At 40.2% G+C, this 67,998-nt stretch overlaps 1 protein-coding gene across 1 annotated transcript; it reads left to right on the top strand.

The window, feature by feature from the left end:
- Positions 1–8,851: 8,851 nt before the first annotated feature.
- Positions 8,852–59,888, top strand: STX6 (syntaxin 6). The gene is made up of 8 exons (XM_044002999.1): positions 8,852–9,134; positions 30,524–30,693; positions 33,664–33,758; positions 37,633–37,695; positions 44,744–44,866; positions 46,140–46,246; positions 53,607–53,701; positions 57,773–59,888. The coding sequence occupies exons 1-8, from the start codon at positions 9,100–9,102 to the stop codon at positions 57,847–57,849; spliced, it is 765 nt and encodes a 254-aa protein (XP_043858934.1). The 5' UTR covers positions 8,852–9,099; the 3' UTR covers positions 57,850–59,888.
- The last annotated feature ends 8,110 nt before the right edge of the window (positions 59,889–67,998 follow it).

The raw sequence follows: 67,998 nt of genomic DNA, 5'->3' as shown, positions 1-67,998 counted from the left end.
AAAATTAAAAGGAGAACCTTTGTAACAAATGCATAGTCAAGCTAAAGAATCTACATTTGGTCATGTCCAAAACATATGTCTCATTTAGCATCCAAAGTCTCTGGGTGAAAAGATGAATAGCATGTGTCATCATGGGTCCTCTGAAATTGTAGTTGGTCATTGTGTTGATCAGAATCCTTAAGTCTTTCAAAGTTGTCTGTCTTTACAATGTTATTGCTATTGTATAAATGTACTTCTGGCTCTGTGCACTTGGACTGTGAATGGTGACTGTCACATAGTAGACAGTTAATAAATGCTTGTTGACTTGGTCTGTGAAGAACTTTTTTTTCTTTTAATTTTAAAATATTTTTATTTAAGGTTTTGCATTCCAAATTCTATTGCTCTGACCTCCCTTCCCTCCCTCCCCCTTTGTGAAGCACTAAGCAATCAGAAATAGGTTACACATATGCATTTATGCGAAACATTTCTATATCATTCATTTTGTATAAGAAGACTCAAATTTTAAAAAAATGAAAGAAAAAAGTGAAGCATGCTTCAGTCTGTATTCAATCAATATCAGTTCTTTCTTTGGAGGTGGATAGTATGTTTCATCATTAATCCCTTGGGATTGTCTTGGATCATTGCATTGCTAAGAATAGTTGAGTCATTTTCAGTTCATCAAACAATATTGCTGTCACTGTGCACAATGTTCTCCTGGTTCTGCTCACTTTACTATACATCAGTTTATACAAGTCTTTCTAGGCCTTTCTGAAATCACCCTGCTTGTCATTTCATATAGCACAATAATATTTCATTAAAATCATATACCACAGCTTGTTTAGCCCCAATTGATGGGCATCCCTTGTGAAAAACTTTTTTTTTGTTTTTGTTTTTGTTTTTTATTTTAGTGAGGCAATTGGGGTTAAGTGACTTGCCCAGGGTCACACAGCTAGTAAGTGTTAAGTGTCTGAGGCCGAATTTGAACTCAGGTCCTCCTGAATCCAGGACCGGTGCTCTATCCACTGCGCCACCTAGCTGCCCCCAGTGAAAAACTTTTAAGTGCTGAATATAAGAGTCTGTAGCTTATCCTAGAGTCAGTAGGGAATCGTTGGAACATTTTTAGTAGGGTAGTGACATGGTCAGAACTATGCTTTAATTAGCTGTGTTAGAAGATAGATTAAAAAATGGAGAGGCTAGATACAAGATCAATTAGAAAGCTATTGCAGGGCAGCTAGGTGGCACAGTGGATAAAGCACCAGCCCTGGATTCAGGAGGTCCTGAGTTCAAATCCGGCCTCAGACACTTAAAACTTGCTAGCTGTGTGGCCTTGGGCAAGTCACTTAAACCTCATTGCCCCACAAAAAACAAACAAAAAAAATTATTGAGTATCTCAAGTATCTTGGGGCAGCTAGGTGGCGCAGTAGATAGAGCACCGGCCCTGGAATCAGGAGTACCTGAGTTCAAATCCGGCCACAGACACTTAACACTTACTAGCTGTGTGACCCTGGGCAAGTCACTTAACCCCAATTGCCTCACTAAAAAAAAAAAAAGAAAGCTATTGCAATAGACCAGATAAAAAGTGATTAGGGGCTGAATTATTGAAATGGCTATGTGAGAGGACACAAAGGGATGTGGATGAGGTAGTCAATAAATTGGCAACTATTTGGATATGAATGAAGGAGAATGAAGAGTTGAAGATGACTCTGAGGCTGGAAAACTGGGTGACTAGAAAGACAAGGTGCCTTCAACATAGAGAAATTTGGAGGAAGTAAGGGTTTTGGGGGAAAGCTAATGAGATCTGTTTTGGACACATTGAGCATGAGATGCCTACAAGTCATGCATTTGGTGATGTAGGACTGGCACTCTGAAGAGATACTAGGATTGGATATATGAATATGAGAATAATCTTCATTGGGATGATCATTGAGTCCATGGGGACTGACTTCATCACCAAGAAAGAGTGTAGAGAGAGAAGAGAGTCTTAGGGTATAGCCACAGTTAGGCTACAGTTGAAGCAGAGAGGTGGTAAAGGGGACAGAGCACTAGGCTCAAAGTCATGACGACCTGAGTTCAAATCCAGCCTCAGAAACCTGCTAGCTGTGTGACCTTGGGCAAGTCATTTAGCATGTTTGCCAGTGGAAAAGCAAATGCAAACCACTCCAGCATTTTTGCCAAGACCTCATGGGGTCATGAAGAGTTGGACACCGATTGAACAACAACAATAGTTAGGGCACAGGCCATGGATGAAGAGTCATGGGACACTGAGAACATTCAGAAAAGAAGCAAGAGAGAGCAGTGTCATGAAACACAGAGTGAGAATATCCAGTATAATGTAAGCTTCTTGACCATTACTTTCTGTATCCCTAGCAGCTGGCTTTGAATGGAGTAGTTGCTTAATAATGACTACCGTGATTGGGAGCTCTTTACTTAATAGGTAGTTTGAACAAATATTCTTTTTTTTAAGTATTTTATTATTTTCCAGTTACATATAAGGATAGTCTTCAACATTTGTTTTCACAGGATTTTTAGTTACAAATTTTTCTCCCACCCTCTCTTCCCTCCCTCCTCCCCAAGATGGAAAGCAGTCTGATATAGGTTGTATTTGTACAATCACATTAAACATATTTCTACATTAGTCACCTTGTGAAAGAAGAATCAGAACACAAGGGAAAAACCTCAAAAAAGAAGGAAAAAAACCAGTCCAAAAGTAGAAACAATATGGTTCAATCTGCATTCATAATTCACAGTTCTTTTTTCTGGATGTTGAGAACATTTTCTATCATGAGTTCTTTGAAACGGTTTTGGATCGGTGCACTTCTGAGAAGAGCCAAGTCTATCCCCATTGTTCATCACACAATGTTGCTGTTACTGTGTACAACTGAACAAATATTCTCATTTAGACAACTGCATCCCAGAATTCTAAATCCTTTTCTGCAAAGTGTCTTGGAAAATGTCCTGCACAGAGGCATAGCTACTAAACCCCAAGCCCTACAAGTCATGTGGCCTGAGAAACTCCAAAGTCAGTCCAAGCCTTGATGATTCTATTAGTTTAACAAAGAATATTGGTCAATGCTGGTATAAGAAACTTCTCACTCACCTACTTCTTCACAATGCTCTAACCGCAATTTCCTTGCTGAAGATCCTCCATCCCAATGTGGAGGTGACCCTGGCTTCTCAAACTCTATGCCATTCCAGCACAAATTCTCATAGGGTCCAGCAAGCTATAAAATTCAGCCTGGTGATGTGTTGGCTAGAGGACTAGACTTTGAGTCAAGATGATCTGAGTTGATGATCAGAGTTCATCTGATGATCTGAGATCATCTGAGTTCAAATCTTGCCTTGGATACTGTTACAGGCTAAAATTCCAGCTAGTCTGTCTAAAATATCTAATGAGTGGTTGCCAATAAATTATAAGCTTTAGCAAGAGTTAAGCTTTTAAGCATTTATTAAGGAGAATAAGAATTTGGTAAAAAGAGAAAGGTCTATATTCATCTATCTATTAAAAGGAGAGCACATTTCTTGCTCTGCTCTCCGCCAGAGTCCACAGGAAAAGAGAGTGCATCAGAGCGCCAGGCTCTCCCTTCTTCCTCCCACAAGCAAACATCACTTCCTGACGCCAAAGAAAAGATACATGGTCTTGCCCTCAAAGACCTTCACCTCATGGGTGGAGCTCTTCTACAGTAAGTCTCCAACAGGTGGTATCATTCCAATCGTTACAATACTTAGCTGTGTGACTCTTAGTCTCGGCTTCCTCACCTGTAAAATATCTGTAATAATAGTCCCTACTGCCCAAGGTAGTTGAGGATCAAATGAGATAAAATGGGTAGTTGTCTCTTCTCAATGTGGATATAACAGTCAGTCATACTCCTCCTGAGTTATGCCCATACAAGGAAGAGGGGTGGGAATACTGTGTTCCAATTAGCTAGTTTTTGCACGTAGATTGTAACCCTTGAGTAATCAGACCAGTGATGAAAAAGGGGAGGGTCCATTTGCATTAGGGACTAGGGTATAAAACAGGGCCTGCGAGCCCCCTTTCTGGGCACCCACTAGCTGCACACTAGGGTGCCTCCTTCTCATAAGAAGGAAATAAGGAGCCTTTGTTACTTCGCTGCTGAGTTCCTGAGAATTGAGAAGAGGATGGATTTTTCCCTCACAATTGGAGGTCCCACTGAGATGTAAGGAACTGCAGGGCCCTCCGGGTTCCAGCACTCCCAGCAGTCTTCACCAGAGATGGTCAGAGCCTGGAGGGCCCCCCCCCAAGACTCCAACTCAGCAGAGACGTCACAAAAGCAGGGTGGAGCATGCTCACCAAGGGGTAAGAAGTTATCAAAACAGGGACTGCCATAGGGAGGAAGGAAGAAAAGCCAGCACTCTGGTTTGTTAGGCTCATGGTGGGGAGTCACTGCTATGTCTTTTGCAGGGGTACTGGGTGAATTTATGAATGAAAGCTTACCTCCCAGGATTGTGAGGATAGAGCAAAATGTTATTGGGGTTTAGTATAATGTTTTGTTTGTGTGGGGGAAGCCAGGAGAGAGGTTCCTGAATTTCATCTCTTGAGAACAGAGCATGGCGCAGAGGCGTGGCTCTTCTAAGGAGAAGCGGACACTCTTGCCCAGAATAGGTTAAGGCCTGCTCTGTATTTTGTACAATCTGACTGGTCCACTTGGTAAATAGAGGGATAGTAAATACTGTGATGTGATTAGTAAGGAGGGACCCTAGGGTGAATATAAATAGCCATGTGGGACTTCACTTTGGTGCATTCTCCAAGAGTGCCCATCTTCTTGAAGATGAAAAAAAAAAGTTTTCAACCATACTCTGCTGCCTGCTTGGATTATTTGAGCTGCTTGCAACACTGGAGCTGCAACACTTACTGGAGCTGTTAGCTGTGTTTATAACATATTCCTAGGGGCGGCTAGGTGGTGCAGTGGATAAAGCACCGGCCCTGAATTCAGGAGTACCTGAGTTCAAATCCTGCCTCAGACACTTAACACTTACTAGCTGTGTGACCCTGGGCAAGTCACTTAACCCCAATTGCCTCACTTAAAAAAACAACAACAACAAAAAATAACATATTCATAGCAGCACTTAGAAAAAAACCCCAAAGAACTAGAAACTAAGGGGGTACCCATGAACTCGGGGAACAGCTGACTCTTTGTTTCTTCCTGACTTTCTACAATACTCCAGAAACCTCATTACATCCCTGGACTTTACATACTGAAAAGTACCTTTTAACACTTAGGCCTCTCCCTCAGTTTTGCTATTAACCTCCATTTTTAGGAAGATGCTCAGGCCAGCCACAGCTCTTCAGGTTGTAATCTCTGGTATCCTTTCTCTACTGTGCTCCTGAAGAGGTTCTTTGGTCTTTTATCTTCCTCCTTCCTCTCTTTTCATCCTCCTTTCTAATGAAGTCTTCCATTTAAACTTAAACTCCTTGGGGTCAGGGAATGCCAGGGTTGTGCTGGGAGTCAGGCCACATAGCCTGAAAGGAAATAGGTAAGCTACAAATTAGGGCTTAATTTATTATTTTGTTGATTGTCCAGATCAAAGATGTCAAACAGGGAGCCACAACACTCCCTGAATAAACTAGATCAAAATGTAATTGGGAAATGTTTAACAAAATAAATAAAAATACAATAAAACATAGACAACATTACATTTTAAAACTAAGTCAGTCTTGGTTCTCAGTGATCCTTATGTACAGATTAGTGGATCCTGTTTCTATTTGAGTTTGATACCTCTGGTTCAGAAGAACCAGATTATAGGGCTATAACATTGTAAATAAAAGCAAATTTGCAAGATTTGAGAACTCTGACCAACCAGGACTTCTGTGGGTGAAGCGTCCTTTTCTCCCATTGACACAAAGGAGTGATGGATTCCTTTCAGTTATTCAACAAGCATTTAAATTTTTTTGTCTTTTAAGCATTTTCTTTTTCGATCTTAATAGTATTTTTTCCAGTTCCATGTAAAGATAGTTTTCAACATTCAGTTTTATAAGATTTTGAGTTCCAAATTTTTCTCCCTCCCTTCCTTCCCCCATCCCCAAGACAGCAACCAATCTGATATAGGTTATATATGTACAATCATGTGTGAGATTTAAAATTGGAGCATTAAACTCCCCTTTAACCTTTCCCTTATATATCTCCCAGACCAGTAAGTGAAAGAAGCCTCTGAGCTTTAGTTAGAGCTTTTATTGTTTGGGAATCAATTAGCCAACAAAACAAGGTGATGTTGATTAGAGGGATAGGAAAGTAGAAATACAAATAAATAGTCTTAGATCTAAGCTTAGTCTATATTCCGTATAGAACTCACCAAATTCCAAAACCACCTCTGAGGCTGAGAACCACGTCAAGCACGTGCTGTTACGGAGGACCAGGCGATCACCAAAGACCACGCTGTTGAACCTGAGTCAGCGTCCGTGTGTGCAAGAGCAAGCCAGGGTCAAGGAGAGAAAAAAGACATCACTTCCATTCTCTCCTTGCCTTTAAGCTCGCCCCGGAAGTGGAGTGCTTAGCAGCCGCTCGGGGTTCCTCATAGTCTCCTCCCCGAAAGGGTGGTCCTTCAGTTACCCTAACCGACTGTTAAAACCTTTCACTTTTTACCACACATGTTAAACATATTTCCACATTAGTTGTGTTCAACAAACATTTGTTAAGTAAATACTATATTCTAAGCACTGTGCAAAGCAAGGGCATACAAATATAAACAGAAAGGCAGTTCCTGCCCTCAAAGAGCTTACATTCTTTTTTGGAGGGGTGGTGTGAGGCAATGGGGGTTAAGTGACTTGTCCAGGGTCACACAGCTAGTAAGTGTTAAGTGACTGAGACCAGATTTGAACTCAGGTCCTTTTGAAACCAGGGAAAGTGCCCTATCCACTGCACCACTTAGCTGCCCCGAGCTTACATTATAATGGGGAAAACAAGCCATAAAAGGAAACTGAAATGGGTGGGGGTGGTTAGGGTTAGAATGTAGATTCTGAAAAGTGTCTCCCAATTAGAGGGAGGGGCAACGGCAGCAAGGTGTGCTTGCCCCGGTCAAAGTGAACTTCCAGGTTTGGGGGCATGGTAAAGAAAATACATAGCACAGCCAAAGTGAAGACTGACACATCCATTTCCAACACGATTAATCTATGAATTTATTTTGATTTATATGACTATACGTATTTGTAGGTGTTATGGGAGTATTATGGTACCCGGTTACCCCAGAAGTTGTCTGGGGAGGTCAAGAAACTTTTTCCTTGAAACCCCAGGAGTTTTCCTTTGAGATCAAGGGACCTTCTCCTTGAAACTAAACCAAAAGGACAGACACACCCAGAGAGATAAGCAGCACCTGATGGGACTGAGCTAGCTCCAGGACCACCATCCTTCATTCCAGTCCTCCTCACCCCCTGGATGAGGTAGGTAATCCTGTTAGGTGTGGCTGCACCAGGAAGGGACAGAGCCATGGCCCACCAGGAGACTGCTTTCAACCCACCAGGACAGAGTAATCGCCCATCACCAGACTACCCCCAACCCACCACTAGGCTACCTCCAACCTACCACCCAATAAGGGACATTTCACCCGTGCCATCTTGACCCTATAAAAGGGCACTCCCCAGTCTAGTGGTGGAGGAAAAGGTTTTAAACCTTCCTCCCAACCAGTTTCTCTTGTATCCAATAAACTTGTTCTTTTATTCCTAACTAGGACTTGGGAGAGAGTGTAATTCTTTACAGAGGAATCCTAAGGACCCATGTGCTTTCCCTGTAACAGTAGGTTTGGGGGGAAGGGGGAAGAGGAGGATTAACGATAGAAAAAGTGAAGTGAGGAATACAATCCGTTGTGGGGCAATGAGGGTTAAGTGACTTGCCCAGGGTCACACAGCTAGTAAGTGTCAAGTGTCTGAGGTCGGATTTGAACTCAGGTCCTCCTGAATCCAGTGCCAGTGCTTTATCCACTGTGCCACCTAGATGCCCCTTGTAAAATCTCAAAGAATGCACAAACTGAACAGCTGGAGATTCATTTTTGAAACAATAGATTGAATTGATCATGTGCTTTTCAAAGGTAAAAAGCTTTATATACAATCCTCTTTTTTGTATATGGAAATGATCGGTTTTTTTATAGTGATTGTCAGGGGCAGCTAGGTGAAGCAATGGATAAAGTGCTGGGCCTGTAGCTGGGAAAACTCATCTTCCTGAGTTCAAATAAAACACTAGCAGGGGCAGCTAGGTGGCACAGTGGATAAAGCACTGGCCTTGGATTCAGGAGGACCTGAGTTCAAATCCGGCCTCAGACACTTGACACTTAACTAGCTGTGTGACCCTGGGCAAGTCACTTAACCCCCATTGCCCAGCAAAAACAACAAAAAAGCAAAAAACAAATAAAACACTAGCTGTGTGTGACCTTGGGCAAGTCACTTAACCCTGTTTGCCTCCGTTTGCTCATCTGTAAAATGAGCAGAAGGGCAACAAAGTGACACCACTGAAAAACGACTGAACAACAACATAGCAATTGTTAAGATAAGAATAACGAAAAAATTTTTAACACATTATAGCAACAAAAAATTTACAGTAGGAGAAGCTCAAACCACTTCGTAAACCCGGATTAAAGGTCCCGCCCCTCGAGGGGAGGTCTGAAAAATATCATAGGAGGCGAATCCCTCCTCTAGGAACTGGCACCCCAGCCACGTGACAGGGGAAAAGCAGCCTCTCCTCCAACTCCCGAGACTCCCGGCAGCCCCTACTCCCTCTTCACGTGACCATAAAACCCACAGTCTCTACGGAGGGGGCGGGCACTGTCTGTGTCACGTGAGAGCTGAGTGCGGAAGTGGTGCTTCGGGAGGTGTGCTTGTGATTGGTCGGGGCCAAGGGGGCGGAACCACTAGGGGCGGAGGCTTAGGGGGGAGCCGGCCCCGGGAGTCTCGGAGTCTCCAGGCTTGGAGGCGGTGGGTGATTAAGTTGGGGAACCTGCCGCCGCCTCCGTTGCCTTTTTCTTAGCGGCAGGCCGTCCCTGCGAGACTGTAGGGCCGAGGGTACTGCGCGCGCACCCCTCACCGGGCCGCCGACTCTTCAGTCCCCGGGAGCGTCGGGGAGCGTCGGGAGGCCGGTGCCTGCGGACGGGCTGCGGCGGGGCGGCCGCCGGGAAGCCATGTCCATGGAGGACCCCTTCTTTGTGGTGAAAGGGTGAGTATGGCGGTCCGGTGAAGGAGGCCCGGCCCCGCGGCGCGCGGTGAAGTGCGGCCACCGCTCTCCCTCGGGGGCGGACCCGCGGACCCCGCCGGCCTGGTCGGAAGCAGCCCCAGGCGCCCTTCTTCGGGGTCGAGCGCTGCTGGGGGGGAAGGGGGGGACTGGGGCTCCCGGAAGCCCAGCTGGACGGTAGCTCCCCGAGACCAGGGTCACGTTGATCTGTCAGCCCCGACCTGCGCCGTCGTAGAACGGTGACGGGGCCAGAGTGAAGAAGTTGGGCTTATTGACGTGTTGGAAGAGGGAAAGACACGGTCGTGCGTGGGTTACCCACGTCCAGGAGCGAGAGCCACTCATTGCGTCAAAGGAGAGGCCTGTGTCAGCCCGCGGCGCCGCAGGGGGTGGAAGAAGATTGGGGGGGGGGGAATGATGGACTCACTTAAGCTCCCGGGGCTCCGGCCACTTCCCAGGCAACAAGTGGCGGAGAATGTGCCGACCTGCGTTGGGAGAGTGAGCTTCCTCCCCGGGGAGTTCCCTCTACCTGTGGAGTCACCGATCCAGCCCCGGGATTGACTCAGCTCGGGCAAACTCGCATTGACTCCAGGACTCAGTCCTGGTGAGACCACAGACAGCTCAGAAGTGTTGAAGCCTGTTGGGAGGGAGGCGTGGGGCGGCTGTGTTGATAACAGGGTGGGTGGGGGAGCCATAGGGAGAGACTGGAAAGCAACTCAATTTGATGGAGGAGTTGTTGTTTTTTTTTTTTCCAAGTATATTGAGTAATGCGATGAAAGAGAAACAATCTTTCATACTCTGTAATGATGTTGGAAAGAAAACAGAATGAGACCAGCCAAACCAAACTTTGCACAGCTTTTGCAGTAGCAACGAGTATTTTCCCACACTCCTGAAGGAAATGAATTGTTTTAAAAACTCTTTTTACTTAATCCAGTTTATTTCAGATGCTTCTCCTGTCTTTGCTTTTTCTGCTTTTCTAGTCATCACCTGGATTCATCTTTTAAGTGTCTAAAATTAGCTTTTTCATTCGTTGTCATCTTCTCTGATAATCTAGTGGTTTTTTGTTCGAAGGAGACGAAACCATTTTCTTGAGTTGACTAAACAAACGGTAGGAGAATAAGACCGTAATTTCTCACCAACAACTTAATTAGGAAGTGTATGTTGGAGAAACAGCTTAGTGTAGTGGATACAGAGCTAGTCTTGGAGGAGGCCAGGAAGAACTTGATTGCCCAACCTCTGAATGGCCTTTTAACCCCTTAGGAAAAGTCACTTATATTCTCACTACTCAAGATGCTGACCTGCATTAGAAGAGTAATTCATCATGGAGGAAAAAAATGAAGAAATCACAGTTCTAGCATCTAATCCCTGTATTTCAGTGAGAATTAGAATCATAGATTTTGAACTACAAGATGCTTTGAAGGTAAAAATCCCTGTATTTTACATTTGAAGAAAGTGAAGCGCATAGGTTGGATTAAATCATTTGACCATGGTATTGACAGGATTTGACCTCAAATCTTTTAACTCCAAATCCGATACTCTTGCTTGGACAAGAAAATCTGAAGGACCAAAGGGCCCCCAAAGTTCAAGACTCATAGCTAACTTTTTATGCTTTTCCTCTCTCAGTTGGTATCAACTTCCTTACTGTAGAGGTCAAAGTTGACAGAGTGGTTGTCCTTTTAGCAGGTGCTTGTATTTTTTACTCTCAAGTATCATGCATATTTAATAACTGTAATTCATATGAAGAATACAGTGTAATAAGTGTATCCTTCTAAATAGTGAGTGCCCTTGAACATTCTTTTCTGTTTAATTCATTTTGTTTCATAAAGGTGGAAAAACCTGCTGAGCTCAACAGTTGCCTTCTCCAGTTCTTTATTTACCATTGGATTAAGAAATGTGCTTTATATACTACAAAGCACTATAGAGGTCTAAATTTTATATATATAGTATATAATTTATTAGCATTCAGAATTTTAAGTATAATACTTAGTTCTCTAAATTGGGAAAATGTGGGCTCTAACCGATTTCTGGTATTTAGGAATTGGTTGTTTTAAGTCTTTTGTTTTCCCTCATTGATGTTTGAGTAGAATCTAGCAGTATCATAGCCTAGAAGTGTATAATAATTGGATGAATTTTCAGAGTGCCACGAAATGCTATGTCACCTTTTCATTGTATTTAGTCATCCAGTATGGGTGTAGTGACAAATTTAAAACTCCAACAATGGAATGCTGAGCTTCTCCCCCCCCCCCCCAGTTGTTTTCATGATTTTAGCCTGTGATGTTAAGGTGATTGATAGGAAGGCATTTAGTAATACCTTTTCTGCCATGGAAGGATGAAGGGAATGGATTTTGTCATTCCTTAGTTTTGTACATTTGCTTTTAGATGGTAGTTTGATGAACCTCCTTCTAAGTCAGCCAGCAAGTATAAGTGGATTGTATATACTTAACATTGTGGTGGGTGTTGAGGGGGATATAAAAGAAACCAAAGTATGTTCCCTGCTCTCTAGGATCTTAGGTTGAGGAGATCATATGTGCGATGTACGTACAGAATGGTTAAGTCCAAATGAGTGGCATAAGAAAAAAGTGTAACTTAGGGAGGAGAGATCGGGGTTGGGGCAAAAGAGCTAATGACTAGGACCTTGATGGAAGAAGAGAGGGGGAGGGTAGGGGGAAGAGATGAGGAAACATCTTCAGTAAAAGCACTTTAAGGGGCAGGGGGACACCAGAGATTTGGGCAAATAAAGGGAGGTTAGGTAGGATGGGGTTAGATGGACAAACAGAAATTTGGACATTAGAGTTTAGGCAGGGGACAAAGCTTTATCAAGTGCCTTTTACGAATTTTTTCTTTTTTGGCGGAGGAGGGTCTGGATCTGTGATTTCATTGGTGTAGACAACTTCCAGTAAGAAAACTCCCTCCATAAATGAAGATTTGCAACTATTCTGCAATTGGTTTTCAGAGTTTCTTGGGTACATTGAGAGGTTAAGTAATTTGTCCCTGGTTGAACAGACCATTTGTTAGAGGCAGATCCTCTTGTCAGTCAAGACCAGATCAATATTCTCTCTACCTGTTGCCTCTTGCCTTATACTTAGTAGGTGATCAATACATTTTTGTTGAATTAAATGAAATTAGTGCTTTATGCAGGCTAATTTGAGTATATAGCATAAGCTTAGAAAGAGGCCAGACTAGAGATACATAAGGCCTTTTTGGGTAGATTAGGCATAAAGAAAACATTGACTAATCACTATGGTATGCTGAACACTGTTCTCTCATTTTCCTTGACTCCAGACATTTTCACTAGGTGTCCCCAATGCCTGAAATGTTCTCCCTCCTCATTTTTCCTTCCTGGCTTTCTTTAAGTCCCAGCTCAAATCCCATCTTCTACAGCGAGGTTTCTTAAACTTTTTCCACTTGAGAACCTTTTTGCTCGAGAAATTTTTATGCGACCTTGGGTATATATGGATATAGAAAAGGTGTACAAGTCAAACATTTACTGCCAAATTTTTTGTGACCACCCCCACGTTCAGTTACGAAGCCCCCCAAGGGGCTTTGTTCTACAGGAAACCTTTCCTGATCCCCTTGAATGACAGTACCTTCTATCTGTTGATTATTTCCAATTTATCCTATATATAGCTTGTTTATACCTAATTCTTTGAATTTTGTCTTCTCCATTAGACTGTGAGCTCCTTAAGCAGGCACTGCCTTTCACCTTTCACCTTTCTTTGAATCCCCAGTACTTAACATATTGCTTGGCACATTTATTTTGTTGTTATTCAGTCATTTCAGTCATGTTTGGCTCTTTATAACCCCATGTGGGATTTTCTTGGCAGAGATACCGGAATGGTTTGGCATTTCCCTCTCCAGCGCATTTTACAGATGAGGTAACTGAGGCAAATGGGGTTAAATTACTTGCCCAGGATGGCACAGCTAGTAAGTGTCTGAGGCCGGTTTTGAACTGCATGGCACATAGTAGGTGATTAGGATTATAGCCGACTGCTGAGTGATTGTGATAAAAACACATGCAAAGAGACAATTCCGTCCTCAGAGAGCTTTCATTCCAGTAGGGGAAGACAACACATAAGGAGTCGGTGGGGGGCAGAGGAGGGGAAAATGCTGCCTAGGTAGGGGCAGGTGGCTGGTATGAGGTGAGTTCCATGGAGTGAATCAGAGATGGCGGGGTCGCTTATGAAATGGTGACTTGGGCTAGGAATTTACTAATCAGGAGAAAGGCCTCGGGGGTAGATTTTTCCAGGATCAGAAGGTAGCTGGTGAGGAAGCAGGAGGTGATGTGGGCTGTGTGCTTGTTTCAGAGACAGCAAAGTAGGGAAGAAATTGAGAATTTGTCTTCCATTCAGCAGTGAACTTGGTGAGGAATTAAGATCAAAGAACAGATGGGCCAACTCTCTAGGAGAGCTGAGGTCTGTTTGAGGGCTGTTTGACAGCCCCCAACTGCTCTTAGTGTGGGGATCTACTTTTTATGGTTTTTCAGTCAGTATGCCTGACTCTAGTATTCTGAGTCCCTTCTAATTTGTTTCATAGAATGTGCAAATGAAACTGAAGAACCGAACAATCAAGCTTGCTAGAATTGTGTGTAAAGTAAAAGTCAGTAGTCTTCAAGTACAAGTCAGAGGGTATGAGTTTTGCTTAGAGCTGTACCCTTTCAAAGTACATGGACTTTGTGATACCTTCTTTGCCCAATGGCATTTTTTATTCACTTCTAGCTTCTTTGCTGTGTTTCTCTGACACTTGAGGTTGCCACTTGAGGAGGTGTTGTACACAGTCTTAAATTATTATTATTTTTTTTTTTTAGTGAGGCAATTGAGGTTAAGTGACTTGCCCAGGGTCACACAGCTAGTAAGTGTTAAGTGTCTGAGGTCGGATTTGAACTCAGGTACTCCTGACTCCAGGGCCGGTGCTCTATCCACTGCACCACCTAGCTGCCCCAAATTATTTTTTTCCATGTGTATTAGTGTTGTATCCCTAATAGTCAAGTGAATGTTGAAGTATAGACCAGTTTAAATCTCCCAGGTGAATAGGAAGGAAGTAAAGTATACTTGACTCCTTTTTTATATGCTTTCAAGGTTTGGCCCACCTGTTGTCTTCCATTTGAATTCCTCTCTTCCTGGATATAATACAGAGTGGGATACAGGTTCCCAACTTCTCTACCCAGCTTTCAATGGAAGCATACTCTCCTTTATGGTTTTTAAAAGGTTTATATTAGTGGAAGTTGCAGAGAGTCAGGAAGAGTTTTTAAATAAATAAAATAGAAATTAGTCATAGAAAAAGTCTTAAAGCCTAAAATAGTAGCTCTTTACTAGTCCTTACTGAATTGTAGTTCTCATAGTTCTTAATCTGCTTTCATTGACCCATCTTGTCCTAGAAGTTAATACTTTAGTCTGAGTGAAAAACTAAATCAAACACGTTGAGCTGCTAGTCCAGGGTAAGTTTAAATTGGCATGGCTCCCCTGGGCTTCAGATCATCCCAACCTAACTAACATTCCATTTCCCTCCTTCACCTTTCCTGGAGGTCTTTTCTGGTCTTGTAAATTTCCTGTTTGTATTTTTCACTAAGTTTTTATTTGTGTCTGAGGAAGCACCCCTAGTTCTCATCTCAATAGTGTAATGCAGTGGAAAGAACACTGTATTTGGAATAAGTAGATCTGGCTTCATAGCCTAGGTTTGACCTGCTTAACTTGCTTTGTGACTATTGGAAAAGTTGTCTGTCCTCTCCAGATCTCTTTCCCCATTTGTAAAATGAAGCTTAGAGTTCCTGCATGTTTACTTCATAGAATGATTGAGAAGAAAATGTTTTATAAACTGTAAAGTCCCATACCAAGTCGCCTTTCATAAAACTGTCCTGAACAGTGTTATTTCACTATAACCTTGTTTGGCTGATCACACATCTTAAGTTTTGTTCCTGTGGAACAACTGTTTGACCTGCACTATCTTTACTTCCCCCACTCCCAACATTGGCATACCACTAAAAAGGTGTTGTTACAGAGCAGCAGTACAGGCTTTCACTGACTGATCAAGCATTGTTCCATTCAACTCCACCTACTTCCTCAAGTTCTTCTTAATGATTCATCCCTCAGGTAATCACAGAGGAATAATTTTCCAGATTCTTATGGTTATAACAACAGCAAACATTTCTTTATACACATGGAATAACAGATCATTTCTAGAAGAAGAGGCTTGTTCTCTCAAGCTTTACAGAACAAATATGTTTGAGGAAAGGTGACTCCAACGCTGATGCCATTTTCTCTCAAGCTTTGGTTTTAAAACCAGAGATTTGGATGAAAACTCTCAAATGTGTAGGCTTCTCTTAAGTGTGTTTTGGCACTAGGATCATAGGTTTTGAGGTCCTTTAGTCCTGTTCCCCTATTTTACAGATAAGGAAACATTTCTTTGCACTGACCCACTCTACCTAGCATTGTGCTAGGCTCTCTGAAGGAAACAAAAGCCATGCACAGATTTTCCAGGAAGGGTTTGTAAACCTAGATTCAAGAGATGTTACAGTGGAATTAAGTGCTCCTGGTCCCACTTGTCACTCGTCTGACCCTGGGGGGGGGGGGCAGTTACGGAGCCTCTTCTCTCTGTAAAGGGAAGTGTTTGCATCTTAGATGACTTCCAGTAGCACAGGGAGGCATGGTTCAGTGGAAAGAGTACTAGATTTGGAGAAAAGGACCTGGATTCAAGTAACTGCCATTTATTACTTCTGTGACTTTGGCCTTAAAGTCCTCAGACCAGATGACCTTTAGGGCCCCTTCCGACTCTAAATCCGTGATCTTAAGATGTGCGTGTATAAAGCAGTTAGAGAACCTTTGAAAACAGGTATAAATCATAGGATTTAATTGGAAAGTGACCTCAGCGATCATCTACTCCAACCCCTACGCCAAAGGAATCCCACTGTAACACACCTGACAGGTGTCATACAGTGGACTTGGAAGGGGAACCCGTGCCCTTTTGGGACCGCCCATTCCATGTCTGGGCAGTTATAATTGTTGGGAAGTTTTTCCTGACATCAGGCCTAACTTTTTGTCTCCTTGTAGCTTCCACCCATGGCCAGTGATTTTGCCCTTTGAAAGCCAAGCAGAATAGGCCTAGTTACATGTGATGGCCCTTCAAAAACTTGAAGATGGCTATCATGTTCCCCCTGATTATTCTCCAGGCTAAAGATGCCCATTTCCTTCAAGCCGCCTATAGTAATATGAAATTGTGGTAGCAATATTAGCTTATGTTTATTTTACGAATCATTGTCACATACCTTTTATTTCCTTTGACTTTAAAAAGAACCCTGTGAGGTCAGTGTGCAGCCCTATTTTACTGATGAGAAAACTGAGGCTTGGAGAGGTTAAGCCTGAGGTTGCCAATCCAGGTTTTTTCCATTCCAAATCTAGTTCTCTTTTTACTATTACAAGCTTCCCCTAGATGTGTTACATCAGGTTAGAGAAGGAAAGATGATTGGGTGGTAGGGTCAGTCAGGGAAGAGTGCATGGAACAAGTAACAACATAAGATAAACCATGAAATAAATACAGACCTGGATGAGGAGAAACCTCAGTTTCATAGGTGCATTACAGGTTACAAAGGCATTTTCCTCATACCTCCTCATGAAGTAGGAAGTAGGGAGAGCATTGTCTCCATTTTACAGGTCAAGAAACTAAGACTGAGGTGTCTTGTCCAGGATCAAAATGACATACTCAAGTAGCTTCATGCTTAATCCACCTTTTAAACTGGAAGTGATTTCTCCCATAAATGATCCCATAATACCATATAATATTGTGATTTGTATCACATTGATACAATGTTGCCATCTTCCCCACCAAATCTCTTTAGAGGGGTGGGGTCTGTATGTAGGGGTGCATTTCAGGAAGGGGAAAGAGTTGAGCAAAGGCCTAGAGCTAGTAGTAGTCCTAGTGTAAGGGGGATGTTAAAGAAATTAGCTTGATTCCATCATAACTAGTGACAAAAGATTAGCTTGGAAAGTTAAGATGAAACAGCTGTTGGAGGTCCTTGAATACCAATGTGTGGAGTTAGAACCTGATCTAATAGGTCACTGTTTTAGGTTCTTGAGGAGACATTTTTAGAAAAAGATGTGTTGAGATTAATTGTGAAGAAGTTTGCATGATAAGGTACCATACTTACGAAGAATCAAGTTTGAATCCTTCTAGTAATAAATGTGGGGCCATAAGCAGGTTACTTTACCTTTCTTAACTTCAGTTCACTCATCTGTAGAGAGTAGTACCTGTAGGGCCTTCCTCATGGTGATCGTAAGGCTCAAAAAAGAGGTTTGTCCTTTGCAAAACTTAAAGCACTATATAAATGGCCATTATTATTGCTATTGATTAAAAGCCTGAAGACTAAATGTTTTTGCAATACTCATGTTAATTATGCCTTTATCAGTGTGTGCTGGTTTGGGCAGTAGAGAGAAGAGATGTATCTGAGACATTACAGAGGAAAACTTATAGAACTTCATGAGATCAGAAGAGTATAAAGCAAATTGATGACTTTTTATTCCAAAGTTAGTGGCTGAATTTTGTATTGTTGTTTGTATTGTTAGCCAAAGTGGGAATTTGGAGAAAGAGCCTAGATTTTTTTTTGTCCTGATAAAAGTATTTTATTAATTTCCAGTTACATGTTAGAGATAGTTTTCAACATTTGTTTATATAAGATTTCCAATTTCAAATTTTTTTCCCTCCCTCCCCTAGACTGGTAATCTGATATAGGTTATATATATAAAATAACATTAAACATATGTCTGCATTAGTCATGTTATAAGAGAAGAATCAGAGCAAAAAAGAAACAACAGCACCAAAAACAAAAGAAATAGTATGATTCATTCAGCATCCATATTCCACAATTGTTTTTTTTTTTCCTGGATTTGGAGAGCCTTTTCCATCATGAGTCCTTTGGAACTTTCTTGTACCATTTTATTGATGAGAAGAATCTAATCTATCACAGTTGATCAACTCATAATGTTGATGATACTGTGTATAAAATGTTGTTCTGGTTCTGCTCATCTCATTCATCATCAGTTCATGCAGGTCCTTCCAAGAACCTAGATTTTTTTGACGAAAGTAATTCATACAGTCACTATTTACCGAGCGCCTATCTGTATACAGGTCACTGTGCTAGGCAATCTGGAAGGTGATTTAAAGACAAACAGTGAAATGTCCAGGAAACATAGAAATAGAGGACTTTTTCTTTTTTTTTTTTTTAGTGAGGCAATTGGGGTTAAGTGACTTGCCCAGGGTCACACAGCTAGTAAGTGTTAAGTGTCTGAGGCCGGATTTGAATTCAGGTACTCCTGAATCCAGGGCCGGTGCTTTAGCCACTGCGCCACCTAGCCGCCCCGAGGACTTTTTTTTAAATGAGAGGAATAGATGGTAAAGTTGGACTGAAGATGTACTTTTGGGAGTTATATATCAGTTTAAAGACAGAATTTAGAAATGAAACTGGATGAGTTCAAGGAAGCAGTTTAGAACTCCTAAAGATTTAGTTTTGGAAGATGACCAACAAGAGTTAAGAGATTAAAAGGAAGAAAAGCCAGAGACACAGAGAATGTAATAATATGTGATATCTACAGAATGTTAAAGGAGGTGAGTTTTAAGTTTGAAGAAAGAAATGAGCAGTACTGCTAACTGCAATCAAGAAATAAGGGAGAACTGAACAAAATCCATCCAGTTTTACTTAAAAGATGTCATTGATGTGGTTAGTTCTGTTTGTGGAATTATGACAGTAACCATACTGCAGGGTGTTATGGATGAGACTTATGAGGGAGTGAAGGAATTGTGTGTGTGTGTGTGTGTGGGGGTGTCATTAGAAAAGTTTTTCTGTGGAGAGAAATATGGTGATAGTTATATATAGAAATAAGGTTAAGTGAAAATTCTCCGCCACCCCCATTAATCTATATTTAAAGACAAAAGTTGAAAAGTTGGCATATAAGGAATTAAGATGGTGGTCTCCCCTGTCCTATCTTGAATGTCCTATTAGTAACAAAAGCATTTTCTTTACTCTAGGATCTTTTTTCTGCCTTCACTCCCCAGATTATAGGAATTTCTCCCATGCCTAGAGTGACCAATCCCTCTATTCCATTTTTCTGAGTATTTACAGTGTGTAACAGATCTGAATTTTAACAGAACCAGTGAATGCCAATAACTTATAAATGAAATATGACAACTTAGAGGTTTCTTTCTTTTTTTTTTTTTGTGAGGCAATTGGGGTTAAGTGACTTGCCCAGGGTCACACAGCTAGTTAAGTGTCAAGTATCTGAGGTCGAATTTGAACTCAGGTCCTCCTGAATTCAGGGCAGGTGCTCTATCCACTGTGCCACCTAGCTGCCCCAACTTAGAGGTTTCTTAAGGCTTCTGTTCATAAGGGAATTTGTACAGTCTTTGTAGAATTGAAAAAATAAGTGTCTTGTTAAAGAGGGAATGGCGCTATATTGCTAATTTGTGGTTAATTTGGATTGATTTAAATATCTTTGAATCTACAGGCATTTCAGATATCTCCTTTTAACTAAAAGCCTCAGTGTCTTCCTTGGATCAGAGATTCTAATAAGGATTAGAGCAGCTAGGTGGTGCGCTGGCCCTGAAGTTGAGAGGACCTGAGTTCAAATTAGACACTTACTAGCTGTGTGACCCTGCCTTAAACATCCAGGCCGTCTTCAGTTATCTTGATGTATATTTTCCCACTGGACCCAGATGGCTCTGGAAAGAGCGAGGTGTTGGTGACTTTGCACAGCCCTCCCACACTTAAATCCAGTTCAGTACAAGTCATGACATTATCCTGATGTCATGGTCCTCTTCAAGACAGAAAGATAAAACAACTGCAACTAATAAGGATTAAAATTAGTGCAATTAAACTACTTCCTTTTCCTTCCTTTTTAGATACAGATGCACATTAGTATTAGAATGTCCAAAAGGATAATTGGTACTACAACAAAGGTCCTGAGTAATCTATAAACTAGATATTAACACATTGATTAGTTTATTACTCATTGTTAAATCTGAAGTACAACAAAGTTCTTTGAAGCGTTCAGTCTATTCACTGTCAACACTGTGGCTCAAACGCAGGGACACAAATTTGATTTGTTTTTCTTCCATGGTTGGTTATACCTGTCATATTCTGTTATTTAACTTGAAAGATTAGCCAAGAGAAATAAGCCTATGAGTTTTGTCTGAATAAATACCTTGAATTTTTAAAAGAACAAATAGGATATTCTTTACTGCTTGTAGCTGTTCAACTCTTTCATTAAAAGCGCAGTGCTAATGAGGCCAAGGTTCTGTGTTTTAGCCCCAGCTGAATCATTAACATTATTTGTTTTCGGAGCCTTGGAGTTCATTCTGCTTAGCTGGCATTTTTTTAAATTGTTGGTTATTGGAAAAATCGTAAAGAGAGTTGGCCTAGACCAACATAAATCCTTTACGACTATATGGCAAACTTCTTGAATGAAGGAGAGCTTTTTCATTTTTTAAAGAATGATGTTGGGTTAAGATATTAGGTCCAGATTAAATTTAGGCAGTCTTGTAGCTGCAAAAGCAGTAAATTCTTGTTGGAACATACCAGCCTATGTGGCTTGATATGTGTTTTCCTCTTATTGCAGTAGTGCATATACATATCAATATATGTGTATATATATCAGACATATGACTTATATGTTTTTGACAGAACCAGTAGATGCCAATAACTCCCACATGAAAAATGCCAATTTAGAGGTTAGGTCTTCTGTTTCAAAAGGGAATTTGTATGTCTTTTGCAGAGTTGATAAGTATGTGTGCTACAAAGGAGGGAATATCCACATCACATATACTATGTGTGTGTGTGTACACACACACACACACACACACACATATATATATATATATATATATATATACATACATACATACACACATACACACACACTTATATCAGTTTTTGGGGGGGCGGATTTTCATTGATACATGCATTAACTCATCTGTAACTTAGAATGCCAGAGAATTGTCTGAGGCTTTGAGAGTTTAAGAGACTTGACCATGATCACATAACTGGTGGATTCTTTCCATTTCTATTTTGACATCTGGTTCTAATGTATCAGGGCAGTTTTCTTTAAAGAAAATAATTCCTTAAAAATTAGAATCAAAAAAGTGGACACTAATGACACTATGAGACATCAAGATATGATGAAATAAAATCAGAAAAGTAAAAAAATAAAAGAAAATGTGAAATTTCTCATTGGAAAAACAGTTGACCTAGAAAATAGATCCAGGAGAGATAAGAATTATTGGAGAGGGGCAGCTAGGTGGCGAAGTGGATAAAGCACTGGCCTTGGATTCCAGAGGACCTGAGTTCAAATCCAACCTCAAACACTTGACACTTACTAGCTGTGTGACCCTGAGCAAGTCACTTAACCCTCATTGACCTGCCCCCCCCCAAAAGATCAATTAGGAGTATATGTAGATGGTGTGGATACAAGGTGACATTGATGAGATGATACCCCAAAAAAAGAAAATAAAAGAGTGAGAAAGAAATTGTACTGGACGAAGGGGAGATACTGAATGGGGAAAATTATTCCACAAAAAAGAGGCACAAGAAAGCTGTATTAATGGAGGGGAAGGTGAGGGGGTGGTGGACAAAGCTTTAACTTTACTCTTATCAAAATTGGCTCAGAGGGAATAACACATGCTAAGTTGGGTATATATTTCTTACCCTACAAGGAAGTAAAAAAGGGATGGGGATGATAGAAGGGGGAGGGGGAACAGGAGGATATATTGGGGAAGGAGGGTGATCAGAAGTAAAACATTTGTGAGGAGAGAAAGGGTGTGGGGGCGAATGAGGAGGGGGATAAAAAAGCAAAAAATATCATGAAGGGAAATACATAGTTATCGTAACTATAAATATGAATGGGATGAACTCACGGATTGAACAGAGGCAGATAGCAGAATGAATTAAAAACCAAAATCCTACAATATGCTGTTTACAAGAGATACATTAGAAGCAGAAAGATACACATAGGATAAAGGTAAGGGGGCTGGAACAGAATCTGCTAGCCTTTAGCTGAAGCAAAGAAAGCAGGGTAGCAATCATGATTTCAGACCGAGTAAAAGCAAAAATAGATCTAATTAAAAGAGATAAAGGGGCAGCTAGGTGGCACAGTGGATAGAGCACCGGCCCTGGATTCAGGAGGGCCTGAGTTCAAATCTGACCTCAGATACTTGACACTTAACTAGCTGTGTGACCCTGGGCAAGTCACTTAACCCCAATTGCCTCACTAAAAACAAACAAACAAAAAAACAAAAAAAGAGATAAAGAAGGAAGCTATATCTTTCTGAAAGGTACCATAGACAATAAAGTTATATAAATACTTACGTACCAAATGGTATAACATCTAAATTTTTGAAGAAGTTGAATGAGTTACAGGAGGAAATAGATAATAAAGCTATACAAGTGGGGGACCTTAACCTTCCCCTCTCAGAACTGAATAAATCTAACCAAATAAAACCACAAAGAATTTATAGAAGTAAATAAAATTCTGGAAAAGTTAGATATGATAGAGCTCTGGAAAAAATTGAATGGGAATGGAAAGGAATATATCTTTTTCTCGGTGGTACATGACACCTACACAAAAATTGACCTTGCATTAGGACATAAAAACCTTACAACCAAATGCAGAAAAGCAGAAATAGTAAACACATCCTTTTTTAGATCATAATGCAATAAAATTTTAATAAGAGGACAGGATGTGGATATAAGGTGACATTGATGGGATGATACCCCCTCCAAATAAAAAGGGTGTGAAAGAAATTGCACTGGAAGAATAAGGGGAGATATTGAATGGAGCAAATGCATTTAATAAGGGACAGTGGAAAGAGAAATTAAAAACTAATTGGAAATTAAATAATCTAATCCTAAAAGCAAGTGGGTCCAAGAACAAATCATAGAAACAACAGATAATTTCATTAAAGAAAATGACAGTGATGAGACAACATCACAATTTATGGGATGCAGCCATATTTATATTTCTAATAGCTCATGGCAATAAAATAGAGAAAAAGCAGATCAATGAGTTGGGCGGGCAACTATAAAAACTAAACAAATGAACAACTTTAAAATCCCCAATTAAACATCAAATTGGAAACCTGAAAATCAAAGGAGAGATTAATAAAATTGAAAGTAAGAAAATCATTGAACTAATAAATAAAACTAGAAGCTGGTTTTATGCAATAAAATAGATAAACCATTGGTTAATTGGATTTAAAAAAGGAAAGAAGAAAACCAAATTACGAATATCAAAAATGAAAGGGATGAACTCACCACTAGTGAAAAGGAAAATTGTTAGGAACTATTTTGCCTAACTATATGCCAATAAATTTTACAAGCTAAATAAAATGGATGAATATGTACAAAAATATAAATTGCCCAGATTAACAGAAGAAGAAATAAAATACTTAAATAACCTAATCTTAGAAAAAGAAATTGAATAAGCCATTGGTGAACTTTCTAAAAAAAAATGCCCAGGATTAGATGGATTCACAAGTGAATTCTACCAAATATTTTAAAAACAATCCCAATACTACATAAACTATTTGGGAAAAAGTAGGTGGAGTCCTACCAAATTCCTTATACGACACAAATATGGTGCTGATATTCAAACCAGGAAGAGCCAAAACAGAAAATTATAGATCAATTTCCCTAATGAATATTGATGCAAAAATGTTAAATAACATACTAGGAAAGAGATTACACAATTTATCACCAGGATAATACACTGTGACCAAGTGGGATTTATAGCAGGAATGCAGGGCTGCTTCAATATTAGGAAAACTATCAGCATAATTGATCCTATCAGTAATAACTAACAGAAATCATATGAGAATTTCAATAGATGCAGAAAAAGCCTTTGACAAAATACAACACCCATTCCTATTAAAAACACTAGAGAGCATAGGAATAAATGGGGTTTACCTTGAAATGATAAGTAATATCTGAAACCCTCGGTGAGCATTGATAAGTAATATTTATCTAAAACCATCAGTAAGTATTTGTGATGGGGATAAACTAGAAGCCTTCCCAAATCAGGGGTGAAGCAAGGGTGCTCATTCACTTCTGTTACTTAATATTATACTAGCAATGTTAGCTATAGCTATGGACCGAGGTTAACAATATTGTTCAGGAGGCAGCCACAAAAAACATCACAAAGAAAAAGAAGAGCAAAAAAGCAAAGTGGGTGTCTGATGAGGCTTTATAAATAGCTGGGGAAAGAGGGAAAGGAAGAGAAAAAGGAGGAGATACCTTGAATGCGGAATTCCAGAGAGAATTTCAAGGAGACATAAGGTTTTCTTAAATAAGTAATGAAAGGAATAGGAAAAAAAAATAGAATGGGAAAGACAGGAGATCTTTTCAGGAAAACTGGAGACATCAAGGAAATGTTCCATGCAAAATTGGGCATGATAAAAGACAAAAATGATAGGGACTCGGAAGTGGACAAGATTAAGAAACAGTGGCAAGAATATACAGAAGTATATAAGAAAGATCTTAACATCACTGATGACCATGAAGCTGTGGTTGCTGACCTGGAGCCATACATCCTGGAGAGCAAAATCAAGTGGGCCTCAGGAAGCTGAACTATTTAAAATCCAAAAAGATGATGTTGTTAAAATGGTGTGCTCTGTACGCCAGCCAATTTGCAACACTCAACGGTGGCCACTGGATTGGAAAAGGTCAGTTTATGTCTCAGTGCTAAAGAAGGGCAATGCCAAAGAATATTCAAACTATCAAATATTTGCACTCATTTCACGTGCCAGGAAGGTTTGCTTAAGATTCTTCAAGCTGAGCTTCAGCAATATGTGAACAGAGAATTACCAGAAGAACAGGCTGAGGAGCAGCTAGGTGGCCCAGTGGGTAGAGCACCGGCCCTGGATTCAGGAGGACCTGAGTTGACACTTAACACTTACTAGCTGTGTGACCTCAGGCAAGTCACTTAACCCCAATTGCCCTGCAAAAAAAAAAGAAGAAGAAGAGTAGGCTGATTTTTCCAGAGGCTGAGAAACTAGAGACCAAGTTGCCAGCAATTGCTATAAAACAAGAGCGTTCCAGAAAAACATCTGCTTCATTGACTAGACTTTGTGTGGATCACCTACAAATTCTGGCAAGTCCTCAAAGAGATGGGAATACCAGACCATCTTACTTTGTCTCCTGAGGAACCTGTATGGTATGTGGGTCAAGAAGCAACAATTAGAACCAAGCATGGAAGGATTGATTGATTTAAAATTGAGAAAGGGGTGTGACAAGGCTGTATATTGTCACCTTATTTATTTAATTTTGTGGTAAAATATGAAAGTTTTTAACAGTCGGTTAGGATAACTGAAAAACTGGCGTCTTTCAGTTATCCTAACCGACTGTTATGATCTAATATCCAATTTTAAATCTCACAATTTATATGCAGAATAAAGCATACCAGGATAGATGAATCAAAAACTGGAATTAAGGTCGATAGGAGAAATAGTAACAATCTCAGATAAGCAGATGATAACCACTTTGTTGGCAGAAAATGAAGAATTTGGAAGCCTCTTGATGAGCATGAAAGAGGAGAGTGTAAAAGCTGGTTTGAAACTTAACATCACCCCCCCCCCAAAAAAAAAAAAAAAAACAAAACCCTAAGCTCATTGCATCTAGTTCCATTACTTCCTGGCAAATAGAGGGAAAAGAAAGTATCAAGTTTCCTATTTGGGGGTTCAAAGATCATTGCAGTTGGTGACTGAAGCCATGAAATTAAAAGACACTCCTTGGAAGGAAAGCTATGGCAAATCTGGATAGCATACTAAAAAGCAGAGACATCACCTTGATGACAAAGGTCTTTATAGTCAAAGCTTATGCTTTTTCCAGGGGTAATCTATGTCTGCGAGTTGGACTATAAGGAAAGCAGAGCACCACTGAGTTAGTGCTTTTGAATTATGGTGTGGGAGACTTCTGAGAGTTCCTTGGAGAGCAGGGTTATCACATCTATCACTTCAGTCAATACTTAAAGAAATAAAGACTACTTATTGGAAGGATATGTACTGCAGTTTAAGCTTAAATATTTTGGCCACATAATGAGAAGACAGGATTTATGCTGGGAAAGACTGAAAGCAAAAGGAGAAGGGGTGATAGAGGATGAGATGAATAGATAGTGATGAAAGCAACAAATATGAGCTTGGACAGACTTTGGGAGGGTAGACCAGTGGAGGATAGAAGGGCCTGGCATGCTGTAGTCTATGGGCTTGACTCCGTGAAGAGTTGGCTGCTACTGAACAATAAAGGTGCTTGCTAGCTATAAATCTACGATCTTTTTATGTCCAAAATAAAACTTGTTGGCTCCTCCTTTCAACTGCCCCCCCCTTCCAAATGTCCCTTGTTAAAGATACTACCACTATTTTAACCCAGAGTTACAACTTCACTGTCATCCTTAACTTCTCATTCAACTCGCCTATGAAAACAGTTGCCTGATGTTGCCATTCTTCCTCCCCACATCATCTTATATCTCTGTTTGGCATTTAAGGAGAGCCCTTAAGAAATTGATCTCAGTCTCCATTTCTAGCCTTATTACACATTACTCCTCTATATATCTTTGTTTTGGGTTTTTTTTTAGTGAGGCATTTGGGGTTAAGTGACTTGCCCAGGGTCACACAGCTAGTAAGTGTTAAGTGTCTGAGGCCGGATTTGAACTCAGGTCCTCCTGAATCCAGGGCTGGTGCTCTATCCACTGCGCCACCTAGCTGCCCCTCCTCTATATATCTTTCAGGTCAGATAAACTAGCCTTACTATTCCCTTTTTCTTTTTTTCCCTCTTCCCCATTCCCCTATACCTCAAACTCCTTTACCTCTTAAATCCCTGCTCTCCTACAAGTCTTAGTTCACGCATGATCTTTTTAAATCAGACCTTTCCATATGCTTCTCTTGACCTCTTCCTGACTTCCATGCAGCTGTCTCATCCTGGAATGACCCTCCTACCTATGGCCTCCTGGCCTTGGAACATCCAACCACCCCTTTGGCCTTTGAAAACTGAAGTTTCCCTCTGCAAGGACTGTGTCCTTCTCCCATTGGTGAATTCCTTTTGGGATCGCCATTTTGTGGAGGGGCCAAAGCCAGCCTTCATTCTCCTAGCCTTGTTCTTGAATTCTGAATTTAACTACCAAGCCTTTGTGCCGGCTACCCTCATCTCCTTCCTCTCGTCCCTTTTTCAGTTCCCTTTTGTGCGTTTTCTTCCCCCATTAGAATGTAAGCTCTTTTAGGGCAATGATTGTCTTTGCTTGTGTGTGTATCAGTGCTTGGCACAGTGCCTGGCACATAAGAAGTGTTTAATTGGGGGCAGCTAGGTGGCGCAGTGGATAGAGCACTGGCCCTGGATTCAGGAGTACCTGAGTTCAAATCCGGCCTCAGGCACTTAACACTTAATAGCTGTGTGACCCTGGGCAAGTCACTTAACCCCAATTGCCTCACAAAAAAACCAAAAAACAAAACAAAACAAAACAAAACAAAAAAAAAGAAGTGTTTAATCAACGCTTGTTTTCTTCCTTCCTTTTTTCCCTATCTGTGGGTATAGCTTATAGTTATGTACCCAACTGTCTTCTCTTTTCTGTCTTCTCTCCTAGTGATCTCCTCAACTCTCCTGGCTTTATCTGTCCCCTTTATGGAAAAGCCTTGTGTGTAGCCCCAGTCTTTCTCTTGAGCCCCATTCCCACATCACCAACTGCCTATTGGACATCTCCAAATAATTATTCCATCTGCATCTCAAAGGGGCAGCTAGGTGGTATAGTGGATAAAGCACCGGCCCTGGATTCAGGCAAACCAGCTTAGTTGAGGCTTCAAGGCACCTTGAGGGAGAGATCACAGAGGACTTGTGCCCGGCAAGTCAAACCACTGCCACCACTTTGACCACTACTTCCTCTCAGAACAAGCCAAAGTCATAAGACCACTGGTCTAGTCTAGACACTGTATCATTCAGGGAAGCAATTACTGGCATAGGGGCCTATCAGCCCTGCCTGGACCCGCCATTAAGTAACTGCTGCCAAAACAGAAGTAAGCCCAAGCGCCCTGGGAAGAGCAGCACCTCCTAGATCATGGCTTCAAGCTCAGTCTTTGCAGCCATCAGTAGGGGAACAACCCGTGTGCGGATGGGACCTAGCTAGCGCCCCAGCTTCCTAAGCTGGTACAGCTACTGAAGAACAGTTCTTGACCAGAGGTCTTGGCACTCAGATAGTTCAGTGTCAGAAACTGATAGGATCCTATTACTGGGAATGACACCAAAGGAGATGCATTATTATCTGCTTTGCTGCTGCACTGTAAGAACCATGAATTTTTCTGATTTAGAATTTAATCCTTTATGTGCTGTCTCCCCATTTAGAATGAGTTCCTTGAGAGCAGGGATTGTCTTTGTATCCCCAGTGCTTACCATAGTGCTTTGCACATAGTAAGCACTTAATAAAATGCTCATCCAAGTCACTCCCCAATAATTTTTCCCACTAGCATATCTTCTTTCTTTTCTCCTTCCCTTTCCCCATTAGAATGTAATCTCCTCAAGGTTAGGAACTATCTTGCTTATTTATAGGTATTGGGATCCTCTTTGCTTAGCCTGGCACACTGTGAATGCTTGATGTTTTATTCATTCATTCATCCTTAACTCTTTTTCCCCCTACTTCTTACATTCACTCAGTTGTGAATGCTATCTCTTCTATCAGGTACTATTTACCCACTCATCATTACAGTAGTCTCCTATTGTCTTCTATGCTCTAATCTCTTCGCCCGCCAATCAGCTTTTGACTTTGGCCACTTCACTCTCCTGCTTATGGAGTTACAGTTGTTTCTCTTGCTTCTAGGAGAAAACAGATTTTTCCGTCCTTTGAAGTCCTTGATCATCTGGCTCCAGCCTACCTTTCCAGACTTATTGCATGTTACTCTCCTTCACATGCTATTTTCTTTTTTCTTTTTCTTTTTTTTCCCCCTTTTGCAGGTCTATGAGGGTTAAGTGACTTGCCCAGGGTCACACAGCTAGTGAGGCCAGGTCCCCCTGAATCCAGGGCCAGTGCTTTATCCACTGCGCCACCTAGCTGCCCCCAATTTCATTTTTTAAAGTTCTGCTTGTCATGTATTTGATCTTCCCTTGAGTGAATCTGAAATATTACGACTCCTTCAGACTATTATTACTAACAAAACCTCCCATTAACCTTACTTTCTTCCTCCCAAATTCTCCCTCCACAATGGGGAAGTGGAGGTTAACCCACACTATGGGTTTTTCCATCTGTTGTCCACACCTTCTGTATGAAAAAGGGTAACATGTTTAAAGTATTTTCAGGTCTCCTGGAGGCTTGATTTTTTGTATTCATTAGTTTCAGAATTGTTTTCTCTTTATCTTACCCTTATACTGGTTTAATTTCTTCTGACTCTGCTTATTTCACTTTGCATCAATCAGTTCATACTACCCAGGATTCGATGAAGTCACCTCTCATCACTTCCTTATAATGAAACAATATTTGTTGAACCATTTTCCCAATTATCTAAGGCTCTCTAAAAGACCTTAGTTATCACTTAACTTTTAATCCTTACATTAGGATAAGGACATGTTTTTATGATGACTCTTACCTCCCCAGTAATTTCACCTTCTTAATGAAGTGCACCCTGTTCTCACCATTAACCTTAGTTTTACATACTTCTACACCAAAAATTTTTACATCTATGATCAAGCTCCTTTGTGTATTTATATACACCTCTCATGTATGCCAATTATGTGACCCATATGCTTTTATTATTCTGGTTTCACACGTCAAAAAACTGAGGCTAAGAAAGCTTAAGTAACTTGCTCATAGTCACATAGCTAAATAAGTGTATACGGCAGGACTTGAACTCAGGTCTGGGGTACCTAGCTGACTGTACTTGATTTTTTTGTGTATATATTGTTTCCTTCCAAAAGAATATACGTTCCTTAAGGGAAGAAGCTATTTCATCTTTGCCTATGTATCACCAGTGCCTAGCATGGTGCTTGCACATAATAGGTTCTTTTTTTTTTTTTATAATAGGTTCTTAATAAATGCTTTTTCAGTTAAATTGAAATGTTAGGATCATCTCATTTTGTGTGGCTTTGAATCTTATTGAATGAACCATGCAATATTCAGGACTTGATACAGTTTCACAATTTCATCTTCAATTTGCTCTATGACAACTTTTTTTGAAAGCTCTTAGGGATCAAATTTAATATCAGTTAATGAGAATTCCTTTCTTTGGGGCCTTAAAAATGCTTTTGATGTGAGGCATCCTGAAGGTGGACATTTAAAATTTTTTATCTTGTTTTTTATTAGAAGAGTAGTTCTTTTTTCATATTTGCATTGTCTCTTTGATTCCTTTATCTCTTGCTCTCCTTTTTTTTCCCCCAGGGAGGTGCAGAAAGCAGTAAATACTGCTCAGGGGTTATTCCAGAGATGGACAGAACTCCTCCAGGATCCTACTGCAGCAACAAGAGAAGAAGTTGATTGGACCACTAATGAGCTCAGAAATAACTTGCGCAGCATAGAATGGGACCTAGAAGATCTGGATGAAACTATCAATATCCTTCAATATCTTTTACTAGTGGTCTGCTGATACATAAATCTTTCTCTTATCAGTTACGTAATTACATAATGTAATTTCCTTCAGTGTCCCATGATTCTCTGTTTTGGATCATAGTACAATCCACAATGATTGACAAGTGAGCTAAGTAGTTAATAATAGTCACATTAATTTACTGTAAATGAAGAACTCATCATAACTGAACAGTCTAAAAAGAATTTTTCATTTTCCTTTTTATTACTATGAAAAAAAAATCCTAGGGAGAGAAATTCCATATTACTCTGTGGCTACTAATACACCTAACTTTTAAAAATACAGATGGTGTCCACTTTAAATCATATGCACTTAACCAATTATTATTATTATTTTTTTAAGTGAGGCAGTTGGGGTTAAGTGACTTGCCCAGGGTCACACAGCTAGTAAGTGTTAAGTGTCTAAGGCCGGATTTAACCAATTATTTTTTTACAATAAATACTCCCCATTCACTATGACAGTAATAGCAATGGCAGTCCTAGCACATGAAGCTTTGAGGGTTTTTTGACCAGGAGAGTGGTGTGAACAGAACTACCCCATAGAAACATTTACCTGACTTACCTTGGAAGCTGCCTTTGAGAGCTGGATTGTGAAGAAAGCTGAGTGCTACAGAATCAGTGCTTTGAATTGTTGTCTGGAGAAGACTTGAGAGTCCCTTGGACAGCAAAAAGATAAATCAGTCAATACTTAAAGAAATCAAGCTGACGCTTAAATATTTTGGTCATGTAATAAGAAGACAGGACTCATTGGAAAAGACTGAAGTTGGGAAAGATTGAAGGCAGAAGGAGAAGGGGATGACAGGATGAAATGGATGGATAGTGTCACGGAAGTGGTGAACATGAATGTGGACAGACTTTGAGATAGAGTAGAGGATAGAAGGACCCAGTGTGCTATGGTCCATGGAGTCAGAAAGAGTCGGATATGACCAAATCAATGAATGACAATAAAATAAATGCTTGTTGACTGATTTATAAGGACCTAGAAAAGGTAATTAAATTTGGGAATTAGGAACTCATTGATGATTGATCTTGTAGAGAGCAATTTCAGTAGAACACAGAATGAATGGTAAAAGTAGAAGCTCTTTAGGGATTGGTAGAAAGAAAAGAAAAAGTAAATATGGATAGTAGCTTAGGTTTCTTAGTCTGTCCCCCTCCCCCAGCATATTTGCAACCTCAAGGGAAGCTGTCAGGGACGTAAGAAATTGAAAATGTGAGATAGAGATTACAGTTGATGGATCAGAGTTCCAAAGGTGGAGGTAAATGTATTCTTGTCTTAGCAGGAAGGAGAGACATTTGATGATAAAGTTTAAAGGTAGAAAAGAGAAAAATCGAGGGTGCCTATTTTAAGATGGTTTTAATCTCAGTAAATGATAAGGCAAGATCACTTGCTAAGAAAAAGGGAACAAAAATCACTAAAATTTAGCTTATTTTTTAAAGTGAGGGGACTAGGGGTATGGTTGGGGGCTTGAGTGTAGAAAAGATTTTGAACAGTTAAGAATAAGCAAAGGTTGAATAAAACAGTTGCTAAGCAATTATGATAGCCATATAGAGTTTAAGAAGAGTCTACATCTAGATAGCACTTTCCTACAGCTTTCTGATATAGAGTGGTACAAACATTAGCCCTGCTTTATAGGTAAGGAAAGGGATGATGAGAAAATGTAGTTTAGCTTTGTGAACCCAGTTAACGTATGGAACCCATTTAACACAGTTGATTCACTTTTCCTTGCCAAGTTTATCAGAGAAATTAAATGGTGGAGTTTTTTGCTAGTATTTGCTAGTATTGGTAAGGCGATGTGAAAAATTCAGAGGTCAAGAGATGCTGGGATGTTAGCATGCTAGTGAGTGTTGCTTGTAATGTCTGCTTAGAGGGGCCAGGGCAGGCAGTGTAATGTGCAATCAAAAGCAATGCCAGAGTGGAGAACAGGAGGAATCAAATTAGCTCTGGACATCTAGATGAAGGTGAAAAGTAGGTTTAATAATAGGGAATGAATGAGGAAATAAAGAGGATATATATTTGAAGAAGGAAATTAAAAAAACTATGAAAAACTATATGTAAAAGGAATAGCAAGTTGTACATAATAGAGTTGCAGTTTCATGTGCAAACATCCTTCTTCCTATACATGTTATGAAAATGCCTGTTTTATTTCACAAATTAAAAATAAATAAATTTGGAAAATGAAGAAACAAAATCACCTTCTTAATTTTTATCTTCTCCCTATTTAATATAACATTTGGCTGTTCAGCCAAATTACATAATGTTAAAAGATGCCACAATGTAATTTTGATACTTTTTTTCCCAGTAGGAGGCTATAGTATCTCAATATTCTCATTTTAAAATATTGACTCAACAAATACTTCCCAGCAAATGCTTCTACAATGTACATTCCTTTACAAAGGTAGTTTTAAAAATTGTTCATAGGAAGGATGTGTCCTTTAATCTTGACATTGTGCTGATGTTGACATTTTTGTTCAACTAGAATTTTTTTGACCCTCAATGTTGACTTTATTTACATTGGTGTAGACAGTATGTGTTGTTCTTTTGGTCCTACTGTTCAGTCTGAAACACTTCATACATGTCTTCTCATATTTCTCAGAATTTTTTTTACATTCGAGATTCAGTGTTTCTTAAATTTGGAGGCTCCTGGGATACCAAACCGACCTTGGAGACCAACTACTTTTTGTCAAATTCTGTACCAGCACTTTTCCTTTCAGTCATAAAGTCAGCTTTTCTCAGCTCTTACCCTCTTTTTAAGGGAGTTAGGAATTTTTATGTGGGTTGTGGACATGAAAAGTTTGAATATTACTGGCATAGATTGACTATATTTTCAAAAAATTTGAGTTCCATGTGAGAGATCACTTACATTAAGAAATAAGATGTTGAATTTGTATGGAGTCTTGATAACAGTTAAGTTACTTTATCTTGACTGCTGACCTACGCATAGTTGAAGCAAATCCTCGAAAATTCAACCTTGATGCAACTGAACTGGGTGTAAGAAAAGCCTTCATTACAAGTACACGGCAAGTTGTCAGGGTAAGTAAGGAACTTGATCTTGTTCTTTTGTGTTGGAAACAGGTAATATCTTTCTCCTAGACAAAAGCTAATAGTTCTAGATCTGAAATAACCATTCTTCTTGAACCAGATTACTAACAAATGCCAATTTTCCAAATATGTTTCTTTGACAAAAGACATCTGTTTTTAGTGTAGTCAAATTTGTTTCCTGGACCAGAGAAGAGTCTGTAGCTAATGATGTATCATCTAGCTATAGAAAATTTCCTTTAAAGGAGTCTTTCTCTTTTGGTATCTCCTACTTTTCAGAACAATGGAAATGTGGATTGTGGAAACCACAGTTTTCTGTGTGGCTTTGAATCACATTAGTATTGTTGGAGATTAATTGGTATTCCTTTTTAGTGGCAGCTTTTTCCTCTGACTAAATTACCTTTGGGAATACACGAAAGTGACATTTACATTTGTAACTACTGGTCTTCATTTAGGGAACAGTTATTTTAGACCAACATTAGGGAGAGTAAAATAGTTAACCTACAGAACCATTTAGTCCATACTTACTGATTTGGTAACCCCTAATACTGAAGGACCTAATAATAGCAAATATTATTTTTAAATGATCTAGCGATTACTAGCCATGCTTTCATATTTTAAGTAAAACTAGATGGTTAAATATATTAGTTTATACAACTTGTTGGGGGGGGGAAATTGTGATTAACTGACCTAGAAACCTTTCCCTTGAAAATTACTTAGAGGGCCAGCTAGGTGGCGCAGTGGATAAAGCACCGGCCCTGGATTTAGGAGGACCTGAGTTCAAATCCAGCCTCAGACACTTGACACTTACTAGCTGTGTGACCCTGGGCAAGTCACTTAACCCCAATTGCCTCACCAAAAAAAGAAAAAAAGAAAATTACTTAGGATCATTTCTGGGTTTCTGAAGGTAACAGTCATTTTAGGCAAACAGCTGACTGACAGTTGACTTTTTCAGTACAAAATTGTCATAGCCACACAATTTAAATGGTGGATATGGTCTCTTTTTACTGTCAACTTAAAGTGATGATTATTGCTAAGATTTTAAATATTCAGAATACTAATATTATTGGGATTACAATAGGTTGGTCTTGCATTCCTGAAATGAAGTGAGTTAAATTCTTTTTCAAATGTATAGGTAGAAAAACGATTGGACTAAGAGTCAAGAGGTATAGCCTCTAGTTCCCATTCTGTTACTGTGAGACTTCAGGCAAGCTAAATTACTCCTTGAAGCTTAGGTGTCTTCATCTGTAAAAGGGAGGAAAGGGCATCTAAAGGTTAAAGATGCTTTCCAACTCTAAAATTGTATTAATTAATTAATTAATTTTTGCAATCAGATAATCATTCATAAAGCAAATAATCCCCAATTTTTGTTATAAACTTGGATTATTTATATTGCATTGTCTTAATACAAGTCATACTTTCATATAGGAGTTACTGTTTTAATAGTACATATCTGAGAAATGAGTGGTTACATAAAGCTAACCTTAACTATTCTATGTGGTAGTTAAATAGACAAATCAGAATTTGAGGGTGAAATTCATTATTTAAGGTCAGTTTGGTGTCATGAATAGAAATAGAATTGAGTGTTCATTTTCTGATTTCTTTGCCTACTACTAGGAAAAACGTCGTCTTCATATTATTTCAAAGAAAAAATATTCTTTTTACTCAAATCAGAATCTCAAAATGTTAGTTTCCTCATGTGAGATCTAAAGCTGAGATCTAAATTTCACATTTCAAATCTAATCCTAAATTGTATTATTTTGTAGTGGAAACATTAACATTTTTGAGACATCCATCCAGTTCACATTTGTAGATCTCATTCATGAGGAGACAGCATGATATAGAGCAGCAGTCACTTTGCCTATAGTCAGTTGCCTCATTTGTAAAATTGATGGATTTAGTTGTGATGGTCATTAAGGCCTTTTTCCAGTTTTCATATTCTGTGATTCTCTAATTTCTCAAAGATTCGACGTGAAATTATGCATATTGATAATGGAAATATCACCTTTAATTATTTCTCAGTGGCTTTTGTTTAAGTTGATAAGGAAAGGTCTTGCTGCGTGCTGTGTTGTGGAAAGATGACTGGGCTAGGGGTTAAGCAGTTTAGGTCTGCCTTGCCTGCCTTTGCCATAACTAGCCCTGTGATGCTGGGGAAGCCCTTGAAGCTCTGTGAGGCTCATTGTCCTCATCTGTCTAATGAGAGGGGTCTGTGCTTGATCATCACTGAGATCCTTTCCAAGCTGTAACATTATCTGACTCTGAGCATGTCTGTCTCATAAAGAGCTTTAGTGTTATAGCTGAAAAACCTTGGGTTAACCCAGGAATTATGTTGTCAAGGTATGCTGCCACTGTAATTATCAAAAAGATTCTTTTAGGGGGCAGCTAGGTGGCACAGTGGATAAAGCACTGGCCTGGATTCAGGAGGACCTGAGTGCAAATCCAGCCTCAGACACTTAACACTTACTAGCTGTGTGACCCTGGACAAGTCACTTAACCCCCATTGCCCTCCTACCCCCCCCCAAAAAAAAGATTCTTTTAGTTGGGCCTTGATGACACTGGGTATTACAAATCAGGCAACACAAAACTTTCATTTTGGTTGTGGCTTACTTGTATATCATAGCAGTTACAGGAAATCATCATGGTGTGAACACAAGTATCATTTATCAATGTATTTGTTATTCTTTTGGGCAAAGGAAACCACATTTTCTATTAGGATTGACAATTACTTTGTGGTAAAAAAAAGGAGATAAATGCTTGTGGATTAAAGTTGAGATTTTTCATATAGCTCCACAATAGGCATGTTGATTTCACAGTATGTAGTGACATTGTCTTTAATTCCAACCTTCATATTTAGGTGAAACAGACTTGGTAGCTGTGCTTTAAAGAAAGCTAGGGACTCTTGTGAGGCAAAGGTGAGGAGGCATTGCATTCTACACATGGGGGACCGTTTGTGTGAAAGCGTGTAGACAGAAGGTGGAGAGCCATGAATGCAGCCGATAGGTTAATTTGACTGAATCGGGGCATTAAAAAGAAGGATAATCAGCAAGGCTGGAAAGATATGATAGGAGCCACACTGAGAAGATTCTGGATCCCTGACTAAGGATTTCCTTTAACCTAGAGGCAGTAGGGAGTCATTGAAGAATGCTGAGAAGGTGAACAAATATATACAGTGAAAAACATTCTTTTTTAGGTTGGTAGATTTTGCCTGTGGGTAAGTGGTGCAATTGATTTTGTGCTGTACAAAATCGGCCTACACCCCACTCTGGAGAGGGGAGAGACTAAGTCTTTGTATAGTGTAAAATGACTAATGTTCCCACAGTTCAGTACAGAGGGCTGGATATTCAGAGTGGTGAATGCCATATGTAGCATGTATTTTATTTGTGAAGGTTGTGCAGATAGCTTCTTATGCTTATAGCTTTCTTTCTGTCTGTCTGTCTTTCTTTCTGTCTGTCTGTCTGTCTTTCTTTCTTTCTTTTTTTTGGTGAGACAATTGTGCCCAGGGTCACACAGCTAGTGTCAAATGTCTGAGCGCAGATTTGAACTCAGGTCTTTCTGACTCCAGGGCCAGCGCTCTATCCATTGTGCCACCTAACTGCCCCTGCAGATAGCTTCTTGGAAAACAAGGTGTGATAACCTTTAAACTTGTTAATAACCAAGTTTGCTCTTTTTAAGGAATAGCTTTCTCCACGTATTTATGACACAACAGGTTAAAAGCTAGGCATATTCATCTTTTTTGTTTTGAAAGGCAGGTAGACTTCTGTTAGTGAAAAAAATTGTGAATGACCTAAATAGCAGACCATAATTTTCAGTTTGAAGTAATGAATTTTTCTTTTTTTCCTCCTCTTTCTATATCCTGTTCACTACACAGGAAATGAAGGATCAGATGTCAAGTTCATCAGTTCAGGCATTAGCTGAAAGAAAAAATAGACAGGTAAGAAAAAAATAATAGATCATATCTGAAAGTAGCCCAAGGTAGGTGAAGTTTGAGTATTCTAAATTCAGTAGCTGCTGACTTAATGCAGCTTTTAATGTCTTCTAAGAGTAGATGCATATGTGTAAACTAATACCACAGCATCATCTAAAATTCCCTTGAAAGTTTCACAATCAGACTTCTCTATATTTTGCTATTAAAACCTTTTGACATACTTGTGTTAAATGAAATAGTTTTCCCCATTATCACCTTTTAAAATAATAGGCATTTTGTATTCTTCTTCCCCTCCTTGGAAAGGGGGGTGAGGGAGTGCTGAGCAGGATCAAAGGTGTGGATGGTTACATATACTGTCAGATTTAGGTAATGTGTTGGTTTGCTGAACTGTTCATCCTCACCCCTTTTTGTTGTAATGAAACCCAAACACCTCCATTTTTTTGTTATAACACATGTATACTACTAGCCATATGCTACCCTACCCCATCCACCCCACACCTAACGTGTGTGTGTGTGTGTGTGGGGGGGTAAATTCCTAAATAAAGGAGATGAAAAAACGAAGGTATCAGTACAAATGAAAAGTTCAGCTAAAGTGGGTATTTTGGTATATATAGAAGGTAGAACCTTTTCCTAGCTCAACAAGAATGTGGTACCCTTTCATATGCTTTCAATATGTGACAGATGCATTTTGGTGTTAATTTTGGAGTGGGAGGTTATATTGTGTTATTGCTATCTACACTATATATTTCCATAAATTTTATGTAATTCTTTATTTTCCCTAGGACCAAGAACTACAAAGATTAGTGATAAAATATCATTTTATTTAAATGACTTACCTTAAACCTGTCATAAAAAATTATTTATTTCAAAGTAAAAGACTCCTTATGGTAGCTTCTTGATTCTCAAAAGTTTGAGTCAAATTGGCCTATTTACCCAGTTTACATATTAAATCCATAGAAAAATGTAAGTCAGTATTTTATTTTTGAAAAAACTAATATGACACCTTAGTGAGGGGAGATAGTTACCCTTTTCAGAACAGCTATTTAAAATCTTAATTGAATTCATTTGTTGTGCAGTCCAAAAATCTATTTTTCAGAATAGTTCTAATTCTTCCTCTCTACCTTAACTTGCTCCCAGTTTTTCCCTTAAGTTATGGAGCAGCTCTTGAAGCTATTGAATAACTGTAACAAGGCTATTTTTGGAGTTCCCTTTTCATTTTGCTTTTCATTTCAGTCTTTTTAGAGGAAGTTGGATAACAATAGCTGAAACAGTTGTGATGATAGGAGGCCACATATATATCCTCATAATTATACTTAATTTCAATTTTGCCTTAGTTCAGTAACTTCTTTTTCTTACAAGGTCTTAGAACTCATTGAAGGAGTCACCTTTAGCTTTTAGAGCAATGGGGGAAATCTGAATTTTCACCATTATACAAGGTTGTTCTTTCACTCTCTCCTATATGAGCCATCCTTAGCTCATAGCTCTGTAGTCTTGCTTCAGGGTGATGAAAGGGAATAACGTTACCTGTTTTTAAAAAGATAACCTGTTGCTCCATGTTTTAGGGATTATGCATATTTGCATAAGGCTTGTAAGCCTTTTGTTTTTCTTTTCCTTTTTTTACCCAGTGATGGAGGAGATGAGGAGAGAAAATCAACTAGTATTAACTGAAAAAAAAAATTTAAAAAGATAAACTGTTCTAAAAAAACAAGTTGAAATAAAATGGCGTTTGTTCATTACCTTTCTTAGCATTCGTTGACAACAATTCGTTGACAATTCATTGGTCCTCGTTTTCTGTCAGCTTGGAGAGAAAAGTGTAGGGCTATGGTTGGTTCTAAAAATATTGGGAAGTTCCTTCAGCCCTTGCCCTTTCCTCAATGTGCTTTTTTCTAGCCCTTCTCTCTTTTTCTTTTTTTATTCTCATCCCTCAGATTGTTATAACCAAGGGCTGTTTCCTGCCTTTAGTACCCCTTTCAGGCCAGCCTTAACTATGGATCTACTTCTTTCATTCTCTTTCCTATGAAAACTTGTCCTGAGCTGTCACATTCATAGTATCTGGTAAATTAATTCACAATAAAGAGTTACTCATAATGATTAAATATCCTATCCAAACCATGTCATGAAAAAACCAAAATGAATCCCAGAAGACCCCTTTCATAAGTTCCTTAAATCCTAATTATAGGAATTGTTTGGGTACAAATGGGCAGTTAAACTTAGGTTCAGCTGGTGTTTTTTATTATTTTTTAATAAGTCCATCAGTAAAGTAGCATCTAAGCTTTAGATTACCTGATAGCCCTACCATTCTCAGAGCTCTCTTCAATTGTTGCTCTTCCTTCTGATCAGGAACCTGGGAATTGGTGCTCTGGGCTCCTGTCTAGTTTTCCCTGTGCTCTTAGCTCTCTCTGAGCTTTTTGGTCCATGGAGAACAAAGTTCTTCTTGACATTGATGTCTTGCTGAATTCGAACTTCCTGACTGTCCATTTGGCTTGGACATTCCTCTTTTCCAACCTGTATCTTATTGATTCACTGTGCTGAGAGAACTGCTGAGAACTAATTAGTATTAGAATCCAACAAGTATGGATTGGCTCCAAAATTCTCCAACATTTCAGCCTACATACAGGATAAATGAGGTACTTGCTGCAGAAAATCAAGTCTTCCAAAATGAACAGACTCCTTTGATGTCCAAAATTGCAGCTTCTCAGAAACATATGTGATCTGGGCCTGCTCTAGCAGTGCTTTGTGATTCTGCCCCTTTTTAGAGTCATGGACTGGTGAATTCACAGAGAAGTTTGGAAGATACCTCGCCTTAGTTTCAGATCAAAGGATTTTACCAATGATTAGATCTAAACATGCTTTTTATTAAGTCCAATAAAGGGCAATGTAGCTCTTTGGGCCACTACTCATATATTCGGAGTTAAGTCCCTGCTTGTATTACTACCTACCTTCATTGATTAATTTACTCATGCCTTTGTCAGTATCCTTCCAGAAGAAACAACTAATCAGAAGATTCAGTGATTATGCCATTAGAATGAGCTGATTATGTCATTATCTTCTGAATCTTCTTATTACCCAATATGAAATGAGTTGGAACAGATAGAACAGTTCTAGGAAGGCATGAAAGAGTCCATCCCAAATGAATTGTGCTGGTCTTAATGACTCTTTGTCTATATATCAAAGGTAGGCTGTCCAGTGCTCTGGCCCTTAACTAGCTCCGATGACTACAGTGCTACTCTTTTAGCCCATAATCAGGGTGCCGGAATCCTCCAGGTTCTGTAAGAGATACTTCATCCAAGTTAACTCTGATGAGAAATATGCACTGTCAGCTGTCCTACCTTTGCCTGCACAGGGCGTGCCTTATGTAATATTGCCCCACAACAGTATAATTCTATAATAACCAAATCCTGCTCCAATTTAGCAACATTCTAGCATCATTGTTCAGATGGTTGGGTGTTTTAATGTTGCTCCTATGAAATCAGTTTCCTTATCCTATGATAATTTCACTTGATGTCAAGTTTTTATGGAACCAGTTCTCGGTGAGGAATTCCTGTACTGTAAGGATCCCAATTAAGCACTTTCCTAGAGAGGAGGGATTTTACTGTAAGTTCAGCCATTCATAGAAATATATATTTGTCCCTTGCTTTAAACCTTCTATGTCCTAGTTCTAATGAGCCTAGTGGTGGTGTAATTCTGGTAAGAACTGAAAATAAACACTCTGGTGACTTCCCGTATTAGTCTGATCATGGTTGAAACTATTGATAGACATTCCTAAATAGGCATTTATCCTCTGAACTTAATAGGTATTTGCATTTTAACAGTGGACGGTGCCCAAATCCATAAGAATAATTCTAAAAGGGGTTAGGGCCAAGATGACAGAATGAAAGGAAACTGAGTTAGCTCCCATCTGTAGTTCCTGCAGAGCTATAAAGTACACCAGACCAAATACTGATGGAGGAGTCTAGGAAGTGTCACAGTGAGTCCTTTGCTTGGCCCAGGTAGGCAGAGGAAATGGACACAAATAGGTTTATTGAGGATGGTCAAGGCAGAAGCACCTGGCCTGAGCAGAATCCTTCCACCTAGGGAGAGGCTGCGTATCCCCACAGAAGGAAGTTCTGGATTCATACTGGGGCCCCGTCAGGCCCAGACTGGTGTCTGCTCACCACCCATTCCTGAGTTGAGTAAGAAGGGGACCTGTCAAAGCAGTAGCTTTCCCCAGTTAGAAGGTTCTGGGCAGTGTACCAAGAAAGGAAGTACAAAAGCCAGCAGCAGCAGCGGTGTAACTCAGACCCCAAGCTCCGAGCAGGGTCTCACCTCCAGCATTTAACCCTGTCTTCAGAGGAATAACCAGGACAGGAAACTCAGACCAAAGGGGAGGCTACAATTCTTCTACTTTGAACCAACAAGGCTTTCCAGCTGCCTAATACGAGTGGAATTTAATAGTAGTCTTCTCTTGCATGGATCCAAACCCAGGTCAGACCAGGAGAGCAGCGAGCAGACTTTGTCGTCAATAGACCACTTTGGGAGGATGAATGACTTGTAAGTCTGAGCCTCTCCCTTAGATCTTGGAATAGCATAACAGTCACTAACCCAAGAAAACAGCAACAAGACCAACCCAGGCTATCTCTCCAGAAGTGTGGCAGAGCCCAGCCCTAACATCAAGTCTAAAGCCAAGAAGAATGAGCAAACGCAAAAAGAACCCCACTAGAATGAGCTATTGTTTGTGACAGGAATGCTCAGGACACAAATGCAGAAGAGAATGCCTCTAAAACATCTATAATCAGTGCTTCAGAGAAAAACACGTCTTGGACACAGAGTTAGCTAGAATTCCTGGAAGAGACAAAGCAAGAGTTTTGTTTTTTGTTTTGTTTTGTTTTTAAAAAGAGAGTTTATACATGTTTTTGTAAATGGAATTAGAGTGTTTTAGGAAAATTTTTGAAAAGAAAGAATTGGACATTCAGAATTAGAAATTTGGAAGAAAGAATTGGACAGAGAATTAACAGTTTGGCACAAGAGGTTCAAAGCCTTTCCCAGGCAACAAACTCCCTAAAAATTCAAATGGACCAAATAAAAGTCCATGACTTCATGAAGCATCAAGAAATATTAAAACTGAGTCAAAAGGCTGAAAAAAATGAAAGAAAATGTAGCAGCTCTCATAGCAAAAACAAATGACCTAGAAAACAGATCAAAAAGAAAAATCTAAGAATCACTAGACTGCATGAAGGCAGCTTAGAGTACAGTGCATATAGTGAAGGACATGGAGTCAGAAAGACTCCTTTTTCTGAGTTCAAATCTGGCCTCAGACACTTATTAAGTGTGCGAACCTGGGAAAGTCACTTAATCCTGTTTGCCTCAATTCTTCATCTGTAAAGTGAGCTGGAGAAGGAAATGGCAAACCACTTCAGTATCTTTGCCAAGAAAATCCCAAATGGGGTCACAAAGAGTTGAGCATGACTGAAAAACAAAGACTAACATGAACTCCAAGTCATCCTATTTCAAGAAATCTTAAAGGAAAACTTCCCAGATCTCTCTGAATCAGAGAGTAGAGTAGAAATAGAAAGAATCTACTAGTTACCTCTGTGGTGAAAATTTCTATGCCCAAGATATTAAACGAATAAAACCCCAAAGTCTCCAAGCCAAAAGAAAATAGGTTTATTGAGAGAGGGATCCTGTCTCATCATAAAGCCAGTCTCAGGTCTAGGACCCAAAGACCCTGAGCCTCCGGTTTCCCAGAAATTTATACCTGTAGGACTTTTATAGTCCCAACATTGTTTCCTCCTGTACTGGTCCTTGAATATCATTGCTAGGTAATATGGCTCAAAACAAGATTGTGATGTGCATGCCTCAAATCTCATCAGTGGAAATAACATGGACATCTTATGAGAGAGAACTTTTTGAGATGCACTAAACATTCATGAATAGCTATTTTTTAGTTGCGTTTGCATCTCTTTTTTCCCCCCTATTCTATGATGTTGCATCTATTTTAACACCTCTGATTGGTTCATTGCAACTCCAGAGTGGCTATTTTGGTTATCTGACCTTTATCTTCATTGGTCTATTCTGTCCACAAGATGTAACTTGTATAGGATGATAAATGTAGAGAAGACAGTATGATATATTAGCTATTTTGCATCTTTTCACTAGTTAACTTAATTCATCATCATCTACTGGAAAGCTACAAAAGAATACTCTTAAATCACATATGTCTTCAGTAGGAAATGGGGAAAGTCTCCCTCATACCTCCTGCAAGAAACCTCCAGATGAAGACTCCCAGGAACATCACAGCCAAAAGAATGGAAACAGAAGAGGAACATAGAAGGGGAGAAGGGAAAGGAAGACTAGGGGTACATGAATAGTTATTTATACAAAGAGAAGAAGGTTGAGGGGTGTGACAGACACTTGAACCTCACTCACCTGAACAGTTTGAAGGATGAATTCATTCATCCGCCCCCCAAGATTCATTTCACCTCATAGGCAAATAGGAAGGAAAGAAGAAAAGTGGGGAGGAAGAATTAGTGAGTAATTATAGGGAAGGATTAGCCCTAAGCAAAACAAAAACTAAACTAAAGATGTACAAAAGTATTTATAACTTTTTTTAGGGGGCAAAGTATGGGAATCTGAGGGAGTGCCCATAAATTGGAGAGGGGTTGAACAAGTAATGGCATACAAATGAACTCTTGATGGAATAACCAACCAGGATTCCAGAAGATTAATGATGAAACAGGTTGCCCTACCTCCAGATAGAAAAGTGAAGGACGAATGTTTTTTAGACATGGCCATTGTGGAAATATGTTGTAAGTGATTCTGCATGTTTGTGAAGAGTTTTGCTTTTGGTGTGTTCTCAGGAGGTAGGTTGGGGAGAGGGTAAGGAGGTAGAACTTTGCTGATTAAAACAAATTTTTAAAAACTCTGAAAATTTCTTAGATTGGCAGCAGGCCTATTGGGGAAGGGAGCTGGAAGGGTTTCCTTCAGGATGGTTTCTAGCATTTTGTGACGTTTTAACAATGGGAAGATGTGCCGTCTTTCTGTTTTATTTTGACTCCTTTTGCCCTTGTTTGCCCAGGCACTACTAGGGGAGAGTGGTGGTCAGAGTTGGAGTGCTGGTGCTGATAAGTACGGACGCCTTGATCGAGAGCTGCAGCGTGCTAACGCACACTTCATTGAGGAGCAGCAGGCCCAACAACAGGTATATGGCCAAAGAGCCTCCAGATGAATGGAGAAAAGGAAAGAATGAAGGGTGGCAAAAGCCCACTTGGCTTCCTCTAATTAATAGCCACCGCGTTTGCTATTTTAATGGCAAGGGAACTTTTGACTAGGTCTTTTCCTATGGTTGATGGTACTGTTTTCTCAATACATAATTGTAGTTAAAGAATGTAAGGCCTCTTTTAGTGTGCCACTCTGTTTGAAGAGGACTGGAATTGCTTATAGCTCTTTTGAAAAGCAGTCCAGACATCCAGAAATAGGAGACAAGGCTGTGCATTTAAAAAGAAAGCCTCCTTCACAGCCCCCACTCAGCTCCTCAGCTGTTTGTTCATTTGGACAAAGGCACTCTTAGAAAAATTGAGTTCTTGTTTCTTTATGGAAAAGCTATCCATTGGTACCATTGTGTGTTCAAATGATAGACTTTTAGGGGGTTGGGGAGAGAGGGAAAAGACAAGGAATAGAAGGAAAGTTGCACTTAGGATATCCATTTCTTGCCTTTGACGGTGCAGTTTTGTGCTTAGTGAAATTGGATACCTAGTGAATCGGATTTGGGTTACACTTGCATTTGAAAGATTATTTCTTAATTTGTGTTTTGTGCACACATAAGTTATGGGACTTTATTAGTTGCTATTGATGTATCGGCTAAACCACTTAAGATACTTGATTTACTATGGGTGGTCATCAAACCGATAAAAGATTGTGATTATAAAATGGAAAAACAAATTAAAATAGTGTCCTGGGGTGTCATTGCAACCTGTAGGTGTGGTGGCATCCATAGTTTGTCCCTGAAGAAAAGGGGAAATGTTTTGTTTGCAGTTGTGACCACACATAACACATACCTGTTAGAATCTTGCATTTACTCTGCAATATTCCCTTCGTCCAAGCGTTAAGAACATTCTTCTAGCAAGGGGCCACTTCTTCCCCAAAGCCCTGGTGCTTCTGGGATCCTTTGCGTTGACCTGGGGAATGTTTAATCTCTACGGCTAGGCTCAGAGCTTACTTCAGCCCACTGAAGGAGGTTTTTCTCACTGAGACCCTGACAGTTTGTATGCACATGGAGTAACCAGGTGATATTGGGAGTCTGACAGTCCAGCCTTCCGAATCGTGCATTCTTAGGGCAAGATTTGGGCTCTCTGGTCTTTGCTTCTGAACGTCATCCATCTGAGGTTGGCAGAGCAGACAGCAACTTCTAGAGGGCTGGGCTCAGGACCAGATGAGGTAGATTTTAATTGGTTTAACTGTTTCTTTGGCCCTAGTTGATTGTGGAGCAGCAGGACGAGCAGTTGGAGCTGGTCTCTGGCAGCATCGGAGTGCTGAAGAACATGTCACAGCGCATTGGTGGGGAGCTGGAGGAACAGGCAGTGTGAGTACTGAGAAGTAACCCCACTGTAGGGAAAAGGGTTGAGGAGAGAAGCTGTGCTCCAGTGAGATGGGTAAGCAGTGACTGGCAGTATCATAATCAATACTTGGTTTACATTGAATCTTTTGCTTCGGAACAGCTACTGCTAAAATGGAGCTAATGGAAAATTTAAAACCTTCAGCGGCCAATAAACATTCATCTGCTTTCAGCATTTAAAAAAATACCATTAGAGGGGCAGCTAGGTGGCGCAGTGGATAGAGCACCGGCCCTGGATTCAGGAGGACCTGAGTTCAAATCCGGCCTCAGACACTTAACACTTACTAGCTGTGTGACCCTGGGCAAGTCACTTAACCCCAATTGCCCCGCAAAAAAAAAAAATAACATTAGAAAAAAGAGTCGCTCCTTCATGCTGTGCCTAGGCACAGCTGGAGAGCTAGAGGGGCCTTACGCGTGATCTGGGCCATCCTTTTCATTTTAGAGATGATGAGACTGATGGCTACTAGAGAGACCAAGCTGGAAGCCCCTTAAGTGACCTCTCCTGGCACAGTTAGCACACCTTGGTAAAGCTCCCACTGTATGCTGGGAAGGGATAAGAAAGAAAAACTGAAATGGTCCTTGTGCTCCGAGAGCCTGCTTGCTATTGAGAGGAAACAACATGAAATAGATGCAGAGTAGTTTCTGAGGGAGGAGAGTAGAGTGGGGAAGGTGTTAGCACCTGGGGAGACCAGGAAGGGCCTCATGCTAGAATGGAGACTTGATCTGACCTTTGACAGAAGTGAGTCTTTAAATTCAAGAAGAGGAGGGACCCCCCTAGTCTTGGGGGCATCCAGGACAAAGGTGTGGTGGTGGGAGATGGAATGTTTATAAGAGAAACATTGAGTAAATAAAAAGGAGCACTGTGTAAAAGGGGAGGGGGTGTGTGTGGGAGGATCTAAATTGCAAAGGGCTTTAAATGTTGAACAGAGGAATCTGTATTTTATCCTAAAGGCAATTGAAAGCCATCAGAGCTTCTTGAGCAAGGGAAAAACAGTTTCAGAACCAAGCTTTAGGAATGGCTCCCTTTTTTCCTTCTCTCCCTGCCCATTTCTTACAACTACCTCTTCCCATCATTCACATAACTTAGTTTAGACCTTCCTCACTTCTCACTTGAACCCTTGAAATTGTATCTTAACTGTTCTCTCAAACACCAGGTTTTTTATTGATATAGTTTCTTTGTACATCATCTAAATTTTTCCTCCTTTCTTCCAGAAAATCATTCTGTATAACTAAGAATTTTTTTTTCCTAAGAGGGAAAAAATCTGCAAAATTGATCAGTGCATCAAAAAAGCCTGAAAATATGTTCAGTGGTCCATATCCAGGGATTTTCCCAGATTTGCAAACGAGTGGGGGGAAGTGTCTTCTCATATCTTTTCAGGGCTGTGCTTGTTCTTTGTGATTCTCTTTCATTTGCATTATAGTTTTGTTCCATTTAAATTATTGTAGTCATTGTGTATGTTGTATTCTTAGCTCTGCATCAGTTCATGTAAGTCTTTCCATATTTCCATGCTTCTTTGTATTCATAGTCATCATTTCTTAGAGCACAGTAATATTCCATCCATATTGATGTACCACAGTTTTTTCCCCATCTGACAGGCATCTACTTTGTTTCCAGTCCTTTGGTACCACAAAAGTACTGCTATAAATATTTTGATATATATGGTGACTTCGTTCTCATCAGTTGACCTCCTTGGAATATATGCCTAGTAGTGGAATGACTGGGACAAAGGGTATGGACTGCAGTTGCCAGTGATGTTTTAATTGTCTAATTGAATGACTTTGTCTCAACCATCATCCTTACTTCACCTCTTCTACAAGCTTTGACACTATTGATCACCCTCTTTTCCTTGATACTTTCTTCCCTCTAGATTTTTGCAACACTGTTCTCTCCTAGTTTTCCTTCCTTCCTTCCTTTCTTTCACAGTGAAGGTTAAGTGACGTGCCCAGGGTCACACAGTAAGTGTCAAATGTCTGAGGCTGAATTTGAACTCAAGTCCTCCTGAATCTGGGTCCAATGCTTTATCCACTGCGCCACCTAGCTGCCCCCTCTTCTAGTTTTTCTCCAATCTGTCTGACTATTCCTTCTGAGTCTCCTTTGCTGAATCTTCATCCAGGTTGTGTCTGCTATTTTTGGATATCCCCCAAGGGTCCGACCTGTTCTTTTCCCTCTTAACTATTTTACTTGGTGATCTCATCAATTTCTGTGGATTTAATTGATTCTCATATCTATTTATCCATCCCATACCTCCCTCCTGACCTTTAGTCTTGAATCTCCATATTGGACACCTCAAACTGAGATCTTACAGAAACAACTCATTTACCATGTTCAAAATTGAACTTATCGGGGTAGCTAGGTGGCGCAGTGAACTCTTGTCCAATTCCCTAACCCTAACCCTCTCCTCTCTCTGACTTCCTTATTGTTATTAAGGCTATCGCCATTCTTCACATGACCCAGGCTTGTAACCCAAGTATCATGCTGGACTCCTCACTTTTTCTCATTACCCCCATATCTAATCTGTTGCCTTTTCCTTTTGGTTTTGCAACATCTCTTCTATTTTCTCCCTCTTTTCTGTGAAACCATTCTGGTATAGGCCCTCATTTCCTCACGGTAGACTATTGCAGTAGTCTGGTCTCTCTGCTTCAAGTCTCTCCTTACTCCAGTCCATCATACACTCAGCTATCAGATTGATCTTCATAAAACAAAGGTATGACCATGTCTTCCGCCTTCCCCTCTCCTATTTCAATCACCTCCAGTGACTTTCTCTTACACTATAAAGTCCTGTTTGACTTTCAAAGCCCATCATAACTTGACCCCTTCATACCCTTTCAATCTTTTTATATGTACTCTTTTTTTTTTTTCGGGGCAATGGGGGTTAAGTGACTTGCCCAAGGTCACACAGCTAATAAGTGTCAAGTGTCTGAGGCCAGATTTGAACTCAGGAACTCCTGAATCCAGGGCCGGTGCTTTATCCATTGCACCACCTAGCCGCCCTATATATACTCTTTTTAAAAAACATATTTAATGTTTTATTTTTCCCCAATTACATGTAAAAACAATTTTCAACATTTTTTTTTGTTCTATATTTTCTTCCTCCCCTCCCCCATCCTTGAGAAAGCAGGCAATTTTATGTAAGTTATATATGTGCAGTCATACAGAACATTTCCATATGTCTTATTATGAAAGCAAACAGACCAAAAAAACCACAAGAAGAATAAAGTTTAAAAAATTATACTTTGATCTGCATTCAGACTTCATAAGTTCTTCAGAATTGTTTTGGATCATGTATTGCTGAGAAGAGCTAAGTCAATCATAGTTGATCATCATACAATATTGCTATTGCTGTGTACAGTGTTCTCCTGGTTCTGCTCATTTCAGTTTGCATCAGTTCATGTAAGTCTGTCCAGGATTTTCTGAGAGCATCCTGCTCATCACTTCTTACAATACAATAGCATTCCCATGCTTAATAAAGGCTTGTTGCATGTTGACTGACTGGAGGTCAGAAGGGAGGTTAGGTCAGGATAAATAAATCTGAAAATCATCTCCATAGCAATAATTGAATACATAGGAGCTGCTGAGATCACCAAGTGAAATAGTTTAGAGGGAAAAGAATAGAGAACCAGGACCTGACCTTGGGGGATACCCACAGATAACAGACTTAACCTGGATGAAGATCCAGCAAAGGAGACTCACAAGAAATAGTCAGATAGATTGGAGCAGAACCAGAAGAGAGCAGGGTCACAAAAACCTAGAGAAGTATCCAGAGAAGAGAATGATCCACAATATTAAAGGATGCAGAGAGCCCAAGAAGGACAAGGGTTGAGAAAAGGGTTTTCAGTTTGGGTCTTTATAGCTCTGCTGCCTTACATCGTCCCTTCCCCAAAAAAGTCACTTAAAAATGACCACCTTCTGTCTGTTATGCTTAGAAGTGTGACACCTAAGACTGTGTGTTCTTGGACATTGCATACATGCCAGACCTGTGACCTGGAAAGTAAATTATTTATAGAACCTTTATCCAGCACCTCATTTTCTAAAATTAATTATGAGCTAAAGGTGCACCAGAACATTGGAGAGGATGTCCTGTCTTACTCTAGTGGTTTCCTAAGTGAAGAATTACTTAATAGTTTTGATCAAAGTAAAAGCTGTGAAATAAGTGGGGTTTTCCCCCTTACATTTTTTAAAAAATTTATTTATTTATTTTTGCAGGGCAGTGAGGGTTAAATGACTTGCCCAGGGTCACACAGCTAGTGTCAAGTGTCTGAGGCTGGATTTGAACTCAGGTCCTCCTGAATCCAGGGTCAGTGCTTTATCCATTGTGCCACCTAGCTGGCCCCCCCCCTTACATTTTTTAATTCATTTTTTTAGTTTCAAAAAACTCTAAGAATATTGTGTATAGAGACAGCAATATTGTTTGATGAAGAACTGTGAAAGACTTAACTATTCTCAACAATACAATGATCCAAGACAATCCCAAAGTACTATCAATGAAACATACAATCCACCTCCAAAGAAAGATCTGATATTGATGGGACACAGACTGAAGCATGCTATGTTTCACTTTCTTTCCTTTTTTTCCTTTTTCTATTTTTTTGGGGGGGATGGGTGGGAGGGATGAAGATTAAGTGACTTGTCCAGGGTCACGCAGCTAGTAAGTGTCAAGTGTCTGAGGCTGGATTTGAACTCAGGTCCTCCTGAATCCAAGGCCAGTGCTTTATCCACTGTGTCACCTAGTTGCCTCCAATTTTTTTTTCTTTTATTCAAGTTTTCATATGCAGAATGACTAATAAGTAACATTTTAGATAATTATACGTATATCTGATTGCTTGCCTCCGGTGGGAGGGGAAGGAGGGATACCAAATGGAACTCAAAACTATAAATATATTTATTACTTAGAAAAAAAACTAGCTGAAGGGGGTAGGCTCCCCTACCCCCTTCCCAAGTGGAAAGCGTAATATTAGAGTAGACCACTTACTCCTATGTCTGTATATATTTTAGCTTTAAGGGATGAGGCCAGGAAGGGGACTAAGGTTTCAGAGTATCCCAACCTTTTTTATACCTTTCCTTCAGTAAGTTACGACGTGCTAGGCAGTTTGTTTAGGGATGAAGGGTGGGGAAAGACAACACACAGAAGAATCTCCAATAGAGACTTAGCTATAGTATGTTATTTGAATTCCCCTGAAGACATGTTGTTATTCAAACTCATTGCTGCTTATTTCCAGTGGACTGGAGCCAGCAACCATATTTTATGTGACTAACAAACTAATCAGGACATAGGTGTACGACACCATTTATTTTGGCCTTTAAGGTTTGCAGAGTGCTTCACATGCACTCTTATTTTTTGTTCTCCTTGGTTTACAGATGAGGAAACTAAGATTCAAAATGGTTGAGACCCGTGGTCACCAGCTGCTAGTGTCAGGCAGAATTCTTATCATTGCTTTCCTTTTTCCTTTCTTTTTAGAAAAACATTTTCTTTTTGTAGGGATGATGATAATTATAGCAGCTAACATTCATATAGAGCTTTAAGGTTTATGAAGTAATTTTCCAAGTATTATCTCATTTGGCCCTTATAACAATGCTGGGAGGTAACAACTGTTCATTGCAAAATTCATCAATAATGCAAACATTAAGATAGAAAGAACAGAAACCGAAGTTTTGGAACATATAATTTGTTTTGCCTTTCTTCCCCCAAAAAAGTATATATTAAATTTAACAAGTTAGTAATGAAACTGTCTAGTTTATGTCTTTTTTTTTTTTGGTGAGACAATTGGGGTTAAGTGACTTGCCCAGGGTCACACAGCTAGTAAGTGTTAAGTGTCTGAGATCGGATTTGAACTCAGGTCCTCCTGACTCCAGGGCCGGTGCCCTATCCACTGCGCCACCTAGCTGCCCCTAGTTTATATCTCTTAATGAACTTTTTAGTTCTGTATTTTTCATGCTAAAATGACATTTTTTTCCTTTTTAAAAAAAAAGTTCACTCCAATAACACATCTCTCTATCTTGCAACAAGCATAATCAGCTAAAACAAATCTACCTATTCATTGACCAAGTCAAAAAAATGTACATCTCATTCTGCACTAAAGCCCATCAGCTCTCTCTCAACTGAGAGGACAGGATAAATTTCATCTTCAGTCCTCTGAAGTCAAGATTGATCTGCACTGATCAATGTCCCAAGTCCTTGAGAGTTTTCCTTTATTTTATTGTGATTGTGATTAAAATGGTTCCAGACCTTATTTCATGCTCTATCAGTTTATACAAGTCTTCCTAAGTGTCTGAGTTCTTCTACTTCATTTCTAGCAGTACAATAATATTCCATTCCATCCATATGCTGCAGTTTTTTTTAGCCATTCTCCAGTAGATGGGCACCCAGTGTGTTTCCTGCCCATGTCTCTTTCCACTCTAACATGCTGCCTCTTACCAAGGAGATTCTGATAGTAGTAAATACATAAGTCCTGAGACTGCATTGAGCATGTGTGACATAGATGGCCAAGTTTTAGTTCCTTTAGATAAGTGGTGTGAAACCCAAATAGAAAAACTGACTTAGAAAACCACAATTTAACATTATATTTTTTTGTATTTTTATTTATTCTGACATTTCAAAGTTACTTTTTAATCTTGTTCAGGTCCACTCTTTTCAGCCTACAGGCCAGGAGTTTGATAACTTGGCTATAGATGACTCTTACATGGATTTCATTGAAGTGTGGTTCAATTATTATGGATAAGCTCTCCACACCAAAGGAGATGGTTTCATGAGTTGTTGTGTTTCTCTCTATCCCCATCTTCTATGGTTAGTCATTTGGCCATGAGCCTTATCAGTCTGAGTTGGTGCCCAATGACTGATACATAGTACATTCGTTTCTGGGCCTGGCTTAAAAGACTTTGGAGCTTGGTTAGATTTTCTTTTCTCTTCTTCTTCTTTTCTTTTTTTTACATGCCACTGGTAAGAATTAGAAGGCCATTTCACTTCTGCATCTCAGGGATGGGACACTTTAGGGAAACTGATAAAACACACACAAATGTACTGCGCTGTATTTTTCCCCGTCTGTACTACAGCTAGCAAATGAAGACTAACCTTATGTAAATCAATTATCTTTTGTTAAAATGGTTTTTTAAATTTTTCTGGTTAGAAAGGAAGAAACTCATTTTGGGGATTTAGTTCCTTATAGCATGAACATAAGCAATTTTATGCCTTTAAAGGACATAAAAGCTGTTTAGAGTCTTGCCTCTTTTGTGATTGTGGGACTTTGCCTGTTAAGTGTTGGGCTAGTGTGTACAATGTGGTTGCTTTGTCTTTGTTTACCATGTGTTTTCTCCATCTACTTCTCTATCCAGAATGTTAGACGACTTCTCTCACGAGTTGGACAGCACACAGTCTCGGCTGGACAATGTCATGAAGAAACTTGCAAAAGTGTCCCACATGACCAGCGGTAGGTCCTTATCTGAAAGGCCAAATACTTATTTTCATTAAAGGAGAGAATAAGTGTGGAAGGGCATAATGTTCTTTACAATCCTTGAAACCCTGATTGCCATAGACATCTTGATTTTTTTGTTTCTACTCATTGCAGGGCAATGAGGGTTAAGTGACATGCCCAGGGTCACACAGCTAGTAAGTGAACTCAGGTCCTCCTGAATCCAGGGCTGGTGCTTTATCCACTGTGCCATCCAGGTGCCCTTAAGAACTTTGTATCTTAACTTGGAAATCTTGTGGCATGATCTCGACAAAAAAGAAATCAGAGTTGTCTTATTCTCTTTTTTATTATTTTTTGCACGGAGACAGTTTCTGCACAAAGATAACAAAAACCTTTCTCTTTCCATCTCCCTTTTGAGGAATCCTCAACCTGCCTTGTTAGTCTTAAAGTGTTGCTTTCTGCTCCTGGACTAAATTGATGATAGCTCAATTAGGCTTTTGAAGGAGGATTTCTCTTAAAATTCATACTCTAAAAAAAGATTGCTTTTAATATTTTGGGCACAGTGCAGATGCTTTAAAAAATTCCCCTGGCAGGTTAGCCTAAAGAGGAGAGATCAGCCTCTAGTCATTGGAGGTGGGCAGATGAGAAGGGGTTTTTGAGGATTGAAGAGACATAGGCATATTTGTAGGGAACAGAAAAGGAGCCAGGGAATCAGGCGAGATTGAAGTTTAGAGAGGGAGGCTTTAGCTTCTTCTAAACCCTCCATACTTGGGTTTCTGACCTCATCATTCAGTTCAAACTGCCCTCTACAAAGTTATCTCTGGTCTCTTAATTACCAAATCCAATGGTTTTTTCCTCAGTTATTCTCCCTCTTCTTCTCTCCCCCCCCCCCATTATTCACCTCCTTTTGGATAATCTTTCCTTTCTTTGCTTTTATGACAGCTGTTGTCTCCTGACTTGGAGTGTCTTAGGTTTTGCCCAGCACCTTCTTCTCTTTAACCCTTTTGCTTTATCACTTGATGGTCTCATCAGTTCCCATGGGTTCAGCTATCCCAGATTCCCTATTGATTTTCAGATCTCTATATCCAGTGTTAGATTCCCTCCTGAGGTGCAGTCTCACATTACCAATTGCCTATTGGGCATCTCCAGTCTGATAGGCATCTAACTTACCACGTCCACAACATAATTCATTTCCTCCTACCCTTTTCCAAACCTTTCCCTTCAAATTTTCCTATTACTCTCAAGGGCACCAACCAGCTTTCAAATTACTCTAAACTCAGTACCTTGGGTTTAACAAAGCCTTGGTAAGGCTCAACTTATCACCCACATCCATCCTATGCCAAATTATGTAATTCCTACTTTCTCTTGAATACCTCCCCTTCTCTCCAGGAAAAAGCACTTAAGTTGTCTTCTCTCTAATTCATTTCCTACCCCAACACACATTCAGAATCCCCATTCCCAGTGGCTATGTAGAAGAAGAAGGAAAAAAACCTTTGCCTTAAAGTATTACAATAAAATAACAACATCTAGTCTGTTTCTGAATACACTGGAACATAGTGACCCAGTGGAGAATAAAACTGATTTTTATGTTAACTTTCTTAGAGAAAATAAACTCACTTTTTTTTTTTAATGGGGCAATGGGGGTTAAGTGACTTGCCCAGGGTCACACAGCTAATAAGTGTCAAGTGTCTGAGGTCAGATTTGAACTCAGACCCTCCTGAATCCAGGGCCGGCGCTTTATCCACTACACCACCTAGCTGCCCCATACCTTATTTTTTGTATATTTTTTTTTCTTCCATCAATCCAAGATGTGGTGGTTCAGCTTTCCCTTGGAAAAAAATATACCTGGAGAAAAGTCTTCTCCTTTTGTATTGCTTCCTCCTCTCTAAATGGTTGAGTTAGGCACTTCAGCTTATTTGTACAGATGATTGAGTGCTCTCCTGAGATCCAAAAGGGTCATTCGGTTATTGCTCCAGATATTCATACTCACAGGAAGTGGTTATGAAAAGTCCACTGGGGTAACAGCTGCATGGGGTTACCCAGTCCATGCTTCACAGAAGTGGTTTACAACTTCAAAGGAAAATCACTTTAAAAGAGAACATTCTTTGCCTGTTTTAGCTTGGGCATAACACATTTTTCCTTGATAAAAAGTTCCTGTTTAATGCAGCTGTAAAAGAGAGGGAAGAGGTGGTTGATGAGTATGAAAAGACCCATGGAAAAGCACAAGATGAAAAACTCTATGGTATTAGAACTCTCTGGGCCCCTGAGAATGGCAGGATGTCAAGGGGAATAAAAAAAACAGGAAGTGTGCTTATGGGCTTCCTTTCTCTGTTTTTTGCAGGAAGTATATCCACTATGTGTCTTGAGAAAGGTGATGTTTTTAAATTAAGGTGAAACTTTAAAATTAAATAACCAAGATCCATTTCAAATAATTCTGAAAAATTTACTTATCTGTTTAAAAATACGAATAAACAAACTTTAAGAAAGTTATTACTTGCCCCAGAGCAGTTCTATTCACTGCTGATTTTTTAAAAAATTCTTTCTCACAGTAGAGATGCATATATTTTGAGCATTTGGTCTAAATCATCTGCATAATAGGAATTACACTACTTTTGCCTCTTCAAGGGGGCATAATTTTGTCTTCCTGGCCCATGTTAAACATCTTTATATACACCTCACTTTAATCAAGTAAAATGAAAATGATTTTTTAAAAAAAATTTAAATGTAGAACTTTCTAGAAGAATTTAAGCTTTTTTTCCTTCTTGTATTCTGAAGATTTAGATCTTTTTAATTTGCAAAAGAATAGTCTGTACTTTGAGTAGTATATTCAGTTTAAAGGGATGGATTTGTGTTCACAGTCCAGCCCAGCTCTTCTATAGTCAAAGGCACATACATTCCAGCCTTACCTGAGAGCAATTGGGGAAATAGGTAAAATTTGTATTCATTGTGTTCCCCTGCCTTGCCATTTAGGAGCCTCTTTTGATTTTTAACACCTCCCATATGTTCAGGGGACTAAAATTACCCCCTCAGCTGCTCCTCTACATCCCCCACCCATCCCAAATTCACCTGTTTATGGCCTGTATACCTCAAAATTCCTTCCCCCCCCCCCCAAAAAAAAAGTACTCTGAGCTTATGAAAAGGTTCTAGGCACCAACTGCATCTAAGGAAACATTCAACTGTTAATTTAATGCTAAACTTCCTTTACTGATCCACTCTTTTTTTTTGTTGTTGTTGTTGAGGCAAATTGGGGTTAAGTGACTTGCCCAAGGTCACACAGCTAGTAAGTGTTACTTAACTAGCTAGTCTTAACTAGTCTGAGGCTGGCTTTGAACTCAGGTCCTCCTGACTCCAGGGCCAGTGCTTTATCCACTGCGACACCTAGCTGCCCCCTACTGATCCACTCTTAGCAATTTACTTTTCCTTTCTCTGACTCCACTATTGCTGAGGCAGAGAACTTAAGAAGAAAGAGAGTCTAGGAAAGAACAAAGATATTTATCAACATTACTACTATTATTATTTAACTCATAGTCATCAGAAATTGAAAAGATGCTGTGTAGAATTAAGATGTATGGTCTCTTTTTGGGAACTTGATGCTCTGGGCATTCACTTTTCCCCTCCCAAACCAGCTTTTGTCTTCCTTCCACTTTCCATTAGCACCTAGAAAAGGAATTCTTTTATCATTTACTAATTTGATTTTTGGTGAAAAAATTAAGCCACATGGTCTTTTCATGTGTAGCATTAATATCAGCAAAATCCTCCACCCTTTTTTTTTTTTTTAAAGCAATACAGTAATCAAGCAGCAGGATGCTGACATTGGGTTTTAGTTAGAGCCTTTGTACACAAAGCTGCATGGTATGACCTTTCTGGAAAGTTGCAGAACTTGCACTTTAAACCAGAACCAATGCATGTTTGAAGAACATTGCCTGCCAGGTACAAGGTTGGTGGCATTGCAGAGTTGGAAGGGATCTTGGGTTACCAAATAGTATCCCTGTCCAAAGCACCCATGTCCAGCCATCAGCAAGTCGGTCGCCTTGTTTCCTGCAGCACATTTCTCATTGAAAAGTTAAGTCACGTCTCCTTGCTTTCCAGATCGTCGACAGTGGTGTGCGATCATCGTTCTTTTTGGGATCTTACTGGTAGTGCTCATTCTTTTTCTGGTGCTGTGATGGACAAGGCTTCTTTGGATGCTGCTTATTCCCCATCAAGACAATATGAGGGGAGAAAGGGAACGTCATCACAGTTAGTGTTGCCATCCTTTTTATTTTGCTCTGAAGAACTCATGCCCCCAGACTTTGATTTTCTCTGTAAACCAACACTCCAGGCATCTGCTGCTGCAGTATCTGCCTTACAAAGCCCTTGGAGGTAAAATGGAAGCTGGACTCCCTTCCAGGTGTCGTGACTCCCAGCAGGTGTGTGTCGCCACTCCTGCTGTGCGCACAATGAGCTGCTGTTTCTCTTTCCTCTCTCCAAAGGGCAGGAATGGATCAGCAGATGCTGGTTATAGTGCTTTTGAAAAATCTTTCCACCTTTTTCTTGGGGGTCTTTTCTCCCTCCTAAGCTCCTTTCCCTTGATCAAATACCACCGTCTTATCTAAAACAAACTGTTCTGGAAGCCAGGCTGCTGGGTGTACTTCACCTCCACCTTTGCTGGTCATTAAGGAGGGCAGAAGACTCAGGAACTGTATCCAACAAGAGTCAATATGGTGATTCCTGGGCCACTAGACCCCAGGAGAGGGAGACATGCTGGGAGTAAATTTCCTGCCCCAATCCTGTTTGATTCAGTGCAAATTGTGCTCACTGAAGGTGGATGGAGCGTTTGGGCTAAAACAGACGGTAAGCTGGCCCTGAGTCTGCAAGGAAAGAGTCTGCCCAGCCAAGGACTGCACCCGTCAGGGGCTTCCTGTTCCCTGTACTAACCCAAGGCTTCACTTCGTGCTGTGCACGCCATGCTCGTGAGGCGTTGCCTAAGTCTGACCCTGCAGAGCACTTCGCAGAATCCTTGAAAAGGGTCGGGCAGACTGCCTAGCTAGAAGTCCTCTCATTCCCACTCTATACTGTTGGGGTCAGGCTTTTGTTTTTCCTTTGGGGGCTAATGGTGGGGGGGATCGCCTGTGTTTTATTCATTCCAAGATTGAAAATCAGCCAGCTAGACCTGCCCTGGCCGGACTTTTCTTACCCGTTTCTAATAACTAGGGTGGCTGGGTGTTTGGGTTATTTGTTTGCTTAAGAAAGTAATTGATTTTATTACTCTCTTCCATTTCAATAACTGAGCCAATTCCAAATGAAACTGACAAATGCTTTGTCATACTTAGTTTAAGGTAATTTTCATGGAAACCCAGACTGCTGACAGACTAAACGTCAGGCTTTTTGATTATTCTTCAAATGCCTCAAACACATGCACATGGAAATAGGATATTTTTATAACCTTCCCTAATGAATAAACTATCTGAAAGTAGCCGTTTGTGACCCTGGGTTCTCAAAGGCCATACCAGGAGAGCATAAGCTAAGTTAGAGTAGGCTCCTTACTCAAGGTTGGCTCCCATGTGATCGTTACTTTGGCCACAGCCGCTCATGAAGCTGTGCATTTAGGTGCAGATGAACCTTCTGCATGGAGGGGGGTGGGGGGGGGGGGAAGGCTACACAGTGATGGATTTACAGGGTCATTGAAGGAAAGGACGGTTCAGCAGAGGACAGGAGTATACTACAAAGGCTGGGAGAGGACAGAGCATTGACCAGAACCCAATTGTTCTTGTCCTTTGGGTCCCTCAATATTCACCAGGTTCATCCGTCGTAATTATGTGTTGGCCCAGGCTAATTTTGAATTGCAGTTTTTAATACTGGATATTTGTAATGCTTTCCAAAAAAGGATACCATCCCTTTTTTCCCCAGGATCATGGAAGAGTGAATTTATAAAGGGATGCGTTTACACTCCTTATTCTGCTGACTTTGATACATTATAAATGACCACTATTGTTTTTTAAATTAGCAAAAGATCATCCATCAGGAATGGCTTCACCTGTAATCCACTCAATTACTTTTATAAAGTTCTAAGAAGACCAGTTCTGTGGTTGTCTTGATATATATATGTATATCTTTGAGACAAGGAAGGTCCTCAAAGCAATGAAATCCATCCTTCTTAGGTACGTTTGGCTAAGACGTGTCCCAGACAAGAACTGTTCATCGCTTAGGTCCGCCTTGTAAAAGTCAGCCCTGTAAAAGTCAGCCCGTGTGGTCACTTCAGAAGCCTTGCTTTTTTTTGTCTTGCTGCTAGTGGCTCTACTGCTGATCTGCAATGTTCTGGTGTACACAGAATCCCTGGAATCTCCCATCAACAGTGCCTCTGGTCAATGCTGAATCATTTGAGAAAATGAAAAAACGGGATTCTCTATACTCTTCCAAAGACTCTCCGAGAGCCCATGGTTACTATGTTGTTCTCTCATCCCCTGGATCCATTTCTCTTTGTTCCATTTTTTTATCCTTTTTTTCCAATCACAGTGGGGTCTACACAATTTTCCATAAGGCAGCAAGAAAAAGTTTTAAAAGTTTCCAAGTTGGGCAAAAGCCATACCTGTTTCTCTGAGGGCTGTTCTGAAATAAGCCTGCTCCAGGTCGTCTTTTCACACCTGGGGCCTAGCGCTGCATGGAAAGAAGGAACTGGGTCTGTGTGCTTGTCTGTTTTTGGTAGAATTTGCACACCTTGAGTTACAAATGAAACTTAGGACAAATTCCAAAAGGAATATATTGAATGATCAATTGATCTACAGACAGTTCAAGCGCAGACCAAAACTCACTGAATAAACCTTTCCCAATTACCAAAGTCGATCTTAAAGCTCACTCTGGAGTCAGCTTGTTGTCCTGGTTGGAGGCAGGGGTGACCTCAAACACTGACTATCAGGACAAAACCAACCCAATGGCTGCTAAGTCTTGAGGGAACGAAGAGAATTAGCTTGTCTGAAGCCCCTCGATTTAAACTAGACTGTTAATTCAGGGGCCCTGTCTCTTAAGGAGCTGCGCTTTATTAATCAGAATCTTTAAATAAATGAAGGAAGGAGCCAGGCCTTCACTCAAACCCAAATTCTGGCCAAGCCAAATGGAGCCAGAGTCGGAGCACATTGCTTGCTGTTTGTGCAGTCAGTCCCTGAGAGACTGGTTTAAACTTGCAGAGCCTCGGAAAACCTTCCGCTGGGGCAGGAAAAAGAAAACTAGAAGCCTGGAGGCCCTCGGGGGTTTGGAGTGGTAACAATTTCTTCATTAGTTCACTGGAGTTAATGAGGTCTTAATGGAAACTTGATTGGTTCCCTTAGATTTCTCTTTGACCTCATTGCCTGTGGAATAGTAAGAACATAGAGATGCATCGACTACCAGTGCTCTGGCCCCTGTGCTGTGTGTAGCAATGGAATTTTTCCTTTTATTGTTTCCCACTCCCAGGCCCGTGGTCTTTATTTAAAGAGCTTAGAGAACTAAATAGTGTCCATGAGTCAAAAGCTTAATAAGAGGAGCTGTTTCTTAGAAAGGCGTTGGAGACGTTGGATAGATTCGTGGGAAGGGCAGCAGAAAGCTACCCAAATGTTTGCCACAGTGTGAGTCCCAGCCCAGAACTAAAACCATGGGGCGTTCTTAGCCCAGACGTTTCGGTTGTGTCTTCATGTGGGCTGGGAGGTGTCCGTTAGATGGTGCTCTGTATTGTAATACGGCGAGATGTTGCTTTGGGTGTTTTGTGTGCATTTTTATGGGCCTTCTACAATCTTAGAATTGCTGCCAGAGAGGAGAGGAAAGTTGGCAGCCTTCCAGAGCTCTGCTTTTACCCAGAATTGAACAGACTGATGAGTCTGGTAGCCAACAACTTGGCAACTTTTACTCCATTTTACCTCAGGAGGTTTTAAGGGCTGTGAAAAGAAATCTAGTTGACAACTGTAACTGAAATCTGTCTCTGTTAAGTGTTTTACCTTCTGCAAGTAAAGGAGTGGTTGCCAAAATTTTTTCTTGGGTGATCTCTGGCTAGAAAGTGACCCTTTCCATTAATAAGAGACATCTGTAAGCATCCATGTTATTTATTCCCTCTTAAAAAAATCCATTTCATTTGGAGTTCTGTGAACTGTGTGTTAAATGCAAGTGTGTGTACTTTATGTGTTTTCAAATATGTATACATAGTACCTTAACTTCAAATCATCTGCAGCAGCAGGAAAGGGAAACAAAGCAGACATTGTAGATTTTGGCAGCTGGGAAGGTACTACCTCTAATCTCTTTTTGGTGACTTTTCTTAAAATTCTACTTTTTAAATTGTTTCTGTTGTTTTTAAGTCAGGAACCACTTTCTAGCCCATGTCATCAGTATTGAGGAGATGGAACCAAATGGTTCATAGACCACAATGCACTCTCTGCCAACACTGGCTATAAACACTTGATAAGTGATGACAGTGCTCCACTGGAAGAGATCTCACTGAATACCTTGCTTATATTTGGTTTCTAGGAAACAGCAATCTGGCTAGTCTGGAAAGTGGGGACATTGCCATGCCTCCTGCATTTGTGGTTTTGAATCAGCGATGACCTCCAGGTCTCCTTCCAAGTTACAAAATTTTGTGACTTAACGGGTTGTGCCTTTTTTCAGCCCAACCTTGGAAATTCTACATATTTTAAAGTAAGGCCTTGTATTACATCTCATCTCCAACGTGTCTCTTGAAATACATGGGTTGTATGGTGAATTCTGAAGGAGTTTTAAACTTTGGTCATTGCCAAAGAGGAATGATTGACCTTAAGTTTTAGTATTCTATGTTGATAAAACAGGACAGTGCTGCAGAAAACCATCCTAAAACTTCGGAGTTGGAAAGGACCTTGGAGAGTGTGCGGTTCAGCTCTCATTTTTACAGATGAGGAAACAGTGGCTGGCCCCCAAAACAAGGTAGACACTAACTGTGATTAGGTAGTGAAATGCATTTCCTGTCGCTCATTTAGAACTGGCATTTCCTCTCATTTGCCTGAAGAGATTTTACCCAACAGTAAAAAAGTTGTGCAGAGAAAAAATATCATGTGCATAGCTAGTCATTTGGAACTGACCTTATTAATGTATTACCGTTAATAGTAATGACCATATTAACATTACTTTTTCACGCACAGTGATCCACAGTAGAATATGTCTTGAAAATATTCCTGTCTTTATACAAATAAAGATTGATATTTTGTATCCATTGAAAACCTAGAAGGATTTTCATTCATGTCCAACGAACCTGTAAATGGGATCCCACTCTTGTGGGGCTATTTTATAATTTCTTCCCTATATAGTTAGAAGAAAGTTAGTTCCCTGTCACTTAAAAACTTGGTGCTATCGATTGATGATCAGTTTTTCACTTTTTTTCTCAATAAATGATCTTCCTTTTTGGCCACAGTAGTTATTAATATAATACCATTTAAGGACATGTATCTCTTTAATTGCTTTCTCGATAGCAGCTTGTTCACTGGGTACACTTTTGGTGTTCATAATGACCGGTTCTGCTCACCATAACCAATTCTGTGTAAGAATGAATAGGTTTTGTTGAATAATTTTTTACCCCCTTGGTTTCTGAATTACTGAAATCTCAAAGCCACTGAATTATTCAAGCTGTATTACTAAAGCATTGAGTTTCATTGATAATGGAACAAATCTCTTTCTTTACCCGTACCTCCGTTAGGCTACAAAGTGTTCTGTGCTCTCCTCCAGTCCTGTCCTGTATCAACAGTAAAGTGTGTGTGTGTGTGAGGGTGAGGATTGGTTTCCTTCTTATCTGCAAAAAATAGATGTTACCGGGATGCTGGCATACCCTTTAACCAAAACTAGAGTGGAAAGCGAGAAGCACTGTACTAGTATAATGTTATACAGTGCAATATAAATGATCTAGTCTGCATGAAACTAAAACATTCTTTTTAATAGCCCTGTAAGGACAAGTAAAATACAGCCAAGCTGTCTACTAATGACTTTTCCAAGCTTTTTTTTTTTTTTTTTTTTTTTGTGGGGCAATGGGGGTTAAGTGACTTGCCCAGGGTCACACAGCTAGTAAGTGTCAAGTGTCTGAGGCCGGATTTGAACTCGGGTACTCCTGAATCCAGGGCTGGTGCTTTACCCATTGCACCACCTAGCTGCCCCCCAAGCTTTTTTTGAGGTTGAAGTGATTGCTTCCTGTCATCAGCACTGGGTTTTGGTGATAAAGACCCCAAACTCAGAGAGATTAAGGGAGTTCTCTATAAGCCATCTAGGAGAAGGAAGTTGAAACTGTAAACTTCAAATATTTATGAAAGCAGGGGAATGGAAAAGGTGATTAACCATAAAGTTTTAATAAACAAAAACTGTTGCCAAGCATTGTTTTTTCATGAACTATTATGTATTGTATTTGTAATTGTAACATAGAAGATGGCAAAGCTAGGCAGAAACTGTCCTGGGGGTGGGGTGGGGGGGTGTCCTAAATACTATTTAATTAGAGGACCAAGCTGTGAAAAAAGTGGGATCAAAGTTTTAAATTCTAGGAAGTCTACACATGTGTTATATAGAGCACTACCCTAGCCATGGATAACACTGTAGTTTGCATCACCCATGGACATAATCATAGAGCCAGCAGGTCCAAGAGGCTGGTGACCTTTAGCAGTCTGTTTCCCCTAGACTGGAGCATCGTGGTATATTACCTATTAATCCGTTCCTATGGAACAAGCAAAAGGTGATTGTGTTCAGGGACATCCAGTTACTTGGAATGAGATGTGATCTTCTATGGCTCTGGAGCGTCACACCAAAACAGACAGAATCAGTGATACCATAAATCATGTTTACTGTTTACTCAAAGAAAATGATCCATCCAAGTAGCCATCCTAGGAGTTTTTTCCTCTTACTGGCATTTTTCTCCCCTGATATCTGTCAGCCCCTGCTGTATTTCCGACTTCTGCTCTTGGAGTCATGTTACACTTGTATAAAGAAGACTGTACAGTATTAAAGTGACATGAAAAGACACCAAGCCTTGTCTGTTTTTTACAGTGTTTTCCACCTTCCAGAACCCCCTAAATGCCTCCAGCAACTCGAATGTTGGTTATTTAAATTACCTGCAAAGTAAGAGATCTTGCACTGAGTTCTCAAACCCCAGTCTTTATTCAGAAGGAGACTATTGAATAACCAAAGGCAGTTTCTTGATCTCTCAAGGTTCTGGTCCTTTTGGTGGGTGGCGTCAAAGAGAGACAAAGAAAGACAAGGTTTCCCCTACCACTAAAACCTGGAGTCAGCAGAAGACAGTAATTGAGCCTTGGGCTTAATTCCTAGATTTTGTTTCTTCAGTATGGTCCCTGTACATACACCCTAGATCTTCAACAAATGACAGTGACTTTGCCTTTGTATCCCCATTCCCTTCATATGCCCACTTAATAAATGGTTGTTTTTAATTAAATTGAATTAGGGCATTAAACTGGGAGAAAACTCATTTAAATGTAAATGTCTGGACCTTAACTTACACAATGGTGGTGAAAAGTAACACTTTGAGTCAGTGGAACTATTTAAATAAGACAATCAGAAATGCAAGTAATTTCTGGCAGGATTTGGGGGGTGGGAATAGACCCTGTGACTACAGAAAGGTGCTGTGGGTAGAACCAGCATGCATCTGTGTGTAGGTAATTGCATCCTTTTGGGCGCTGAGGTTGTGGAGAGGAAAGCTATTTGTCTCTCAGTGGATAAAAGCAGATTACACTTAAAGTGGAAATGAAATGTTTTCATTTTGAGCATAGAAAAGAGAAATCCACCCATGGAGTTACAGGCTTCCTTGTGGGTTGCTGAGGTGATGCCAACTGCCTTGCTGTTTAATAGAGTAGATGTTTGGGGTCAAAGAATCAAACGGGGGGGGGGGGCAGCTAGGTGGCCCAGTGGATAGAGCACTGGCCCTGGATTCAGGGGGACCTTGAGTTCAAATATGGCCTCAGACATTTGACACTTACTAGCTGTGTGACCCTGGGCAAGTCACTTAACCCTCATTGCCCCACCAAAAAAAAAAAAAAAGAATCAAGCCAAAAAGGGGGGGGGGGCTTGAGATCTTTGAGTCTGGCTCTCTCCATTCATAGGTGAAGAAACTGAGGCCCAGAAAGGATAAGGAACATTCCCAAGATCCAACACGGTAAGTCTAAGAGATTTTCAATGTAGACAAATCAGTCTGCCTCCGAATCTGTCATCACAAGGACATTCAGGAATTCCCCACTGGATGTGATGATTTTAGGAAATCCGTGTGCATGGAACATGAAAAGGTGAGACACAGATGACAGAGCTCACAGTCTTTAATGTCTCAGATGTGGTTTCCTCTCTATTCCTGGAGGGCCATATCCCCTGGACATGACAGAGGAGCAGGTACCACCAAATGTCCTTTCTCATCATTGCACAGCAAGAACATTGGATATTTTCTGTAGGAAAAAAGTCATCAGTCTTGAGGCCAAGATACTTCTTTCTCAGGAAAGGAAATGTTTTTGCTGTGTTACCATAGGTAGGCTGCACTTTCCCAAAGTCAGTTTACTGATCTGAAAACTTTTTCTCTCTTCCTGTCTCAGCTAGCATTTTGGAAGAGTGCAAACCTCTCTTAGTAAACTCAGGGACAGAATGGCCACTTTGATTTCCCTGATGGAAGATAATTATGCTATTAAACTACTTTAATAAACTGGTAATCCCTGATAACTAAAAGGGATACAGTCAATTTAGTTGTGCATATGATAATTAATTTCCTGATTTAAGCGCTCAACTGTGAGAAATGCAGGGGGAGGGAGCTGCACTGTGATTGTTTCCAGAATTTGCTATTATATCTCAAACCTTCCTGTATCTATTGTGAAGCTTCTAACCTAATAAAAAAATTAATTTTTGCTATCTGCCCTGGGCAATTTGCACTGTCTTCAGGTCTCTTCCGGTCTGAAGGGCCAACTGGTAATGCTAAGACCAGTGTCTTTTTGTTAATGCCATGAATGTGACTTCTTAGAGCATCTCTAAGAGGTCACAGAACCTCTTAGAAACGGGAATGTTTCAAAGGGCAGCTAGGTGGCGCAGTGGATAGAGCACTGGGCTTGGAATCAGAAAGACATGAAATCAAATCCAGTCTCAGATACTTACTTGCTAGCTGTGTGATCCTGAGCAAGTCACTTAACCCTGTTTGCCTCAGTTTCCTCATCTGTAAACTGAGCCGGGGAAAGAAATGACAAACCATTCCATTGACTTTGCCAGGAAAACCCTAAATGGGGTCATAAAGAGTTGGAGACAACTGAAACCACCACCACCTAACAGCAAATTGCTTTGAGAGCTATTGAACACAAAACATTTGTTCACGGGTCTAATACTGGAATGCAAATGTTGGATATTACGCTCTAATCCACTTGGGGTCAAGGAAACTGCAAGCCAGCCAAGGTACTTCATGAAGGGCAAATCTATGCCAGCTGCCAAATAGAAGTCATCAAACCCCCTGCTTTGTCTTGGAGAATCTCCAGGCAGCTTTTGATAAGCCTGGCCATCCACCAACTGCATCAAAGAACTAAGCCCTAATAGTCCACTGCTGGCTGGACCGAGCCGCTGGGTTCTGAAGTTCACCAGAGGTGCATGCCAAAGGCAGCTGCTCCGTTCAAGCAGGTGCTGCTATCCCTGCTCTGGTGGGGTGGGAGGAAGGGGATTTAAGAGCTTCCAAATCAATGGGAGAAGAAAGGGGGCAAAAAGAGGAGAGGGATGAAAGAAAAGAAGTAGAGAAGGCTTTGGGTGGAGGCAAATCCTGTGTACCAGCTACTTAATAAGTGCTTACTGAATTAGTGAATTGGACCTAACTTGAAGGGGCTCTGGTCTGAAGTCTGAAGTAGAAAGAATATTAACGGTTGAGGTGCCAGATATGTCTGATTGGAAACTCTTGCTTTTGGATTAATGAATCAGTGCATTCTACTCATCTCGACTCTTTTTACGGTAGCCAAAAATTAGAAACGAAGGGGCTGACCTCTTCTTGGCAAATGGCTGACCAAATTGTCTAGAATGGCATATTATTGTGCCATAAGAAACGATGAAATGGACTGTTTCAAAGCAAACCAAGGCGACCTCTTTGAACTAATGCAGAGCAAAGTGAGCAGAACTAAAATTGTGTGTTCAATATGAACATTATGGAAGAAGAAAAAAAAAAACTTTGAAAGACTAGATCTCTGATCAAGCCAATGATAAACCATCAGAACAGAAGAATGAAGACAAAAGACACCACTTGCCCCTGCCAGAGAGTGATGAACTTAAAATGCAGAGATGTCATTTTCTTTTTTTTCTTTTTGAGATGAATTGGGAAGTGTTTACCAAAATAAATACAAATCCAGACAATG

Source organism: Dromiciops gliroides, chromosome 4 (genome assembly GCF_019393635.1).
Source record: "Dromiciops gliroides isolate mDroGli1 chromosome 4, mDroGli1.pri, whole genome shotgun sequence".
In the NCBI taxonomy this organism is placed as follows: Eukaryota; Metazoa; Chordata; class Mammalia; order Microbiotheria; family Microbiotheriidae; genus Dromiciops; species Dromiciops gliroides.
The sequence above is the reverse complement of the archived record's forward strand: the minus strand, read 5'-3'. Positions and strand labels throughout refer to the sequence as shown.

Coding starts and splice junctions, on each gene's coding strand:
- STX6 (XM_044002999.1), top strand. CDS start 9,100: ATGTCCATGGAGGACCCCTTCTTTGTGGTGAAAGG. Junction 30,694..33,663: donor AGATCTGGATGAAACTATCA/ATATCCTTCAAT, acceptor CTGCTGACCTAC/GCATAGTTGAAGCAAATCCT. Junction 37,696..44,743: donor CTGAAAGAAAAAATAGACAG/GTAAGAAAAAAA, acceptor TTGTTTGCCCAG/GCACTACTAGGGGAGAGTGG.